A 72089-nucleotide genomic window follows, 5' to 3' on the forward strand; every position below is an offset into this window, starting at 1 on the left:
CTGTCTGCAGTAACAAAATAGACCTCAGAGTTAGGATCTTTAGGGGGTTACCGGGTTTAAAAAGTAGTATGGTATTGGCTCTAGTCATGGAATCCAGTAGACATTGTCATGTAAAAGCCTTGTTCTTTAGCTTTAGCAAACTTGGCAAAATAAGATCTGCATATTGCTTGTAGACCTCCAAAGGAAGGCCATCGCCCTCCGGGGCCTTGCATGAGGTGAAAGAGCTGGTCACCTCCTGGAGTTAATCGAATGTAATAAGAGAATTTAAGAGAGCCCGCTGGGGATTTGAAGGTTTAAGTAAGCTTATGGATTGCAAGTAATTACATAAGGAGTCTGGGGTGTATTGAGCTTTTTTACTGATACAAGTGTGAGTAAAATCAGACCAGTTTGGCCATGACCAAGTAGGGGGAATTATTCACTTTGCTTCCAGGTGGGGTCAACTCCCCAATATTGGGAGCCACTTGGCAGGCACCGACTACTTTGCCCAGCAGGAGACTAGTTTGCTCCTCCTCTTCAATGGAAGCTTAGAAAAGAACGGCTTCTGCTCTGCCCAGGAGTTGGCCAACCAAACACACATTTATTATTACTTTTTTGCTCCTGCTATTGTAGATTATTTCATATTGTTTATTATTTTTAAACAATTATGCCATAGGGTTAACCTTAATTCTGTGCATCCGATTCAGTTGTAACCAGATATACAAATGTCTGCTTCTGCATAACTGTTTTCTTTTAGTTTTTTCCATTTTGGTTAACATTTTGTAAAGCTGAACTCCATTTTTCCTGTCACTTTAAAATGGTTTGTTTGGGCCAAGCTGGTCCAAACAAAATATTTCCTTCACTGAATTGTTGCACTGGCTCTAAACCACTGTATGAACTGTATGTAACTTCAGCTACATACAGTACACAGGGCAGTGCTGGATTCTGGCTGTGATACAGAGACTTCCCGTCTTACACCCGGAACAAAATAAGAGTTGGTCTGAGCAGTGCTCAGCCATTCACAGGCAGGTTGGTATTCTGTGAATGAATACAAACCTTCCTCTAATTGGCTGTGGCGGGGGGGGGGGGGGGGGCTAATGATGTCACATTCTGACTTGGCCAATCAGGTGAAGCTTTTGTGAAAAAAATAGTTTGTTTGGACCAATCTGGTCCAAACAAACTATTTAAAATAACAGGAAACATGATGATCATCTTTAAAATAATTTTTTTAGATAACTGCAGTCACCAGTGGACCAATACTACTTTGGATTCTGTAATAAAAAAGGAAACTATTGGGGCAAGATGAATACACAAACATACTAAAAACAGTGATGGTTTATAACAGGCACAAGCATATAGACTTTGATGAATAAAAGATTTAACAATTTAATGCACCTGTCTGTACAACTAGACAGGTATTCTGGTAAGTTTATGTATACCTCAAAATGTGGAAACATAAAAAAACATAAATATAACAAACAAATGTAGGGTTTTGCATGAATTGAAAAGATCTATGGAAGAATAAATTGTTCAAAAGTGTTCTGATTTATTAATTACTCATTGGGTAATAATTGTTCTTTATATGCTGTTCCCAACATTGGACATCAAATGGATAGCAACAAACTTCTATCAACATGGCTTAAATGGTAAAAAGATATGAAAACACAGTTCAAGTAAGTATCGGGAGGCATGGTTATAATAGAGAAAGCACTATAGGCTAGGAAAAACAGTCACATGTTTTGGTCTAAGGCATCTGCAGTTGCACATGAAGAATCAATGTCTTGCAAAAACAGTATAAAATGTGTTTTTTCCAACAGGGCTACACACTTCTAGACAGGAAGTATTATATTAGGCACTACCATTGTCCTTATCCATCCACAAATACAGTATTCAACACTGCTTAGCTGTTGTAGTTTTAGCTATTTGCTGAAACTCTTACATGATATTTTACCAAAATATATTAGTGAAGCAGTGCACACAATGCATGTTGTCTATGTTTGTGAATATATTGTCCATATGCTAATACGATGATCTTTTGATCCAGCAGCTAGCAGTCTATCTTCAGGTATAATATGGTCTGAAAAAGCCACACAGTGCACACTTGCTGAATGGTACTGGAGAACAGCTAATGGCTTCATCTTCTTCCATCCAAAAATCCGAACGCGGGAGTCCCAACCTGCAGTTGCCAAGATCTTCCTGTCTTGCCTCAATGTGACATCAGCAATGCCTGGATTGATGATTTCCTGCGCTTTACAGGTCTCAAATCAGAATAAAATTTTAAGGATCAAAAAGCTCAACATAATATTCCATAGTAATAATTAAATTAAAGATGCTGTGTATATCATTATATGTTAACCATTTATGTACCAGCCTGTAATACTCCTTCATTACCAGACCATTTTTCAGAGCTGTCATAGTTTGACTGACATTTACTGGCACGGTACTCAAATTAATTTTATGTATTTTTTTCCTTTTTGTGGCATTTAATAATTACAGGTTTTTTTTCCCACTATACCTTTACCTTACTTTGTGGTAAAACAAAAATGCCAGAACATTATGACATCCCCCCAAATTACCCCTTTTTGGATCTCATTTGTACCACAATTCTTTGGAAATTAAAAAAAAAACAACATGCTGCTATGGGAATGGTGCACTAGACACATTGATGCCCAAGCCATACACAGAGTAAGAGAAAGTAAGGAGGTAGGAGAGGAGAGGGACATGCAAAAAATCAGTGAAACGAAATGAATGAATCTGCAGCTTCATTAATTTTTTTTCCCTCAAGTACTCGATCGCTCTCCTTCCCTGTTGTAAGAGAAAGGGGAGGGATCGTCACCATAAACAAAAGCATTTGATCCCTGTGATGACCAATTGCAGCAATCACATGGTATGCAGCCCTGCTGTTTAAAGACCCTGACAGAAAAGGGTTAAGCAGGTACACTGAGTTTCTCTGGGCAAGTCCTGCCACACTATTATGAAACTTAAACAATTTACTTCCCCAGTTTAATTCTTTCTTATGATATTCAGCTATATCATAATTTTGTAACATTGTTTTCTACAAAACGTATAATATTATGCACATAAACAAAGCCATGTACTGAATATTACAAGCCTTAAAATACACTGTTTTCTCATTAATATACTTGACTGTATGTAATGCTTATTAGGTGTTTATTTATTTTCATGATGGAACTGCAGTTGGACTGCAGCCCAGGGTTCTGTAGCTGAAGTGACTATACACAAGCATGCCAATTGGAACATGAGAGGAGCAAGCCACTGTGCTCATTTCCACATGATGTCATTAGCTCAGGTACCTGGAATGTAACATTCCACACATCTGCTTTGCATTATTAATGGATGAGTGGGAAAGGAAACCCGAAATCATTCACTATCCCTATCATTTATGTGGGAGGCACATCTATTTATTTTATTAATGCTCACTAAATACCATTTAGGGAAATACATTAGATAGCACATGGAAATGATCAAATGTCAAAGCTGTCGAAAAGTATTTAAAAGCCAACATATACTATCAAACTACTACTAAACAGCATTAAAAGAAAAGAAAAACAAATATCAAAATGTATAAACAATTTAACACAATATGATACCATTGATGAGAATGAACCTACCCTATAAATGAATGTCAGTAATGTAACAAACTGTACTGTCAGCCTTACAAGCTTTAAAGTATATGTAAAGCAAATTTTTTTTTAAATATTTTGGATAGTATGATGAAGGGTTATGTTTTTTCACTGCTGGGGAGTTTCGGCTTTTCTGGGTCATTAGAATAGAAAATGAGGGTAAATCTTTCAATAGGGACACCTGTTCGGGTAACAACTGTCTAAGAGGAGATTTCCTCTCACTATGGAGACATTTATTCTTATTTCTTGTTGTGTCCCTGAGACAGGAAGTGAAGGAAAATCTATATACAAAATAGGCAGATAGACAGAGCTGCCTTAAGGACCATAACCATGATCCACGGGGGTACGGTAACAAAAATCTAACACCAGAATCAATCTATGAAAAATACAAATACATTTTATTATACACAAAATATAAAATAGTAAATACATATACAGGAACCACCCACTGTCACAAATAAAAAAAGACAACATTATGTAAAATGTCTGTGGTCCCTTACTATCCAGAATTGTAGGCGAGTATCCTCACATGGTTGACCGAAGGGCTCCCAATTTATCAGATATGCTTACCCAATCTGAATACATACAGTCCTCTAATGACCTGTGGTTATCCTCATTTCCCAGGACACGAGGGGTGGTAACCATGTGGTCATTGCCAAATTTGCACATTTGTTGAAAATACTGGGGTCTTCACTGATACGGGGTGTTATACTGTCTATACCAGGGGTAGTGAATTAAAATTCAAGGAGGTCCGGTCACTAAAAAAAGTTTCCAGCCAAGGCCCGAAGTTTGTGTCATGAAAGATCATACTCCTTTCCTTTTTTTGACCCACACTCTTGTGCTTTTCTTACAGTTTCCTCTACACACTGGTAATATTCTGTAAATGTAAATGTCCCCAATAGTGTTCGCCCTTACATCAGGTGCTCCTAGCAGAGTAATTCATTACATTGAGTGCCCTTATCAGACTATTCCCATAAATCAGTTGCCACCATCAGTGTACCTACTTACATCAGGTATTCCCGTCAAAGTGCCCACTTACATCAGGGTTCTTCATCAGGAGGCCCCCTTACCCCTAGTGTCTGCCATCAGTGTGCCCCCTTACATCATTTGTCCCCAACAGTGTGCCACCCTACATTAGCTGGCATCATCAGAGTGCTCCTTTAAACCAGGTGTCCCCATCACATCAGGTGTGCCCATCAGAGTGCCATGTTACATGAGGTGTCCCCATCAGAGTGCCCATCTACATGAGGTGTCCCCATCAGTGTCCCTCTACATCAGATGTGCCCATCAAAGTGCCCCTCTACATCAGGAGTCCCCATCACATTGGGTGTGCCCCTTTATATCAGGTGTCCCTATCACAGTGCTCCTTTACATCAGGTGTCCCCATCACAGTGCCATCATACAACAGGTATTCCCATCATAGTCCCCCTTACATTAGTTGTCCCCATCACAATGCCACCTTACATCAGGTATTCCTGTCAGGGTGCACCCTTACATCAGGTGTCCGCATCACATCAGGTGTGCCCATCAGAGTGCTCCTTTTCATCAGGTGTCCCCACCTGCTAATATGTGCCCGTCAATGCCCCTACTACCATAATATGTGCCCATTAAATTTCTGCTGGGCATATATGTTAATGGGCACAACAAAATGAGTTATCAGACAGAAGGAACCAGAGAGCCCTTTGGCACAGTACTTTATTATCATCAAACTAGTACTTCTGACCTTAAAGTGAAGGGTATTTTTGTCCTGTGTAAGTTCACAGAGAAGATTTTTCTGTAAAGGGGAACTTACCCTCTAAGTACGTTTATGAGTCGAGTTAAAAGGTGTATTTGTATGGGGGCACCATGTCCTAATAAAGCTGGGTTTCTGATTAAATGCGTTGACATCATGCACACATGCTCTGGACCTCACTAGTCATGCTTTCCACTGCTTCCACCTATCCAGGAAGCTAATGCGGGACACCTTTGAAACCTAATGGCAGGTGTATACACGTGGAACACAGCATAGCCATAACGAGCATGCAGTGATCTTCCAACCATTCTCTACCGATCAGCTTTGTTCTTTGCCGTATTTATTGTATTCGTTTCCTGATATCTATTGAGGATCAGTTAAGTACCAGGTTTGAAATTCATGTGCCATTTACAGCACTGCTGGGTTACCAGGACTGGCCTTTTATACCAAGATCAAGGGGCTTGCTCATGGAGCAGAGAGGTTGAACTGGGATTTGTATGGACTGAACTGTCACCGTCTTCCTTTGCGAGTTATATACTACATCTACATATTCCCTCTGCTCCTTGTATACTGATGCCATGCTCACTGTCTTTGGTCTGGAGCCAAGACCTTCTACTTATTGTCTGCTGCTGCTTATCTGCTCCCTGCTGGTCTCTTCCTGCAATTTTGCTTCACGTTTACCTGATGGCATAATGACCATATGTCCATATATTATATGCCTACACTGTGGTCAGCCGCATATGGACACTAGCCTGGCTTCTTTATTTGCGGCATGCTTATAGTACCGCCAACTGGGAACAGTTTACTTAGCATCATACCTTCTTTATTCTCATCTACCTGTGGATTGCCAGCGAGCCAGACTATCCATGTTTATTGCTCATATCTATGGTGTCTCTATCTACCCGGGGACTCTACGCATTGATGCTGCAGCAGAGACAGATAACTGACCCACATTGACCTGGATTCTCCATGTCGGTGGGCTTTGCATGTGACTGCTTTGTACCTGCTGCATCACCATGTTGAGATGTCCTAGGTGTTTTTTGTGTACACATAGGTCCCATATAGTCTACTTTATTTGCTTAGCTATATTAGGGATGACTGAGCTGTGTACATGTTAGTGTGGCGTCCGGTGCACGTTTTTTGGTTTGAGACCATGTTGTCTTTTTTATTGGCGATGCTGGGTGGTTCCTGTATATGTATTTACTATTTTATATTTTGTGTATAATAATATTGATTTGGATTTTTCATAGATTGATTCTGGTATTCAATTTTTGTTACCATACCCCAGCGGCTCACGGTTATGGTCCTTAAGACTGCTATGTCTATCTGCCCAAGTCTTCCATTTAGGAATGATTATTTTAGGTTCAATCAAAAATTTTATTTGATTTGGACGTCATTCTTTTGATTTAACATATATTTTCTTTTTTGTTAATTTCAATATAAATTAGGATCAAGATTTGAATAATATTCTATAAACCTTTAATTGATCAATTTTTATCTGTGTGCTTAAAAATAAATGAATTGAATAAATGTTTGGCATATCACACATGCTTGAATCCCATAGAAAAATATAAAAACATTTTTAACAAACTTGTTTCTTTTTTGTCTGATTACAAAGAAATTGAAATTCACTGCTAAATTTCAGTTAGATTTTTCATATATAGAATTTTACAAGTACCTTTCCTGCCTTCACGGGTTAAAAAAAAGATAAACAAATAAAACAGCCATACTGCATATTTTAAGGCACTCACTCAGAACTATGATGTTGTAAGCAGTCGTGATGAATTGGCGAAGGGCTGCTAACTAAACATTCTTGCAGCAGTAGTACAAGTGTTGTATGGCTGAATGGGTAAACCAGATGGGATGGTAGTTCTCACCTTGAGGTTCTGCTGCTCGTCAAGAGTCCAAACACTCAGTATTTTCTCAGAGGATCCCGATACCCCCTTGGCATTCATGCAGTCAAAGTCAAGACTCATAACAGGTTCTTTGTGGCACATGATTCTGCTCATTAATTTTTGCTCAAGGACATGCCAGAGGACAACAGAACCATCTTCATAGCCAACAATCAATAAGGGACTGGACCCCGACTTAGGCTGTTGAGAAAATAAAAACAAAGAACATGGGATCATAAAAGGCGTTTCCAAAACCAATACAGTAAACAGAAACAGAAGTGCACATCCAATTAGATAAACGAAAAAGTTGATGTCCCTGGAAAAAAAAAAAAAAAAATCAATAAAAAGCATATGTTTCACAAAATGAGGAAATGTAGCTCACCTGATAAGCAGCTATATTTGTCTTTCTGAAAGAAAGGGCTGGGTCTACCTTAATTTCTTCTCTCAGCTGGTTTACCATATTGTGCCCTACTCCCTCTAGAAATGTTCAACATTGATAAAACCCAAATCTCTCTCTAACCCACAGCTCACTCATCACAAATTTACTAGCAGACATATCAGCCTGGATGTCACACCACTTCCTCAAGAATAATATTTCCTCCCCCATGTGCCTCTTTCCCTGACTTCTCTGTCAAGATCTATTATTATTATACAGGTTTTATATAGCGCCAACAGTTTGCGCAGCGCTTTACAACATGAGGACAGACATTACAGTTACATTACAATTTGGTACAAGAGGAATCAGAGGGCCCTGCTCGTTAGAGCTTACAATCTAAAAAGGAAGGGGCAATTGATACAAAAAGTAATAGCTGTGGGGGGAGGAGCTGATGGAGGAAGTAAAACAGTGTTAGTTAGAAGCAGGATAGGCTTCTTTGAAGAGAAGGGTTTTCAGGGATCACCTAAAGGTGGATAGATTAGGGGACAGTCAGACAGACTGGGGTATGGAGTTTCAAAGGATGGGAGAAGCTCTGGAGAAATCCCGGAAGCGAGCATGGGAGGAGGTGACAAGGGAGCTAGAGAGCAGGAGGTCTTGGGATGACCGAAGAGAGCGGCTTGGTTGGTGTTTTGGGACTAGGTTAGTGATGTAACTGGGGGCAGAGTTATGGATGGTTTTGTAAATTTTTGTTAGTACTTTGAATTTTATTCGTTGGGTGAGTGGAAGCCAGTGGAGGGATTGGCAGAGAGGGGTGGAGGACACTGAATGGCTGGTAAGGTGAATGAGCCTGGCAGCGGCATTCATTATAGACTGAAGGGGGGATAGTGTATGTAAAAGGTAATCCAATGAGGAGGGCGTTTCAGTAGTCGAGGCGAGAGATGACCAGGGAGTGAATTAGAAGTTTGGTGGTGTCATTAATTAAAAAGGGGCGTATTCTGGAAATGTTGCGGAGGCTAAGGTGGCATTATTTGGACAGGGATTGTATGTGGACCTGAAAGGACAGTTCAGAGTCTAAGGTTACCCCTAGCACCCTGGCATGTGGGGACGGACTGATAGATGTGCCATTGATCTTGACAGATCAGTCAGGGGTAGGGGCACGTGGCAGAGGAAATATTAAGAGCTTGGTGTTAGATAGATTAAGTTTGAGGAAGTGGTTTGAGTCTGTTAGTAGATCAGTGATGCGTGAGGAGATTGATGGGGTGAGCTGAGGGGCAGAGAGATAGATTTGGGTGTCATCAGCATATAAATGGTAGTGAAAGCCATGAGAGGCTATCAGCTGACCCAGGGAGGATGTGTAGATTGAGAATAGTAGGAGGTCCAAGGACAGAACCTTGGGGGACCCCAACAGAAAGGGGAGTTGGAGAAGAGGAAGTGGAGTTATAAGATCAATGACACAACTATCAAGCTGTCCCTGCATTCCGGCTCTCCTTTTAGCCCCACATCCAACCACTGTCCAAAGCTTGCTGCATCAACCTACGCAACAACTCCAAATTACACCCTTCCTAACCAAAGACACAACAAAAGCTTCACTCCCTGGTCATCTCGCACCTCAACTACTACAATTCCCTCCTTATTGGTTTACTTTACAGGCTATTCTCACTTCAGTACATCATCATGAATGCTGCTGCCAGACTCATCCACCTACCCAACTGTTCAGTGTCTGCTATTCCTTTATGTCAGTCCCTACATTGGCTTCCGCTCATCCAATTAAATTCAAAATACTAACAAAGTACAAAGCCATTCACAACTCGCCTACCAGCTACATCACTAACCTTGTCTCAAAAATTCTGACCCAATCTTTCTCTTTGTACCTCCCAAGACCTACTGCTTTCTAGCTCCCTCGAGCAAACACAGAAAAAAAGTAGAAAACTGACTTTAACGGTTGCCTCTATAATCCCAGAGATAGGAAAGAGGAATGGTCTTGTATTATAGTAAAAATATATATAATTTGAATCATGTTAAAAAACACATATATTAGGAAAAAAGGTAAAAAAAATTAAATAAAAATGTATATATATATATATATATACACATACATACATACATACATACATACACACGAACAGGTCTGAAAAAGTATACTGTCTCATGCAAGAGAAAAGATAAGGAAGCTGAAAGAAGGAAGTCACATGGATGGCCTATAGGACTGGGAAGCCAGGTAGCCCTAGAAGATTCCTTCTGGCTTTGAGAGCAAGAATACAAAACTTCAATATCAGCGCCAATGGATCGCTGCGCGTTTCGCCTTTAGCTCCTTCAGGAGATCCTATTGGTACTAAAAAATATATCATAGTCACTATTGAGTTCATATATAAATGTATCATATTGGATTATACAAAGTTTTAAATAATCGACTCCTGTGATGTCTACAAAATTAAAAACTAGGGAAGACTGCGCAAACACCGGCTAATCTGATCCAAAACAGAGAAGAGGAGGGTATATGAGTATTTGGTGGTATTGCGCTGTGTGAGATAAACAGCGTACTAAAGGTGTACAGTAGAAAGCAAATGGATAAAGCTAGATATCCAATAATAAAGACTTGAGACAGCACCGGGGCCATATCAGAGGCTTACGAACTCAGCGTTCGTGGATTGAGGTGTATGCTTTTTCTTAAAACATTTCTTAAAAGTGAGTGTATTTCGTTTGGGAATTTTTTTGAACACCGCACCTGTGATCTATGTATGCTGTATACCTTATGGCAGTAAGGTGAGAGGCTTGCAGATACACAGGTGTCATCACTGAAGATTTGTCTCATCACTTTGTTTCAGCTAAACCGGTGGTTGTGTCTCACTCTATATACCTTACAATATTGACACGCTTGATTATCACCTATTTTTTATATTGACATAGACTTTATTATTGGATATCTAGCTTGGTTTGTCACTTATTTTTTCACCAGGATCACAATTGTATACCTTTTTTTTTGTATTTTTATAATTGTTGCATATTGACACAGACTTTATTACTGGATCATTGAGTTTGTTTTGTCGCTGACTTTTCACTAGGATTAGATCTTGTTTGTTAGACCTTAGTTTGTACACCATTTATTTATCCATTTGCTTTCTACTTTACACATTTAGTACACTCTGTTTATCTCACACAGTGCAATACCACCATATCACATTGGATTGTTATACATCATTCAAAAAATATTTATAGACCATCATCTAGCTAGAAAATATTACATTTTTACATTTTCTTCTTTCTAGCTCCCTTGCTTGTTTCCAGGACTTCTCCAGAGCCTCTCCCATCCTATAGAACTCCCTATCCCAATCTGTCCGACTGTCTCCTACTCTGTCTACTGATCCCTGGAAACCCTTCTTTTCAGAGAAGCCTATTCTACCACCTATGTAACAACTGTATTTTTACTTTCTCCAGCAGCTTATCCCCCCACAGACCTTACCATTTCTATCACTTGACCCTCCATCTTAAGATTGTAAGCTCTAAAAGGAGCAGGGCCCTTGGATTCCTCCTGTATTAAATTGGGACGTTGCGCATACACACAGTCCGAGTGCGCAAATTGCTTTTTTGGAGATTAGCAGAGCCTTTTTTATCTTTTTATCCTTGCCAGGAATGTTTTTTATGCATTGTGAACCTGTTGGTACCTTTTTTTAATAAATTAGTCAAAAGTATCTCTGCGCTATTGGAGTCTTTTTTTCTCCTCATAAATTTTTGCAGAAATCCATTGGATGACCACATCCAACATGTGGAAGGAAATGTCCATTGATACGCAGTGATCATCTCCTGACAGAAGCATCTTTGAAACCACTTTCCGCAGACGTAGGCCGGTTACCTGTGAGGACAGTTGGTGGTACTTCAACAACAAGCCTGCTGTTCTACTAAGCCTTATCTGACCCCCCTGAACAAGGGTGGTCGCTGGCTTTTTGGTAAGCCTCCATTGCTTATTCCTAGGTGACAGGCTGCACTAGTGGTGGAAACGTATTATTTGGGTTAAGTTTGTGAACACTTCTTTGTTGGATTATTTCACCCATGAACTGTTTTTGCGTTTTGTACATGTGTTTGTTGCTCATGGATTGATCATATTAACACATATGGACTATTATGATGGGTTGTTTTTTTTGATCACTTAATTATTTAGGATACTCTTTTGTATAATCACGGTTTTTAGTCACAATCACTTGCATTACTAGTTTATTACCCAGCTCTACACTTTTTGTCTATTTATTGAATTGTAACTGTATTGTCTGCCCTCATGTTGTAAAGCAATGTGCAAACTGTTGGTGCTATACAAGTCCTGTATAATAAAAATAATCACATCATATCTACTGCCGTTATAGAGCTATAAGCTATGTTTGGTTAGCGTTATGTTAAGCTTAAAAATCTCTGAAAAACCCTGAAAAAAAAATTCCATTTTCTCAGAAGCATCATCAAGCACACTGCAACGTATCTGACCATTTCTGGTGTGGTATAATTATTCCAATGTGTCTGAGACAATTCCTAAAATTAACTTAGAATTCATTGCGACCGTTTTGCATAAAATAAGTATGGTGGTCTTTTGTTCAAAATAAATGCTTCTATTGAAGGGTAAACATAGTGTTAGCCACTACTGTAACCAATAAGATATCATTTGATTAATGATGCTAAAGGTCAAAGGCCATGACATGCTGACCAGACACCTCATTTATTTTAGCCTCGGAAATAACTCAAAGGAGATGGAACCTTGGTGGATAGTGTGTCACATTTCAGAGAAAAGGATTCATCATCTCACCAGAGTGAATTATAATAACCAGTCAGGCAGGAACTGGTCAAGCCGGGATAAATATCCCTAGGGAACGTCAGGTTTAAAGCCTCAGCCTGTTGTATTAGAACTGTCATACACTCAGCAGAGCTATGGAATGAACTGGCTGCAGTGATGCATTCTGAGAAATTGCACCGTCATTTGTTTAACTTGCAGATTTCCAGGGACTTGATTTTTCATTCACAACTGCTCACATGCCACTATGTCTAAATGGCAACAACTTACTTGTGGAATACAAAGGACAATGGTTGTGATATCAAAACAAGGTAAAAGAAAAGTAGGACACAATACTGCACTTTTCCAGCTGACCTATTAAAAATGGTGGTACACTGTGTGATACACAGAGATGGAGGAGACCCTTCTTAGAGGAGAATGTTCTAGGAAAAAATGACTTCCCCTTTGTACATCTGGCTGTTCTCTTTTTTAGCATTAGTTTGCATTTTTTTTTTATATATATTTGTTTGAATTCTGCACTATAGAGAAAGTTTTGCATTCAAAATAATTTATTGAGAAGCCAATAAGGAAAAACAAAACAAATAAATGGATTGAGGATTCCCTGGGCTTTGCAGGTCTCAGATTTGAATAAAAATGTAAAAGGGGCTTCTAAATGTCAGATAATTCAATATATGTGAACCACTTAAAGCTTTTGTTCTGTTCTTTGATTGCTTCATTTATGTGAAACCTCTGGTGTTCCTGAAAGTCCCTCTGTTTTCCTGTTAAAAACTGACCACACTAAGCAGGAGAGCACACCATAATCAGTTCTCCAGCTATGCTGGGAACTCAGTCTGCTCTCCTCCAATGAGCAGACTTGTCCTGACACGCCCCCGCTGCACAGCCATTCACTGGGAAACTCATTGTACTGCTGCTTCTCCTCTGCACAGCTCTCATGCAGCTGAGAACAGAGGAAATTTGATCACTTATAATAAAAAAAAATTTATATATATATATATATATATATATATATATATATATATATATATATATATATATATATATATATATATATATATATATATATATATATATATATATATATATATATATATATATATATTTTTTTTTATATCTATACACAAATGTTTTCCATTTAATTTCTATTTTAACCCCTTGCCGACCAGTCGCAGTCATACTCCAGCAGCTCGGCTCTTTCCCACGAAGCACCTTAGCTGTACGTTGGCTCTTTTCAGAGCTATATTAGGCATGCACGTGCCCCCTGCCCGGCAGTGGAGCCAATGCATGTAGCCGGCGGCCACGATGTCCCCTGGCCACCTGCGATCGATCCACAGAGAGCCAGAGTAGGGATCTGTCAATGTAAACTAATAGATCCTTGTTCTGACAGGGGAACAAAGAGTAATCAGTGATCTCTCTCTCCTCCTCCAGTCAGTACACTCCTCCCACTGTTAGAAACACCTCCTAGGGAACACATTTAACCCCTTGATCATGACTAGTGTTAACCCCTTTACCTGCCAGTGTCATTTATACAGTTATAAGTGCATTTGTATAGCACTGATGACTGTATAAATGTCAGTGGTCCCAAAAAAGTGTCCGATCTGTCCGCTGCAATCCCGCTTAAAAAAAAAAAAATCACCATTACTAGTAAAAAGAACATGCCTGCCGAATTCCTACTAAAGATAAAAGCTAAAAATTTGAGTTAGTAGATATCAAATATTTGTAATTCCATGTTCCAATATTTGTAATTTGTGTTCCATGCATTCCCATTTATGTCAATTGGGATGCAGCGGCTGCATGGGCACAACCGCTGCTTCCAATCTGACATCTGTCTGGATGCATGAGCCCGAAAGCAGACAGTATGAGCTCAAGCATGACGACATGTACACAGACCCACATGGATGTCAATTTGGGAGCAATGGCTGTGTATGTACAGAAACCACATCCCAAATGACATTAATAGGATTGCCTGCACAGGGATGCACAAACACGGCTTTGATGAGACCCCCAATTTCTCTTTTTTGAGACAGAAGAAGGGACTGAAGATAGTCCCTTTCTTTGCATCCTGAGAGCTGCACTGTACTTGATTGAATAGAGAGATTCGTATTCATTCACACAATTGCTCACTATGTCCATCCAAGGAAAGGAAGGGAGCGGTAAACATATGATATCCATCACCCCCCCTTACCCCACACACCACACTCCATCCTGACAGGACAGTTTCGCTTTGCCAAGCAGAAGCTGCAGCCAGCAGGAGGGGAGGAGGGATCTGGCTAGCAGCATGGCACAGAGGAGGCTCCTGTGATTGGGTGACCATTGGGGCAACTGGAGGGAAAACAGCCCCTTGAGTGCTGGATTCATTTTTTTATATTGCTGTGGCTTCAGTGCAACACCTAAAGCTGGCAGGAGGGCAGAGGGAAGCTGGCAGCTTCAGGGAAGCCACCATCGAACAATGCCAGCGATCGGTGCTGTTGGGGGGAGGGGGGGGGTTATCTATGTGGTGGGGATTGGTGCAGGAGGGTAGGGGGAATTAGAGTGGCAGTAAGGAGGGTCATTTTATCAAATGCAGGGTATGTGGAGGCAGGGTGCAGCAGCGGCAAAGTGGCAAAAGCAGCAGCGACTTTTGGTGGGTGGGGTGGGGGTCACTTTTTGGGGTACCAGCTCTGATCAGGACTTTGCCATCCGCTGATCAGCGCTATAGGCCTGCTATGGTCTGCTGACCAATTTTTCTATAAGTTTCTGGTCACTGAAATGACCATGAGCTTATAGCAAAAAGGAGGAATGAGGTCCATACATATGGACCTCGCCAGCTGGCAGCAGTGCTGTAGGTTCGTATACCATACGGATCTGGCAGTAAAAGGGTAAAATAAAAATGGCAAAACAGTAACAAAACCCCCAAATGACCCCTTTTGGAAAGCAGACAGCCCAAGGTGATAGAAAAAAAAAGTTACTATTCAAATCTATTGGGGCCCCCATTTAAGTAGTACCATAGCATGGGTCCATTTTCCAAGCACCCTTGTAATGTAGTAGAATGGGGAACAGAAGTTCCTGGATCTTCCACTGTTCTCCATACTTACAGAAATTTCAGCAGTCCTGGACTCCCAGAAAAGGCAGTAGAGCAAAGAAGTTGGCGGAAGGGGGGGGGGAGGAGAAGTACTATATAGTCACCCATATCCATTTCAAAATTTTTAATATTGGAGCCAGCAGATTCAGCTCAAATGAAGTTCATGGCTGGAGCTTTTTAACCCTTTTACTGACATGTCATATAGTACATGTCTATGGCCAATAAAGGGTTAATATATACCTGACCTTGGTTACACAATAAAATACCTTAAGTGCCCTAATTTTTAACAATCTGATTGTATGCTATATAGTTGGTGGTACTGTATATCTAAAGGATATTTTAAAGAGATTGTACAAACAGATTGTAATGTGAGCAGTCAGTGTTAGGGCCCTTTTACACGGACAGACTCCGCACACGGATCTGCCTGCTCAGCAGGAGATCTGTCTGCATGAAGGTAAAAAATCTTCTGTGTGCAGCAGCCCCCCCTAATACTTATCCAAACCCCCTCTCGATCCAGCGATGTCCAGGAGACCCTTGGCTCCCGCTGCTGTCAATCACAGCCAGTGCGCCAATCAGAAGGTGGAGGGGTGGGGCTGAACCATGGCTCTGTGTGTAAATGGATGGCTCCGGTGCCCCCATAGCAAGCTGCTTGCTGTGGGGGCACCTGACAGGAGGGAGGAGCCAGAAGCACCAGCGAGAGACCAGAGAAGAGGAGCCTCCTGGCTGCTCTGTGCAAATCCAGTGCACAGAGCATGTATGTATATCACGTTTAATATTTTAATTAAAAAAAAAAAGTGCTTTACAATCACTTTATTGAATCAATAGGCATTAAACCATTAAACGCAACTCCCCCCCCCCCCCCCTTTCCAATAAAACAGTTGTGCTACTTTTTTTTTGCACAATGCATGTGTTTGCCTTTGTGCATTGGGGTGCCATTCTAAGTGAAAGGCACTGCAATGCATACATGTAAATGGCCTCTTAATAATGTAATGTATTCATAGAATACACAGTTAATTTGTGCATTTTACATCTGTCTGAAGTTTAGCTTTATATTCACATTCATTTCCAACACCATCAACCACATGTCATGTTGATACGAGATGTGGGAGGTGGGAAAGTGGCAGAACTTTGGAGTTGGAAGCTGTTCATTAAAAAAAAAAAAAAGTTTTTAAACGAATGTGCATGTATGTATGTGTTCTGTGTGTTTTCCTTTTTTTTTTCTACAATTACTCATTTATATTAGGGGGATCTGTTGTGTTTATCTCCCTGTATCTGTTAACGTTACTGTTTGTGTGTTTTAACACAACAACACATTTTCAGCAACATAAAAAGTCTACATGTATTAATTGGAGCTATGAAATTATGTTTGTCACCTGATTCCCTTATATAGCTTACAATTTTGCAAGAAATACCTTGAGGTCATAAAGCTTTCAACAGCACATTCACAAAACATCATGTACTTCACAATTTGTACTTCACAATATGTAATTATATAGAGGCTTTCCTTATCTGAACAATTACATAGAGTGTAAAACAATAAATCAGATGCTCAAAATTGTAAAAAAATAAAATACTAGTACAAAAATGATTTATTCAGTGCTGTTTAAACAATGCCATTTCATTTTCCTCCTAGTCCACAATATCTAGGACACTAAACAGCATTTTAGTGGGACCATCCAACAATATGACATAATTATAATACAGGGCAATATTTATAAAGCAATTTATAAAGTCAGCAAATCATAATTTCATAAACTTTTCACCACCAGACACTTATCAGAAGATTCACTTTCTTTAAATTGCATTAAAGTGGTATTAAATCCAAAACCAAAACATGCATTATACTTCAGCTTAAAAATCTTTAGATGTGGTGGCTTCATCCGTTTTCTCTTCTTTGGCTCCCCCGTTTTCACCTGATGATCTGGCCAGTAACACAACTCAACTATTACTGTGCTCCCACTCTGGATGAAGGAGCACAGGGGGCATAGCAGACAGCAGCATTGTCAGTCTGGAGGGAGGGGAGTGTTAAATGTGAAAGAATAATTTCACAAGTTGATGCCAAACTCCAGCTCACACTTTAGAATCAGTTACAACAAACAGTTTTTCCCCTTTTGGGATAAAAGTTTTACATGAATAAATGAAAGTGGATAATTTTAAGAGCCCCTGTCAGTGTTAAATGGTTTGTCTTATCCATGTAAACTGATACATTCTCCTGGAGAGCTTGTGCTTTTAAAAAATAGACTTACTGGCTGGATCGCTACACAAAAATACAATACCAGCCTAAAACTAAGGCAGCCATAACATGTAAGAATTGGTAAGCTGAAATATATTAGATGTTTCCTTTTGGGTTTAATACTGCTTTAAGTCCCTATTCATTAAAATTGAAAAAAATAATAGCCCAAAGTGGAACTACCCGTCAGACTTCAACCTTTCATTTTATAGAAAACTTTGCCTCCGTTTTGCCAATTTGATTCCTAGCTCAACCACTTCAAGTCTGGACACTTTCATCCTCTTCCAGTCCAGGACATTTTTCAGATGTCAGTGCTCTCACACTTTAAATGACAATTACTCAATGGCAACACTATACTCAAATACATTTTATATCATTTTTGAGACAGAGCTTTCTTTTGATGGTATTTTTTCACTACTGGGTTTTTTATTTTTTGGCTATATAAATTAAAAGAACCGAAAATTTTGAAAACAATTGTTTTTTTAGTTTCAGTTAACATTTTACAAATAATCTTTCTTCATGAATTTAGGCCAAATGTATACTGCGTTAAAATTATAGAGCTTACAAACCATGGTATATATACTATACATATACTTGAAAATGGATCAATCCTAAGGTACGGACTGTCTATCTAATTTCTTGAGGCCCTTACATGCCGGGACAGCATAAATGTCCCCCAAATTACCTTTTTGGAAAGTAGACAGTCCAAAGTATTTAGTAAGATGCATGGGGGGTTTTTTGAAGTTGTATTTTTTGGCAATATTCTTTGGAAAAATCGAATGCCCCATACACACGATCGGACATTCCGACCACAAAATTTGTCCGACGGATTTTGGCCGAAACTTGTGTTGCATACACACGGTCGGACAAAGTTGGTGGAAAATCCGATTGTTCGGAACGAGGCGACGTAAACATTGTACAAAGGGACTACATAGAGGCCAGTAGCCAATAGCTTTGGTCTCCAAATTTTCTCGGAGCATGCGTGTGCGTCGGAATTCTCTCTCTCTGAAAAAGTCAGATGGGATTTTGCTGTCGGAATATTTTAGATCCTGCTCTCAAACTTTTTCTGTTGGAAATTCCGACGGAAAAAGTCCGATAGAGCCCACATATGATCGGATTTTCCGACAACATAATCCGATCTGTGATCAAGACACTGGTATGGTAGCAGTGATCAAGACACTGCTGTGGGGTTTGGCAGTGATCAGGACACTGCTGTGGGGTTTGGCAGTGATCAGGACACTGCTGTGGGGTTTGGCAGTGATCAGGACACTGCTGTGGGGTTTGGCAGTGATCAGGACACTGCTGTGGGGTATGGCAGTGATCAGGACACTGCTGTGGGGTATGGCAGTGATCAGGACACTGCTGTGGGGTATGGCAGTGATCAGGACACTGCTGTGGGGTATGGCAGTGATCAGGACACTGCTGTGGGGTATGGCAGTGATCAGGACACTGCTGTGGGGTATGGCAGTGATCAGGACACTGCTGTGGATATGGCAGTGATCAGGACACTGCTGTGGGGTATGGCAGTGATCAGGACACTGCTGTGGGGTTTGGCAGTGATCAGGACACTGCTGTGGGGTATGATGGTCTGGCATCACTGCAATTGGGAACACTTAATGGGGGCAATGGAACTGTGACACTAACTGTGTAGATAGTGATAAGGTACACTGTTCTGCCAGCATTGGGACAGGTGTGACAGGTGACTGGCTGCACTGTTTATTGACATGGGCTGGCTAGCACTGGCACTGTGTGTGTGTGTATACATACAGTGTGCAGGCTGATAACACTCAAAGGTTGCTCAAACGCTTCTCTCTTCTCTCACAGATAAGCTCTGTGGGAAAAGAGAGAACTGATCTTTACTTTCACTTTCAATATTTAAAAAAAGTGATCAGTGTGATTAGACACAGTGACCACATGGTACAAGAGCAATGTTTTGTGAGCCGCAGATTGCAGAAGACGTACGCATACGTCCATGTGCATCAGCACTGCTCTTGTTTGACCATTTTCATACATGGGCAGGGCAGGAGTTGGTAAAGCACAACTCTTTAATGTTTAAATCAGCTACATACATTTCAGGTCTATCAAAACAAAAGGTATTCAATGTCCTATAGTTTGTTTTCTTTTTCTAGAAAACATTCAAAGCAGAAGTCTGACATACCCCCAATGCGGCAGAGCTCAAGTTCTCCAATCAGCAGAAACATGAGCTTTGCAAGCTTCAGAGCTTTAGGTCAGGACAGCAGGGGCACGTTGGCACTCTGCAAAGGTACCACTGCCTCCACACAGAAAGGAAAGGGTGCCAGTACGCTGGCAGGGATCAGGCTTTTCTACTCAGACTGTGGCTCCTTTCTTCAGAAAACAAACTATAAGACTTTGCAAAACTTTTGTTTTAATGCACCTAGAATGTACTTAGCAAATTTAAACTGAATGTTCAGTTGGCCCTTATGTACATGTTCAGGGGAGGATATCTTAAAGTACACATTTGTCCAAATAATAATAAAAAATAAATAAAAACATTACTGCCCATCTTAAATTTGTACTATTGCTGGCACAACAATCAAGCCATGTAGAGTGTTTTCTAGGAACAATGATGACCACTTCTCACTCTCATGAATATTAAATTTTCTCACAAATGTGTGTACTTGCTTGAAAGTCTATCTATAGCTATATATCAGATGGTGTGGATTGTATCCTTCACTGGGAAAAATGGAAGCGCACAAAAGCACTGCGCAAATTATATATATATATATATATATATATATACATATATACATATACACACATATACACCACTAAATAAATGCACCCATTCAGAAGACTAATGCAAGTTACATGGGAATGTCAAGGCAAGTGAGGACAGGCATACTGTACGTTTCATCAACTGTCAGTTGCTTATCTCTGTCCAGGATAACTTTAATAAAATTTGTGTTGCTTCAAGGGAACCTTCAAAAAAAATTAAAGTTATTTCACTCCAAACATTTTCTGTAACTAATGATCAGACTTATGTAACAATAAGGTAATGATCCACAAATACAGAAGAATAACAGTATATCCCAGACAGAAAAAAAATCTGTATTATAATATTGTTAAAAGCTATTTTATCCCAAATTCACTGAAATGTAGTGTTTGATCAAAAACTATTTAAGAAGGACTTCACAAAAACTTACATAAAAAGCTGTACCAAGCTGGAGCTTATAACAGCTGTGCCAATAAAGGAAGTTCAGCCTGTTACTAAATATAAGGGGTCACCACTTAACGTAGATGTAGAACATTTGTACCACTTGCTCTGGACCATTGGTGCTCTCCCTAACTGGAACCCCTGAGACTCAGCTATTTGTAAAGTTTTAAAGAAGCAGCTCCAAAGGCTTTCTCCTTTCAGTAACTAAGTAATGGGTTTCCAAAAAAAACATGTAGTTCTGCAGCGCTTCATATGTGCCTTTTTTTTTTACTGTAAAAAAAATTGTAGGTTCTAAATAAGGACACAAAGGCCACATCAGGGGGGAGCAGTTTCCACACATGTTGAAAGCATAAAATGGCTTCAAAGATCCAGTAACTCAAGTAACGGAATAATTAGAAAGCTAAATCTTAATCTAGTAAAACAATTTATGTCTGCTGTTTTCTTCTTGTAATGCACTGTGGAAGAAGCTGTTTTATATATAAACTAAAACCAAAATATGGTAATAAAGATTAAGACTGCTAACCTGCCAAAGTTTTATGCACATCGCCATTCCCCAATTGCTGTCTGCAACAGGGTCCATGGAGCCTATTATCTTTTTGGATGCCAGGTCAATAACCTGAACCTGTTCAAAATAAGGAGAAATAAAAAAACTTAAAGGCACTTATTGCATCAAACATGTAATATAAGTCACAAAATAAACATCAAAATATATAACTTTCATATATCTCAATCCCTTCTAGAATGGCATATACAGTGAGGAAAATAATTATTTGATCAATATGCTTTGGGGCTGTTTCTCTGCTAAAGGTACAGGCCAACTTTTCTTCATTTAGGGGTCAATGGACAGGACCATGTATTATAAATTCTTGGATGAGAACCTTCCAACAGCCAGAACAGTGAAGATGGGTCGTGGATGGGTCTTCCAGCATAACAATGACCCAAAACATACCATCAAGGCAACAGAGAAGTGGCTCAAGAAGAAGCACATTAAGGTCATGGAGTGGCCTAGCCAGTCTCCAAACATTAATCCTATAGAAAATGTATGGAGGGAGCTGAATCTTTGAGTTGCCAGGCAACAGCCAAGAAACCTTAAAGATTTAGAGAAGATCTGTAAAGAAGAGTGGACCAAAATCCTTCCTGAGATGTGTGCAAACTACAAGAAATGTCTTACCTCTGTGCTTGCCAACAAGGGTTTCTTCACCAAGTACTAAGTCATGTTTTGCTTGGGGATCAAATACTTATTTTACCCACTGAACTGCAACTCAATTTATAACACTTGTATCATGTTTTTTTTTTCTGGATTTTTGGTTCATATTCTGTCTCCAGCATTTAAAATACACCTATGCTGAAAATTATAGACCCTTCATTTCTCTGCAAGTGTGCAAACTTACAAAATCTGCAGGGGATTAAATAATTATTTTCCCCATTATACCTTGATTTTACATATAACTTTCTCTACTGCATAAGTCACAGAGCAACATCAAATAAAAGCTACAGTACAATAGCCAGGAAAAACGTACAATCAAGTTAGGTCAAATATATTCTAGAGCAGGGATGCCCAACTGGTTGGCCCATGGTCCACGGGACCTTTTTGTGGTCCACAAGGCAGGTAGAGTGTGGCTCTGTGCTGTCAGTGACAGCTGTCGAAGGATAAACCGAGCAGAGAAAATGGCTTTCACAGGGCTCTGATGATTACACAGTGAAAGGTGTTCTCCCTGTGTAATGCAAAAGATTGATCTGTCACTTTAGGAGCTCAGTCCTGCTCAGCATCAATTTATGAACGAAAGCTACTGTTGTAGGTTTAATTCATAAACTATCATAATGTGTAAAATAAATCTTAACACAATTTTAGCACTTTATTAACCCTTAATTGACCCTATTAGGTTGTAAATAACTTCTTCATCCCCTTCTTCCTTTAGCATTTGTTTAATCAATTGAATGTAAACTTTTAAAAATTAGCATTCACTTTTTTTTGTACTACTGCATGTAAAAAGAATCCTTTCTACCTGAAACTAAATTCTATATGTCTTCATAAAATGAGAAAAAATAGAAAACTTGCAAAGTATGATTTGCAGTTATGCCTAGTTAGTTTTTATAAATGCTAAAATTTGCAGTTAACATTATAACTAATCCTAATTCATTTTTACTGACCTCTCCATCCCTTTTTTTGCTTATATGCTATGTTTAAAAAATAGTTTTTGTGGCACCAAGGTAAAAAACTTGGACGAAGAGGTATAATGTGGAACTGGAGAGGCGTTGATTTAGCTGTGGTCCTCCACTCAGCTTATGGATACAATTATGGCCCTTGGGCCCTATTAGGTTAAACATCACTATTTTGATGAACAGACATTCACGTTAAAAAGTATATAAAATAGACCATGTTTAGCTGCTAGCACACCAATAGATATAAATTGATAACCAAACAAAATAAAAACATTGCTATGCCGAATAAAAATGATTATAGTAAGTATATAAATTAATCCAAATTGGTGCAAAGAAAGTCCTCCAACAGTGAAAAAAAACTGGTGAAGAAATTTGACAGGTAACAGCCTAGTTTAATCTTGGCACTCCAAAATCACTGCAGTGAACCTCCATCCTGTGATCAATGAGTATGCTTACCAGAATGATATGACCCTCTAGTTCTCTAGTTAAAGATCACCCAAAAGGCGCTTTATATGACAAAGATCATTGGTAGCCTTCCGCAAATACAGGTTTTTAATGGTATCCTTCAAAGTGTCATTTGGATTAGTAACAGCCAGTTCCCATTGATGAACGCATAAACAACCTTTAGGTCCAAATATCTCTATTGCCGCGTACACACGGTCGAACTGTTTGACGTACTTAGTCCGTTGAAACACATTTCAGCGGACAATCCGCTCGTGTGTGGGCTTCAGCAGACTTTTTCAGCGTGCAGTCCGGAGTACTAAGAATTTCGGTTTTTCCAAAAATCTGTCCGTCGTACTTTGGTTTCAGCGGACAATACGGTCGTCAGTATGCTAGTCCGACGGACTAAGAATGGCGCATGCCCAGAAAGGATTTACAGGGCTTTGCTGTGTCTTGGACTTCCTATTTCTAGTCCCGTCGTACGTGCTGTACGTAATCGCGCAAGCTTTCGTCGGACTGTTTGTGTATCCGTGTGTGGTCAAGTGCGTTCAGTGGAAAGTACGCCGGATTGTCCGTCGGATTGTATGACGGACTAAGTACGTCAAACAGTTTGACCGTGTGTACGCGGCATAATGGTTAACTGGTTAGGGCTTGGGCTTGCTTTTTAATCTGACAATGCACTGAGCCTCTGACTCCCAATTAACATAGGCAATTACTGTTTTACCGCAATTTAAAAATGCCCTTTATTGTGAAAGCTATTCTATTCTTGCTTGCATTCTTTTTTAGACAACTGGAATATATATATATATATATATATATATATATATATATATATATACACACACACACACTATACATTTTTTTAATGCTTTGGATCGAGTAAGGGAGGATTATAATCCCTGTCAGCTAAATTAAATTTGGTGTGCATCTGCCACAGGGTGGTCCTGGGGATACACTACAGAAAAATCCACATGCCACGTCCCGATAATAGACTTTTTTAAAAGACAAAAACACAAACACCTCAACAAAAATTGTTGACCATACTGGACTTTTTAGGCATAGATATAATATATATATATATATAAATAATATATATATATATATATATATATATATATATATATATATATATATATATATATATGAGAAAAAAAGAGGGGAGGGAAAAAGAATAATAATTTAAAACAATTTTAATTTTTCTAAAAAGAGAAATCTCAATATTTCTTATCCTGTCTATTATGTTAGAGGTATATCAAAATCTGTATATATTCCTATACACATTCATTCAATCATAGGAGCATTAAGGAAAAATTGAAACTTATTACAGAAACCAGTTTGTATAGACAGGATAACAATTGAAGAACAGATCAAATATATTTGTATGCTCTACATGTAAATCATGTAACATGTAATCATTGGCTGAAATCTGCTGCCCAACTTGTGCTGTGTCCAATCACAGCACAGAGCAAGAGAGGTCACCAGCAGACCATGGGTCTCCAAACTTGGATCCAAAGCTTTATTCAGAGATCACATTGCTACAGAAAACAGCAATGTTTCATAGCCATGCAGGACCTTCATCAGGCATGTGAAGAATTAAGCATTGGACCCAATTTCTGGTGACATCTTTTGCTCTGATTGTTCACAGTTCCAGTCGTTGGTCGCTTTAGCACCCACTTTTATAGGAACGTGTGCGTTGGGAATAGTGTCTTGCAATCACAAGATGAGCGGTCAGCAGGTGGTCAAGTAGTAGCAACATTTGTTTTTCTTTTGGAACAAATAGTTTAAAACTGTATGAATACATGTTGACCCTTGTAAGCACCTCTAGCAGTTTTATATGGTTTGTTCCAATCCCTCCAACTGCCACTTTAGCTGGACAGCTTGGTTATTTACAGAAAGTGGAAAACCAACAGATCCTACGGCATGATCAATGGGTAATAAAACGATTGATTTTGCCAATAGTTCCACTTGAAGCTAAACACTGCAATAATGACTTGAAATATGTGATTACTGAAAATATGCCATGCTTTCCCTTTAGCCCCTATTCACCGGTCGCACTCATATATGCGGCCACTTAGCCAGTGGTTTTTAAAGCTGAGTGGCCGCATACATCTTAAAACAGCTTACTGTGCTGAGAGCACGATCCCTGTACACTCGCAGCACGGTAGCTGGCGGGTACCGGAAAGTACTGAGAGCTTTCCGATCATGTGACCACTGTGACAGCCAATCACGGCAGTCACATGATTAGAAACCCACCCCCCCCAGGCATCTGAAATACCTTAAAGGGCCAGGAGGCTCAAGAGCCATAGGGTTAACTATGTTTAATCTCCTTATGACTCAAACAGGAGCCAGACTTAAACTACATACGTACATAAAAATAGGATATTTAAAATGTAAACTCAGATTGGCCCTACTAATTAAGTAAAATGATTGCTAATTTTGCCAGAGGCTTCCAGTGTTCCAGTTTGGCTGCATTAAACAAAGAGGAAGGCTACACCCTTTCACAAATTAATAAACTTTATACATGTATCTGTTGACAACCACGGGATGGAGAGTAACTAATAAATGCAATTATAAACTGGTAAACCCTTGCCCATATCACATAAACCAGGATAAAAGTACGGTAATTTATTGGTCATCAGCCAGGCCTAAAGACTTCCTGAGAGCAGATGTAAATCACCATTTAAAGTGTTTGGGCCCTTGGATGTTAATTCATTTCAATGGGCATAAAAAAATATTCTGGCCAATGAAATGAATTATTGTTCATGTGCTAAACGCACCTAGCGTTTAGACTCGTTTAGCAGCTTATAGTAGTGTCAAGCAGTTTTTCTGCCCAAACTCTGCTGCTCCTGGATGCACTGGCAGTTTTTTTCCCCGTCTCTAAAAGTCCCTTCTATTAAACGCTGCTAAAAGCATGTGTGCATGGACACAAAGGCTAACATGCAGGGGAATTTAGAGGCAGGGGGAAAAAAATGCCCCTATCAGCAGCTGTAAAACATCCAGTATGCATGAGGCCTAAACATGACAAATTACAGAATAAAACACATACTTTTCATTTAGAATAAAAATACCTTTTTTGACTAACGCCCTTTTTAGATTTCTTTGTCTCTAGACCCCATAAAAAACTGTTTTTGCAAATATTGTCATAAGAAAGCCTAGATTTTCTCTTGAAAAAAACGTATGTTGTAATTTATTACCAAATAAACAAGTTCATAGGTGAAATGTAAAAATTGCCCTGGTCCAAGGGGGTATACAGGCGCATAAGAGGTTAAAGTGGTATTAAAGCTTTTAAAAAAAAAAAAAAAAGTGTTTTACACTGAAAGGTAATATCATAGTGCTCTAGTGTGCATTGCATACCAGCACATTATGAAAGACTTGCCTTAAAATGAAGCCCTCCAGCTGCGCACTGTCACCGCTGACATGGCTTCCATCTTCACCAGGTCTTCCTTCCGGGTTTGCAAGCTCTGGCCATCTGATTGGCGGAGTCATAATGATGTCACTCCGTGCATGCGTGCATAAAATGTGAGGCATGGTACAGAGCTCTGAAAGAGCGGCATGGATATGCCATTCCTTCAGAGCGCATGCGCAGGTGACATCACTGGCTGCTTGCTGGAATATCTCCTAAACGGTTCACATTTGGGAGATATTAATTTTACCTATAGGTAAGCTTTATTATATTTTACCTGCAGGTAAAAATGTCACACAAGACTTTACTACCATTTTAACAAATGTTGCATCCCAGTGTCTTACAAGCCCAACTATACCCTAAGACAAAAGCTTGCAAATCCAAAAGACCCAGCACCCAAACACATGCAAAGTAACTTGGTACAGGCTTCTCTGTTGTATTGAAATTACCTACTCTTATTTTACTGCACACTGAGTATCTCACAGTGTATATTAGAAGGTGCAGCAAGTCAGATAGATCTTGCCTCATTTTATAGCTGGAGGACATCCAGAATCATTTTTGCTATCCCTGGCCCATCCTTTTCAGTCACTGCAGTTATTTTAATCTTGGAGGCTCAACATTACATGTGGTAACTAACTACCTAGGGCAGTCAATGTAACCTATTGCAATCTTGAATCTGCACTGTGATAACAAATGCGGCTGCTGGCATCCAAAGTTTTAAATTGCGAAAATGGGGTGGAGTCTCAGTACTGACGTCACCCTGCTGTAGAACATAGGTGGCTCTCTGGGCAAGTTCCTTGCATTTTTTAAAATATTTTAACTGGGTGATTTTTACCTTGTATTGTGTATCATTTTAAAATAAAAATACTACACTATCACCGGTCCTTATTGGCTCCTTAATGAGCTTTATTATAGTTGGAACCAAACTTTGCTGCTGTTAAAATGATGCCATTCTGGAATTGATGCATATATACCCTGGGAAGACCTGTGTTTCATTAGAGCTTATGGTCTGGTGAGTTTTCCGCTTGTCAAAGGTGGTGGCACCTGGTGCTTTTCTGAAGGATTGGTGGATGATTTCTTCCTTTGAATGTCTTTGGACTCTTATTTTCAATAGAATTTATCCATGGTACACTTTAGAGGACATGTTCTAATTTACACATTTATGCTGTACTCATTTGGGATTATTTGATTTTTGGCGCTGCATTTTTCATTTTACTTATGTCAATGTAACCTGCCTATAGATGCCCACTATTCCAGACTGACATCTACCCATCAAGGCATTTTAATATTTGCATGACTCCCAAGAGCCAGCACACTGCTTGTAAAGGGGCTGAGAGGAGTACGGAGGCTGTGATGTTTTCAGGAAGCCATGTACAGCATCCTGCTGGCCCATCCCACCAGCCATAATCTGCCTGTACCTTAATTAAAAAATGTATCAGTGGTTTAAAAAAAATAAAGATATTTCCAAACTTTTAAATGCTAAAGTATATTTTTTGTGCATTTTTAACAGCGCTTTTTATTAATTTGCTAAGCAATGTAAAATTATTTTTGGTGCAGTTGCTCAAAGAACACATGATACGGGCATCTTTGTTCAACTACCATTGATTTTAACTCCTTCCACAGTTATGCTGCGGCAGGTTGGCTCACCTGGGTGAGCCGTCGTAGCTATACGTCGGGTCGCCTTTTGACTACTAGGGGGGAGCGTGCGGGCACCTGTGATCGCTCCAAACAGAGACAGAACTGAGATCTGTCAATGTAAACAGACAGATCTCCGTGCTGTCAGGGGTGAGGAGAGCGATCTGTTGTTCATACTAGGTATGTACAACGATCACCCAGGCAGTCCCACCCCCACCCACAGTTAGAATCACTCCCTAGGTAACACACTTAACCCCTTGATTGCCCCCTACTGTTAGCCCCTCCCTGCCAGTGACATTTACACAGTAATCAGTGCATTTTTATAGCACTGATCGCTGTATAAATGCCAATAGTCCCAAAAATTTCCCAATTATGCCTGTTTGCCATAATGTTGCAGTCCTCGACAAAAAAAAAAAAAAAAAATGCTGATCCCCACCATTACTAGTAAAAAAATAATAAAATGCCATAAATCTTTCCCCTACATTGTAGACACTATAACTTTTGCGCAAACCAATCAATATACCCTTATTGCAATTTTTATTACCAAAAATATGTAGAAGAATACATATCGGCCTAAACTTAGGAAAATATTTTCTTTTTTTTAAAGAAAATTGGGGATATTTATTATAGCAAAAAGTATAAAATATTGTGTTTTCAATTCTCACTCTTTTTTTGTTTATAGCGCAAAAAATAAAAAACGCAGAGATGATCAAATACCACTAAAAGAAAGCTCTATTTGTGGGGAAAAAAACAGAACGTCAATTTTGTTTGGGTACAACGTCGCACGACCGCACAATTTTCAGTTAAAGCGACGCAGTGCCGTATCGCAAAAAGTGGCCTGGACATTGAGCAGCCAAATCTATTATCAGTGGCTGTCAGTGCCGCCTTAACTGTGCCTATCAGTGCCCACCAGTGCCGCCTCATTGGCGCATATCAATGAAGGAGAAAAATTACCTGTTTGCAAAAATTTTATAACAAACTATGAAACTTTTTTTTTCTTCAAAATTTTCCATCTTTATTTGTTTGTTTAGCAAAAAATAAAACCCCAGTAGTGATTAAATACCCCCAAAAGAAGGCTCTATTTGTGTGAAAAAAAAAATGATAAAAATTGAATTTGGGTACAGTGTTGCATGGCCATGCAATTGTCATTCAAAGTGTTTACATGCCTCTGTCATCTACAGCTTTTCTGTCTCTCTTCCGTCCTCTCCTCCCTCCCCTCCCTGCCTGTCTGCTCTGTGTCAAGTACCCGCCCCCTCCCCTCCTGCTGCTGAAATAACATTTAAAATCTTATATAATCCTCCGTTTGCTAACCTCATGTGCTCCTGTCTCTGTGATATATAAAAAAAAAATGCAGTACATACCAGATGTCAGAGCGCCGCTCACATGACCGGTCAGCTCTCTCCTCCTCTCGCCCCAACTGATGTCAGCGGGGAAATCTCAGCTCCGCCCGCTGCATCTGTCAGACGGGGAGAGAGCCGGCCGGTCACGTGAGCGCTGCTCTGAAATTAGGTATGTATTGCATTTTTTTAAATAAATCACAGACAGGAGCACACAGGATTACAGTATATAAAGTTAAATGAGTGGGTCAACAACCACTAAGTTTTTTTATTTAAAAATTACTAATTTGGTGGAAAGTTGGGAAGGAGAAAGACTTTTTAGCCATTTTCCCAATGAAAGTGCTGTTGTCCTTTGAAAGATAGCCAAAAACATATTTCTTACCTGTGAGCTTTCTTTTCCTGGCATTGCTAGTAAACAATTCTCATTATTTAATAATGAGCACTTACAAAAACCAACGCTATCTACTGCAATTGAGTCAGTCACTTCATTCCTTCCTTCTGCCAAATTCCAAGTATGTATCTGCAGATCACGACCCTGACTGGGAGAAAAGGAGGAAATTATTAATGTACTGACCGTATCATGATCATTTTCTGGAAAAATTCTTGTCCAATGTTACACGATTTAGAATTGACAATAGCAAAACCATATAGTTTTTATATTGTGGTATGCCTGCTAAATCAATTACATGGATGATTAGGATTCAAATATTATGTTATACACATAAATGTAAGATATCAAGAGGAAGTGTTCTGGGTAACACTCCCATTGCTACTGTCTGTCACATAACTAAATCTACGTGAGGTTGCTTTTAGTGACACCCCAAATCTACTTTAACCTCGGTAGCTTTACTGTATATTTGTACTCCTCGTGTTATAACAAACCAGCACCAATTATAGTACCATATGGTCTATAAGAGTAGAAATATCTTCTTGCCTAAATAAGTAATTAACTTTCCTCTTGCTTGATGCTTTCAATAATTAAAGCATTTGTAAAGTATTTTTTTTTCTTTTAGCCACTTGAAGACCAGGCCTTTTTTTGGCACTTTATGTTTACAAGATTAAATCGCCATTTTTTGCTTGAAAATTACTTATAACCCCCAAACAACAATAAATATAAATTATATATATATATATATATATATATATATATATATATATATATATATATATATATATAGTGCCTTGCGAAAGCATTTGGCCCCCTTGAACTTTTCAACCTTTTGCCACATTTCAGGCTTCAAACATAAAGATATAAAATTTTAATTTTTTGTGAAGAATCACCAACAAGTGGGACACAATTGTGAAGTGGAACGAAATCTATTGGATATTTTAAACTTTTTTAGCAAATAAAAAACTGAAAAGTGGTGCGTGCAAAATTATTCGGCCCCTTTACTTTCAGTGCAGCAAACTCACTCCAGAAGTTCAGCGAGGATCTCTGAATGATCCAATGTTGTCCTAAATGACTGATGGTGATAAATAGAATCCACCTGTGTGTAATCAAGTCTCTGTATAAATGCACCTGCTCTGTGATAGTCTCAGGGTTCTGTTGAAAGCGCAGAGAGCATCATGAAGACCAAGGAACACACCAGGCAGGTCCGTAATACTGTTGTGGAGAAGTTTAAATCCGGATTTGGATACAAAAAGATTTCCCAAGCTTTATACATCCCAAGGAGCACTGTGCAAGCGATCATTTTGAAATGGAAGGAGTATCAGACCACTGCAAATATACCAAGACCTGGCCGTCCCTCTAAACTTTCAGCTCACACAAGGAGAAGACTGATCAGAGATGCAGCCAAGAGGCCCATGATCACTCTGGATGAACTGCAGAGAACTACAGCTGAGGTGGGAGAGTCTGTCCATAAGACAACAATCAGTCGTACACTACACAAATCTGGCCTTTATGGAAGAGTGGCAAGAAGAAAGCCATTTCTCAAAGATATCCATAAAAAGTCTTGTCTAAAGTTTGCCACAAGCCACCTGGGAGACACACCAAACATGTGGAAGAAGGTGCTCTGGTCAGATGAAACCAAAATCGAACTATTTGCCCACAATGCAAAACGATATGTTTGGCATAAAAGCAACACAGCTCATCACCCTCAACACACCATCCCCACTGTCAAACATGGTGGTGGCAGCATCATGGTTTGGGCCTGCTTTTCTTCAGCAGGGACAGGGAAGATGGTTAAAATTGAGGGGGAAGATGGATGCAGCCAAATACAGGACCATTCTGGATGAAAACCTGTTGCAGTCTGCAAAAGACCTGAAACTGGCACGGAGATTTATCTTCCAACAAGACAACGATCCCAAACATACAGCAAAATTTACAAAAGAATGGTTCACAAATAAACGTATCCAGGTGTTAGAATGGCCAAGTCAAAGTCCAAACCTGAATCCAATCGAGAATCTGTGGAAAGAGCTGAAAACTGCTGTTCACAAATGCTCTCCATCCAACCTCACTGAGCTCAAGCTGTTTTGCAAGGAAGAATGGGCAAGAATTTCAGTCTCTCGATGTGCAAAACTGATAGAGACATACCCCAAGCGACTTGCAGCTGTAATCGCATTTTATATCTTTATGTTTGAAGCCTGAAATGTGGCAAAAGGTTGAAAAGTTCAAGGGGGCGAATACTTTCGCAAGGCACTGTATGTATGTATATGGATATATATATATATATATACACACACACACACACACACACACACACACACACACACACACACACACACACACACACACCCTAGGGAATAAAATGGCGATCAATGCAATTTTTTATGTCATGTGGTATTTTTTATTTTTTGGGGGGGGGGGGATACATTTTAATGAATCTTAAAAATAACACAATATATGCCACATTTTTTGTATAATAGGAAAGATGATGTTATGCTGAGTAAATAGATACCCAACATTTTACACTTTAACCACTTGGCGACCAGCCCCTGCTGATATACGGCGGAAGGTCAGCTCTATTGCGCACCATGGCGCCGGAGCTGATACTCGTGGCCGTTGGCCACGAAGTCCGCCAGCCACCTGTGATCGCTCCACAGAGAGGCAGAACAGGGATCTGTCAATGTAAACAAACAGATCTCTGTTCTGTCAGGGGAGTACAGTGTGAACGTCTGTTCCTAGTGATCAGGAACAGCGATCTCTCTGTACTTCCAGTCGTCGTCCCCCCTACAATTAGAAACACCTCCCTAGGACACACTTCACCCCTTGATCGCCCCTAGTGTTAACCCCCTCCCTGCCAGTGTAATTTATACAGTTATCGGTGCATTTTTATAGCACTGATCGCTGCATAAATGTCACTGGTCCCAAAAAAATGTGTCCGATCTGTCTGCCGAAATGCTGCAGTCCTACTAAAAATCACTGATCACTGCCATTAATAGTATAAAAAAAAGCCATAAATCTATCCCCTATTTTGTAGATGATAACTTTTGCGCAAACCAATCAATAAAAATAAGTAAAAAACTTATTGCGATTTTTTTTTGATGAAGATTTTTTTTTTACTTTTTTTGGGGGGTTATTTATGATATCAACAGTTTTTTTTATCAAAACTGTTGGTTTTTCGTTTATAGTGCAAAAAATAAAAACCGCAGAGGTGATCAAATACCACCAAAAGAGGAGGTCTAGTGCTAGAATTATTGCTCTCGCTCTAACATTCACGGCCATACCTCACATTTACATATGCACGCGAGATTTATGTATGCACTCACTTTTTCTTATTTTTTCTCTGTCACTTAAGTTTTTTTGGATCACTTTTATTCCTATTACAAGGAATGTAAACATCCCTTGTAAATGTCATTCTTATTTCATGTCCTCTTTATGAAGAGATCTGGAGTAAAAAAACAAACAAAAAAAAAACAAAAAAAAAACAAATCTCTTTTTTACCTTTAACTACTTCAATACCGGGCACTTAGATCCCCTTCCTGCCCAAGCCAGCACTGTCGCTGTTTAAATGACAATTGCACGACCATACTACATTGTACCCAAAAATAATTTTTATTGTTTTGTTCCTACAAATAGAGCTTTATTTTGGTGGTATTTGATCACCCCTGCATTTTTTATTTTTTGCTAAACAAAAAAAGACCTAAAATAAAATAAATAAATAAATTAAAAAAATGCGTTTCTTTTGTTTTGGTTATAAAATTTTGGAAATAAGTATGTTTTTTCCTTCACTGATGGGCACTGATAAGGCAGCACTGAGGGGCACTTATAAGGCAGCACCGATGAGGTGGCACCAATGACTATGGGCACTGGTAGGTGGCACTGATGGGCGACACTGATGGGTACTCATGGGTGGCACTGATAGGCGGCACTGATAGATGGCATCTATAGGCTTCACTGATGGCACTGGCAGGCATTAGGGATGGGCACTGATTGGCAGCTGCCTGGGCACCAATTGGCATTTCCCTGGTGGTCTAGGGTGGCATACCTGGTGGTCCAGTGTGGTGGCAATCCCTGGTGGTCCTGGTGGTCCCAGGTGGGCATCCGAGGGGGGCTACGCTGATAATCAGCACAGACCCCATCAGGAGAGCAGCCGATCCGCTCTCCTCTACTCGCGCCTGTGAGATGCAAGTGAGGAAAAGCCGATCAACAGCTCTAGCTATGTACATCATGATCAGCCATGATTGGACACAGCTGATCACGTAGTAAAGAGCCTCCGTCAGAGGCTCTTTACCGAGATCGGTGTAGCGGTGTGTCAGACTGACACGTCGCACCACTGATTGCCACAATGTGAGCCCCCAGAGGCGCACAAGAGCAGTCGTTCTGGGCGCCATCATATGACGTCCACCAAGAATGAGAGCCGCACTGCCCGCTGTCATTTGACGTTGGGCAGCAAGTGGTTAAAAGCAAAAGATCAAAAAAAACAAACAAAAAAGAAAAAACACTTTTTTGGGGATCTTTTGCGTTAAAAAAAAAAAAAAAAAAAGAGGTGAGGGGGGCCATACAAATAATGAAACATTTTTTATCTTAATGCAGGAAATGCAATAAAGTAAAACAAGTTTAGGCTTTACAACCACTTTACAATACATCTACAAGCTCTGGTTTGGTAGTCCAAACAAGTCTCAGATTCAGTTACTATGTGATGCAAAAGCCTCTCAATTAAAAAATATACCTCCCTTGAGTCAGGCAAACCCTTTTTCATTTGTGACCCACCTGGGAAGTACCAGGTTTGGCCAGGCACTGAGATACAAGCTATAGGCTTGTGGCAGCTAATATCCATACTCCCTCCAACCTTTTCTCATCCTTCTGTAGTGCAAATAGCCACAGGCTACATGCTACTACAGGCCACAGGCTACAGACAAGGTCACAGTGCAGCAGGTTTGTCCCCCTATTAGAAGGTGGATGAAGTGTCCACATTTGGGAGCCTTCCCTTTTTGTTCTATCCTGGAGACACAACAGAATGAGAGTTAAATGGTCAGCAAAGAAATCCTATTATAGACAATTGCCACAGGAATAGGTATTCTTACCTGCAGATTTCCCTTCACCTGTTCCAGTGACAACTGTAAAATTTACCCTCACTGTCTGTCTGTCTCAGGGACAACAGACATCAGCACAGAAAACCAGAGTGAATCTCCTCACTAGGGAAGACACAAATACACTCAAAAATAGTGAAAAAAAATAAAAATAAAAAATTGGCTACTGTTTCACTTTAACAGTCTATAAAAACTAATAGCACAAGAGAAAGATATTATACCATTATAGAACAAAATGACATGTCCACCAGCAATCACTTAGATCATTGCTGTTTTTTAAATACCAGACTACTATCAGAGAGTCAATTTCACCCCTATGTGTAAAACTGCTGAATTAGCATAGTTGACAGAAGATTCGTTGTACATGAAGCGTAATCGCTGCTATCATACGGACCATTAAACTAACACGATATTACAGAGGGAATATGATTTTGGTTGAAAGACAAATTGGGATCATTGTCCATACTGTTAAGAGATGGTTTGGCACTGCCTCTTCCTTGGAATTTTGTCCCATTAAAAGTACTATTCAGATTAATATAGAACAATGACACCCTGAAAAAGCTTTTCTACAACCTGAAAGACACTGGGTTACAGCAGATATGTTTCCATGAAAAGCAATAACTTGTTAATTGCCTTCCGGGTAAAATTACAAGCAATTGCAAGTACAGTTCACTTCTAGCCAACAGTTTTCATAAATCTGATCCAATGATTTGATGAAAGATAAAATGTAATAGCGGTTCTGCCCTAGACTAATCAGTTGGTTAAAGAGCCATGGAAAAAAAAAAAATCCTCTAACAATCCACTTAAGAGACACAAAAAATTGCAGTAGACAATATACAGATAGGACAGGATTTTTTAGATGCTCAAATATTGACATAATTCAAGTTTACCAAATAATTTTTTCAATTTAAATATTTGATAAAATTAATAAACGATATGATTTACTCTCACATAAATCAAACCATTCAAGTTGTGTGAAATTACACATATTATTCGGTCATTCCAAGAATCATAGCGTGATGTCATACAACAATGTTTGATCCGAACTAAAGTCGACCAAGCTACACGTTATATTTGCTACATGTTTCACTATAAACACGGTTTCTTCAGGAGTTATTGTAGCAAGATAACATTTTCAGATGATGACTGTTGTCAAACCAGAAAAAAAATCTTCTATATGTATACTGCGATTTTTGACCTTTTCGCACAGCTTATAGGTGATCGTGGCAGAGACAACGGTCCTGGATATGGACCATATGATTCATACATATATTTTTCTCTTCTGTTGTCTCTCCTATGGTTACCTATAAACCGCAAGCCTATGGCATGGTTTACTCCCACCGATGCCAGGGCATTTTCTACTCCCACTGGCCACAGTCAGGCCCCCTAATGTTTGAAGGGCAGTAAACTAGTCCTTTGTTTCGAAAGTTTGGAGACTCCTGATCTATATGATTAATTTAAAGCTAAAGTACAGCCAAGTAGTTAAAGCGGAGGTCCACCCTAAAATGGACCTCCGCTCATCGGAATCCCCCCCCCCTCCGGCGCCACAATCGGCACCTTTCAGGGGGGAGGGGGGTGCAGTTACCTGGATAATCCAGGTAACTGCACCCACTTCCGGGCTAGCTCTCTGCGGAACGGGGCGTACGTTACGCCCCCGTTCCACAAGCGCCCGCCCCCTTCAGCAAGTGCCCCGCTGCCTGCTGGGAAACACACAGCTCCCAGAGGCAGCGGGGACCGTCCGGATTGCGCCGCGCGGCTCGCGCATGCGCAGTAGGGAACCGGGAAATGAAGCCGAAAGGCTCCATTTCCTGATTCCCATACCCAAGATGGCGGCGGGACCCGGCAGCCGAGCGAGCGATCGGCTTCGGGTGCCGACATCGCGGGCGCGCTGGACAGGTAAGTGTCACTATTTAAAAGTCAGCAGCTGCAGTATTTGTAGCTGCTGGCTTTTAAAAAAAAAAAAAAAAAAAACGCGGAGTCCCGGTGGACTCCCGCTTTAAAGTAGTTGAAGTGAGTAATGTATTTGTATTTCTGTTCAGCCAATCTGTGTTCTGGGCATATCTGCCAGACACAACAGGGAGCTCCATCACCTCTGCAGCAGATAGTATGGTCAAGAAAACTCAGCTGGCAGTGGCTGGACAATAAATCAGCATCAGGACAATAATGAGGTCATCCCTCTGCCCACTATGTTTTGGACAGCACATAGCATAACTGGTTCCTAATGCTGGCTCTCCTATTCCTTTCTACTCCACAGTAGTTAATCTAATCCCCTTGAATTACGTATTTATATTACTGGAGAGTATAATGGGACTTGCTTGCTCATTGCACTTTACTTCAAGTAGTACACAGCAATAATAGTCTCAAAGATAAAACAATGAATACCCCCCAGGTGCCAACCTTGTTGAGAAATAGAACAATTGAGTATTTAATAGGGTTGTAAATATCTTAATGCATTTATTAAGATAAAAAGCCTTCTGTGTGCAGCAGCCCCCCCCCCCCCCCCCCCCCCAACACTTACCTGATGTCCCTCTTTGTCCAGCGATGTCCACGAGCGTATAAACCGCAAAAGATTCCCCTTCCTTCCAGCAGTGGGGCCATTGGCTCACCCTGCTGTCAAAGTCAGCTAGCCAATCAGGGGAGAGAGGGGGCGGGCCGGGTCAGGGCTATGTGTCTGACTGGACACAGGGAGCTGTGACTCAGTTTGTGTGCACCCATAGCAAGCTGCTTGCTGTGGGGGCACTGAACAGGAGGGAGGAGCCAGGAGCACCAAAGAGGGACTTAAGAAAGGGAGGATCTGGGCTGCTCTGTGCAAATCTACTGCAACAGAGCAGGTAAGTAAAACATGTTTGTTATTTATATAGGAAAACAAACAAGACTTTACAATCACTTTAATAAAATAACATCTAATTTTATAAGACCACTGAGTTACCCTTTAAACAAACGTAGACACAATTATAAAATCCCATCATTTTATATATATATTATATTTAATTTATTTATATATATATATATATATATATATATATATATATATATATATATAATTTATTTATTAGAAGCTGTGCAATGTGATATACTGCATTGCAATATGTACTATTTCCCAAGGTAATAGGCATAATAGATAGCATCTCATTGGCATAAAATACAGATGCTCATGCCAAGTAATTACAACAGTAGCGAGACAACTATCCTAGACTGTATCTACCCTGGCTCCAAAAAAAAATAAAAGGCGGGCTCCAGGATCTTGTTTAAAATGATCTGTCCATTTTTTGCCAGCACACTGGGAGTTACCTCTAAACACTAGTACACAAAATTAAACAAAAAACAATTATACAAAGTATATACACACACACACACTATAAAAAATGTAAAACATTCAATACTAAATGGACCACAAGAAGGTTATCTCTCAAATAAAAACTAAGCAAACATTAGAAATATTTCCTTAAAGAGGTTTTTTTATATCATAGTTACACAAAATAGGTTAAAATTGTGTAACCATGTATGAAAACTTTTCATTGTGTCCTCTGGGAGTGTGGCATTTTACAATCTTGTAAAGGCAAACAAGTGCTCCAACTGTTCTGCCAGTATGCTGCCACTGTTAATACTGATTGTTGCAACTCTTTCTCCTTCCAGAAGGACTTATATGCAAACCTCTTTTTAAGGCCTTGCATTTTTTACTGCCTCAGAGCACATGCACCTAATATTTAAACATGCAAAACTTATTGCAATATGCTTCAAGTAGCAATATTGTCAATAATGCATATGCAGGTCACGTCTCATCTGCAGATCCAGCATGCCACTTGATACGAGCATAGGGGTTGATTTACTAAAGACAAATACAGTGTTCACTTTGCAAATAATAGCCAATCACACACAAAGAAAATAAAATAAATTCTGTTGCTTGCACATGACTGGATGATGGAAGTCAGCAGTGTTTTACCTCATTTACTAGGCTCTAGGGAAAATTCCCTTGCAGAGTACAACTTCACTTGCAAAGTGAAGTCTGTTGCTTTTTAGTAAATTAACCCCAGAGATGTCAATCACTAGGCCATTGCATCATACACAAAAGGCACAGGTAAAGAAATGCTCCCAGTGTGAAATGATTTGAATAAATAAAAACAGACAAAATATATTGCACTCACATATACTTAGCATTGGGAATATAGACATAAACCAAAACGCATTCTTCCTCCTCTTGGGTGTCAATATAAAACCATAGCCCAGAGTCTGTGCAAGAAAGTCCTTACAGGTGGCAGGTCTAAATACCCCATTTCTTAGCACCAGTCCACTAGAAAAAAGGAGGTTCCGTTTTGAAATGATGACAGAAAGTGGGCTTATCACGTGGGACAGGGTCTTCTCAATTCCACCAATCATGGTTGACAACCTAGAAACTGGAGATTTGGAAATAATCTTGAAGAAGGAAATCACAATCCTAATTTTATGGTGGTTAATGTACAGAACTTAGACAAGTATGTAATGTTTGTATGCTGGAACTGGGGCTCAGAAACCAAGACAGTCTTCATTTTGTGAATGTGCATTTAAAGTGGTTGTAAACCCTTACAAACCACTTTGACCTACAGGTAAGCCTAGATTAAGGCTTACCTGTAGGTCCAAGAAATATCTCCTAAACCTAAATATGGTTTAGGAGATATTTGCCCAAAAACAGGCACCGCTGTCTACGGCGCATACGCCGTATACAGCGGCGCGCAGGCGCACTGAGCGCGGCATTCTCAGCGACGGAGCTGCCGCGCGTGTCGGGTCCCGTGCGCATGCGCGGGAGTGACGTCATCGCGGCTTCGCCGAATGACAGCGGCGGAGCTGCGAGACCCCACCAACAAGATGGATGCGGCGGGCTACAGGGGACAGCGGCGACTTCGCTGGCTCCTGTGTCAGGTAAGTGACACATAATGGGCTACTATGCGATGCATAGTAGTCCATTATGCTTTGCCTTTGCAGGGAATGAAAGAGGAAGTAAACTCATCAGGGTTTACTTCCTCTTTAAGGATGATGTAGTCACCATGGAGTCTTGCATAAAAAAAAAAGAAGAAAATCTAAAAGATTTGTTTACATAGTCTATGTCAGGAAAATACTTTATTTATAAAGCTATCCTCCTCATTTGCAGGAACGTGTTTAACAATCTACATTACAGTATACCCTTAAAAGAGCAAAAAAATGACTGCCGGGAGAAATTATTCAAACAGAATTATGTAGGGAAGAAACAGTACCTATCGTTTCCATAAATAAGACAGGTTGTAAGGTTTTATTACCTCATAAGACAGTCTTTGCTGTTAAGCGTATGGATCCAGTAAACAGATTTGCCATCGTGTCCATTTAGTACAGTCTCTGTTCTTCGTGTACTTACATTCCAGACATGAACTAACCCACTGGATGACCTGGCCAATAAAATAAAATCTTAAAATTAGGCATATCTCAAATATTATAGTGGGACAAGTATTACCTGGTTGTTTGCCCTAAGAAAAATCACATGTTGAGATTTTTTAATGATCTTAACAAGTGACTACAAACATGTGTAAATAGCATTTATCTCACGATCAAAATTTAGGAATAGTGAGAACCACTATAACAAGGATCCCAAAACTTGGGCCCTTCACCTTTAACTGACCCTTTGGGCACAATTTATCTCACTAACACCAACAATGAGGCACTAGCCCTCTTACTTACACTAATGACAGTGCATTATTCCTCCCACTGACACCAATGATGCAGCACTATACCTTTCTCTGACACCAACAATGGAGCACTAGTCCTTCCACTGACACCAATAATTGAGCACCATTCCTCTCACTGACACCAATGATGGAGGTACCATTCCTCCCACTGACACCAACAATGGGACACCGTTTCTCTTACTAATGCCAATGATGAGGTGCCATTTCTCCCACTGACACCAATGATGGCCATTATTCCTCCCACTGACACCAATGATGGCCATTATTCCTCCCACTGACATCAATGATGGCCATTATTCCTCCCACTGACACCAATGATGGGGCACTATTCCTTCCACTCATAACAATGGGGCACTTCTCATGCCACTTTAACCAAGGATGAGGCATTTTTATTCCAACTGACCAGCAACCCTGGAGGCATTTTTTTCTCTCACTCACCACCAAGCCAGGAGGGATTGTTTACTCCCAAAGATGTCAGGGCATTGTTTTTCTCCCTCTGCCACCATACACTTTGAACGTCAATAAACTTTGATTAATGGTTTATTTTAAAATAAATAAAATAAAAAAAGAGGATTATTGTGGCCCAAGTCTCAGTGGCTGGGCTGTTTACTAAGTAGTGATTTACTTTATTCTAATACAATTTTCAGTTTTATTTGTGAAATTAGTTGTTTAAAATTATTAATCAGTTTGAAAACCAAAGGTTGCAGCCATTATTCATCCAGTTGGGTTCCTTGTTTAACAATTTATTTGTATGCGTGCCTCGAATGCCTGCTGTCTCCAATCCCATGAATGTATTCCAATGAGCCTAGTTTACACCACTGCAGTGCTTTAATGCGTGTTAAAAAAAAAAATAAAATACATTAAAAAAAAAAAAAAAAAGTACAGCATGATGCATTTTTCCAGACGGAACATACCCCAAATGCATGAATGTGTGCAAACGCACCACGAACATGTATGAAAATGTGTAAATGCAACTTTTTTTTTTTAAGTAGCACAATGGTCTTGGTAAGGCCATACCTCTGCTTTATTAATAGACCCCTATATGTCCTATCACCAAATGCATCAGTGGCCAGACAGTTCCAGCATAGAACTGACAAGTACCGGACATTTACTTGTCACAGTAATTAAGAAATACATATTTATAAGACACATTTGTTTCTCATTTCCACTGCCTCAGAACCGAGTACTCATTTTCTTCTGGCAATGTCAATGTAAGCATTACATTTCCTCCTCATGCCCACGAGAGCTGTAAAAATGAACAAAACCTGTAACATCAACACTAGCTAAAAGAGAATCCCAGTTAGTAATAAAAAATAAAATAAAAAAAAGAGAGTGATCTTCTATAACTTAACCATTGCAACTTGGCATTTCTTTGTGTTAAATACAGTACATAAACCATTGAGGTGTAGGAATCTGAAAATCCATGCAACTTGAGGCCTTTTCTGCCACATGGTACATCCACAAACAAACTGCAGACAGAGATCAGTAGCTATTCATAAAACTTATTTATTACTGAATTTAACCTGCTGTGTTTGCTGTAAGGCTGCCGTTTGCTCCAGTATAACTAAAGTCATCCGATTTCCTCGCTTTCACAGCAAGTCAGAACCAAGTAAGTAAATTATGTGTGAAAATTCTTGTATGACAAAGGCTTTTTTTTTTTGTTTCTGATCATGCGCACTCTCTTTTCAGATTTTTCTCGTATGAAAATTGCACGAGAAAGGTATACATTAAACTAAAATTGTTCATTCTGCTTACATATGAGAACATTTTTGGAGTTTGTCCCTATGGAAATTTTTGATGGAAGGTCAGAATAGGCTGTCAAAAGTTGTGTACAAACTATCAGAAAATCGTACGATCGTTCCAAGGATGAAAATTGTACACCCTGTACAACCACTTTTACTACAGGTAAGCCTATTTTAAGGCTTACCTGTAGGTGCTTGAGTACGATACGGCTACAATCACATTCTGTAAGTGCTTGAAATATCTCCTACACCTCCATGGTTTAGGAGATATTTACTAAAAAGCCAAGTGTCAATGACATTGGCGCATGCGCACTTTAGAAAGGGCACATCGTGCTGTTTCTAATAAGGGTCATGCCGTGACTGGCGGCTTCCATGTGCATGCGTGGGAGTGGCGTCACTCAACTCCGGCCAGTCACAGAGCCGGAGCTCATGGCCCCGGAAGGAAGAGGGGCAAAGATGGACGCTCCCTGCTAGTGGGGACAACTGTGACATTGCAGGCTTCGGTTTCAGGCAAGTGACACATAATGGGCTACTATGCAATATGTTTTACCTTTGCAGGGAAATAAAGAGGAATTAAAACCCACCAGGGTTTACTTCCTCTTTAAGAGCTTATGCACAAGGCCGTAAGGCAAGAGCATACAGAAACTACAAAAAAATAAAATAAATAAAAAATCTTCCCTCCGAGCCACAGCTTCTGTGTACAGCCGCTAATAGAAAGAAGTTGCAAGACGCAGCTTTACAAGGGTACACGTTGGCACTTGCATTAGAGATAAGGGTTGTATGCCTGTGCATGTACTTATGCAAATGCTGAGATAGGCCAGCATACAGCAGGTCCTGATCTTGCATGCTGTACAGCCCCTTTGCAGCCTAGTGCTCGAGTTCTAAACTGTAACATAGATTCTGTAACTGTAGATTCCTATGTAACAGGCTTTGATTTTTCTACTCAGCATTATCCTTGGAAATGTTATTATTATTTTTTTTTTTGAAAAATGTTTATTTGGTTTTACAAACGAAAATCACATAACATGGAAATGGTTTTAAAGCAGAACTAAACCCTTCTACACTTTACAGCCAAAGAAGCTAACATCTTGGCCTCAGATCTGCAGTTGCCATGATGTTGCACATGTGATTAGTTATGACACCAGACATTTGATGGCTTGACATTAGTGGTGCACTGAAATAAAAGTACTGGTGCCGAAACTGAAAATTTAGGATTTACTTGGCCAAAAAGTAAAAAAATAAAATAATTATATATATGTTTTTATAAATAAATGTATTATAGTTACTTTTAAATTAATATCATGAATTTAAATAAATATGAATTTGTTGGCCATTATCAGCACCTTTTAAAGCAGTGTTAAAAATCCTGCTTTCTGCATTTTTGGTGCATATTTGGTTAGCACTTCCCCGCTGAAATGCATCAAAAATGAACCCGTGTTGTGTTTTTTTATGCATTTTTTAAGTCACATGACCTATAAAAAGCACACCATAAGCACGGTAAAATCACAGCAAAATCAAGTGGTTTTTTTTGGCAGCTATTATCGCCATCTTTTTTGCTTTCGGCAAAATGCTGAAAACCCCATTTCCAGCGGCCGAAATTTAGATGCTTCACTACTTGACACGGATAAGAGCCATAGGAACTATGACAGTTATCATTCACCGCATGCCTTGAATGTAACTGCTTTGGTTAACCTCTATAAATAAGGGCGGGTCAAAACGCATCAGTGGGTATGGCCAGAGAGGGACAGAGGCTGTTTCAATGTCAAATGATGGGAGTGCAGTGTCCTTAGCCCTTGTACACACGGTCGGAGAATCCGTCAGAATGTGTCCTATCGGACCGTGTTGTCGGATAATCCGACTGTGTGTGGTATGCATCGGACTGATTCCGTCGGAATATCCGTCTGACCCAATTTTCCAACTTGTTGGAAATATTTTCCGACCAACTGGTTCGATCGGACATACTCCGATCATGTGTAGAGAATTTTGATCGGACCAAGTGCCACGCATGCTCAGATCAAATTCCTACATCAAAGCTATTGGCTACTAGCCTGAACGTAGTCCCATCGTAACGAAATTATGTCATCACGTTCTGAATGATCGGATTTTTCGACAACTTCGTCCGACCGTGTGTATGCAACAGTTTCGGACAAGATCCGACGGGCAAAATCCGACGGATTTGGTTGTCGAAATCTCCGACCGTGTGTACAAGGGCTTAGACTTCTTCATACTACTGCTATATCCATAAGTATACCTGTCAAATACATTTAGGATTAACAGTGAATAATAGCATAGACTATAATATTAATATATATATATATATATATATATATATTATATATATATAAAATTTTATATGAAACTTACCCAGAAAATAGAAGGGGTGGACATGGTTTATGAAATCTGCAGTGAAAGTGAAGGCTACTGACTTCTGCACCAATTCCTCGAAGGTCAAATTTTGGATCCGGTGGAGCAAGAGTCATTGTAAATACTAAATTCTACCTAATAATAAATAGAAAAAGGTAAGTACTATTTGTATTATTATCATACAGGATTTATATAACGCCAACAGTTTGCGCAGCACTTTACAATAAGGCAGGCAGTACATATACAATACAGGAGGATTCAGATGGCCCTTTTTGTTAGAGATTACAATCTAGGAGGGAGGGTCAAGTGATCCAAAAGGGTAATAACTGTGGCGGATGAGCTGACGACAAAAATAAAAGAACAGTTGTTAGGTGGAGGGAGAATAGGCTTCTCTGAAGAGAAAAGTTTTCAGGAATCACCTAAAAATGGATAGATTTGGAGACAGTCTGACAGATTGGGGTAGGGAATTCCAGAGGAAGGGAGAGGCTCGGGAGAAGTCCTGGAGGCAAATATGGGATGAGGTGATGAGGGAGCTAGAGAGCAGGAGGTCTTAGGAGGAACGAAGAGGACGATTAGGTTGGTATTTTGAGACTAGGCTAGTGATGTAGCTAGGGGCAGAGTTGTGGATGGCTTTGTAACTTATTGTTAGTATTTTGAATTTAATTTGTTGGGTGAGTGGCAGCCAATGGAGGGATTGGCAGAGAGGGGTAGAAGATACTGGGCATTTGTACGATGGATGAGTCTGGAGGAATAGTCTATTTAAAGGTGAGCCCATGAGGAGGGAGTAACAGTAATCAAGGCGAGAGATAACCAGGGAGTGAATCAGGAGCTTTGTGGTTTCATTGGTTAGAAAAGAACGTAGTTTAGAGATGCAAAGGTTGAGGCGGCAAGCTTTGGAAAGAGATTTGGATGTGGGGCCAAAAGGTAGAGTTCAGAGTCCAGGATAACACCTAGTACCCCGACATGTGGGGATGGGTGGATGGTTGTGCCATTGCTCTTGACAGAGAAGTTAGGGAAAGAGGCACGTGGGGGAGGAATTATTATGAGCTCTGTTTTGGACAAGCTGAGTTTGAGGAAGTGGTGTGACATCCAGACAGATAGGTCTGTTCGTAAGTTAGTGATGCATGAGGAGACTGATGGTGCGAGTTGAGGGGTGGAGAGATAGATTTGGGTGTCGTCGGTGTAGAAATGATATTGAAAGCAGTGGGAGGCAATCAACTGACCCAGGGATAGGTGTAGATTGAAAATAGGAGAGGTCCAAGAACATAACCTTGGGGGACCCTGACAGAGAAGGGAAGAGGAGAGGAGGCAGTAGAATTGTAAGTGACACTAAAGTTGTGTTGGGATAGGTAGGATGAGAGCCACTGAAGAGCACAATCACAGAAACCGAAGGAGTAAAGTTTGAGGAGGGGGTAGTCAACTGTATAAAAGGTCCAGAAGTAGGAGTACAGAATAGCGTCTGTTGGTTTTTGCAGTTAGTAGGTTATTTGTGAGTTTTAAAAGAGCAGTTTCTGTGGAGTGTTGAGGGCGAAATCCAGATTGAAGGGAATCAAGGTGGTTATTCTTAGTGAGGTGGTTACTCAGCTGGTTGTAAACCAGGTGTTCAAAGAGTTTAGAGGAAAGGGGAGCAGAGCGATAGGGCATAGATTGTTAAGATTGGTAGGGTCCAAGGATGGCTTTTTAAGTATGGGGTTGACCAATGCGTGACTGTAGTATTTGAGGGGGAGGTAGTATTGAGGGTCAGGTGGTTAGTTGGGCATTAGAGTTTAGCCACTTTCTTTTTTAGTAGCAGGTTTGAAAAGGGGAGTGTCAATCTGTTGACGTGGGGTCTTAACTGGGGGAGATACCTGTAGAGTGAAGATTCCATCGAATTGTATAAGTCTTGTTTTTGAAGTGATTAGCAACCTCCTGGGCAGTGAGTGAGTCAGTGGGTGGAGGCGTTGCAGGATGAAGTAGAGAAGAGTTGACAGGGACTGGATGAGAGTGGTAAAATAGGTCTGCTTGGCAGTGTGGAGGAAAGAATAGTATTTTTGGATGGCAGATATGTAATGGTTGAAGTCTTTGAGAGACTTAGTCTTGTGCCATGGACGCTCAAGAGCAGGACTACGTTTTTTAAGAATTCTGGTGTCATCTGTTTGCCAAGGTTGTAGGGGTCGAAAACTAAATCTGTGTGTAGTGTGGGGAGTGAGCTTCTCCAGGGTGGGAGGACAGGGATGTATTGTAGATGGAAGTGGCTTGGTTGAGGCAGGACAGGGCTGAGATTTTGTCATAGAGGTGGTCAGTAGCAGAATAGAGGAGAGATGGGTTGAAGCGGCGAAGGTTTCTATGGGTGATGGTTAGGCAATTGGAGGGAAGAGTGGTGGAAGACAGGTAGAAAGATTAATAAGGTGGTGGTCAGAGAGAGGAAAAGGATTGTTGGAGAAGTTGCATGAAGTGCATAGGTAGGAGAAGTGAGTAGAACCCTGTACCCATTGCTTCAGGACAAATGACGAGGTCAGACTAAGAAGTTTAGATGTAGCAGGAGTGCTTGTATTAGCAGGGATGTTGAAATCATTGAGAAGTATTGTGGGAATTTCAGAACAGAGAACGTAGGGAAGCCAGGCAAAAACTCATCAAGGAAAGTCGATAATGGTCCAGGGGGGTCGGTAGATTACAGCAATTCTTAAGGAAGTTGGAGAGAATAGACATATACAGTGAGCTTCAAAATGATGAGAGAGAAAGAGAGGGAGGAGAGTGAAGAACATCGAAGGTGCTCTGTGGGGATAGAAGGAATCCCACTCCACCTCCCTTGCATCCATTAGGCCTAGGGAGTGAGTCCAGAGAAGGCCACTGTGGGAGAGGGAAGCAGGAGAAGGAGTGTCAGATTCATAGAGCCAGGTTTCGGTGACAGCAAGTAGATTAAAGGAATTAGTGACAAAGAGGTCATGAAGAGCGAGCATTCTAGAGCACAGGAGAAGGGGAGGCTGGTTTTGGGAAGAGGAATGGAGACTAGATTGCGACTACTGCCAGAGGTTGTGGGGTGATGGGGTTGGGTACAGTTAAATAAGGGAGGCCCAGGGTTTGGGGAAAGAGCTCCATGGGTTAGGAGAAGCCGAAGAGTAAGGGAGGTAGTATGAGAATACTATTTGTATGAGGGGCAATGGGGATTTGTTAGTATATGGGCTTAGAGTTAGAAAGAGGTGATGAGTGCAGTAATAGGGAGAGGGGAGGGAGAAGTGGGGGTGATATGTACAGATTGTGTGGTGGAGAAGAGAGGTAAAGAAAAGAGAGCTTGAGGAGAGAGGTGTTTGCATCACATATCAATACATTCCACGTGTATGTGACAGAAATATAAACGTTTAAATTGATTTTCTTGGTGCCATTACTGGATTCGGATATCAGGGACCTAAAGGCTATACCCTATACTCAGAAAAGTCACAATTTGGACATTTGGCAGAGTGTGGACATGTTATACTGTATGTCCAGCCAAAAGCTTGTTTAATTTGTTTTCAGTTTCCACTGCTATTTGGGGCTCCATTAGAAGTATTTATCCTCACTTCCTGTACTGCTGACAACCAGACAGGAAGTAAAGTAGAGCAAGGTTAGAACCATATTTCTGTATGTGTTGCTGTCTGGTAAAAGTGTTGTCTGCAAGACAGGATGTTATGGGAAATCTCTGTAACAGAGCTCTTGAAAGCAGTAAAACCTGACAGGAATTCTAAACCTTACCACTCATGGCAAAATTAGAAAAAAATAAAAAAAATGGCTTGGCATACACTGTAAGAGTACTTCCAGACTCTAGTCTGAACCGAGGAAGAAGCTTCTTTGCATCAGGTGTCCAGAAGAGCACAGCAAGGCCTTGCATCAAAGGGCCAATTCAGCACACTTTCAGGAGTACTTAAAGTGTAACTAAAATGGCAAAACTTTCTTTTTTTTTTACGTTTTGGAGACATAGAAAGGAATTAGAAAGTGTTAGGCTTTTTTTTTCTGTCTTTGTTGACATCAAAATACTAATAGAGGGGAAATCTTACAATGGGGGCACTAGTTCTGGTGACACACCCCAGGATTCACTCACTTTGAAGGGTTTTACTCTCACTTCCTGTTTTGGCTGTGGGACAGGAAGTGAAGGTAAATCTCCCCAATAGGCCGCAATGGCAAAAAATAAATAAATAAATAAATAAATAAAAAGCAGGATTTTTTGTTACTCATTACAAAATCCCTTTCTAAGATTTCATTGATGGACACAGCTTCTCTTCATTCTTTTTCACAGGGTTATAGCACCATCTACAGGAATAGGACATTAGGCCGAAAAAGAACACAGCACCAGCCATGGGCACTCCAGCTGGTATAAACTCCATCTCTGCTATAGGCAAGCCAGTTAGTCCAAAAGCCCTACAAGACCAAAAAAAAGTGCTGTGTCCGTCAATGAACACAGAGAAAGATTTTACAGTTAGTAACAAAAAATCCCATTTTCTCTTATGTTCATTGACAGATACAGCTTATTATTTTTGACCATAGGGACGTCCCAAATCAGTACCTAAATGAGAGGTGGGAAACAAGGCAGGAGTCAACAGGCAAAACAGGCAGCCACCCGAAGAAATCTCCCTACAGTAAAAAAAAAAAAAAAAAAAGAACCTTACACAGCCACCTGCAAAGCCTCGCAGTCAACACAAGGCTCTAAAGATGCAAAAATATCAACTGTGTAACAATTTGGTATGATATACAGAGATGAACAGATAGCCACTTTGCAAACTTGAGACAGATGCCAGAACTCGCAACACCCAAGAGGCACAAATCGCACTGGTGGAGTGTGACGAAAACGAGGAAGGGAGAAGCCCGACCATTAATGGCATAAGTCTTAACCACCATCTGCCTGCCACCGTCTGTCTTATCGATCAAGAAATGGTGGCAGAGGGGGCCCATCAGGCCAATGGCTATGATTAAGGCTTATTGCCAAAACGCGTAAACCAGTGTATTTTGTACTCTCCACTCAACGTAACAAAGTGACTTTTTCTGATGGACAAGTTGCCACCTCTTCATGTTATACCTTCATGCAAAGGATTCTGGTCAGGGTCAGAGCGCATCGCGATTGCCACGTTGTCCATCAAGGCAGAATAAATCTCCACATAGCCAATCACGGCAATCCCCCATTGTCTCAGCAACACCAGAACCAGGGCCATCATATTATAAATAACCAAGGAGTGGAGACAAACCAAAAGAATTTGCCACAACTTGGTAATTCGTGTCCCTGACCGTAAAGCATAAAAAGCATTGGTGCTTCTTCACATCCATGGAGGCCAAGTTATCCCTCTATGAAAGGAGGCCATCACCAAATGGATGTTTTCATTTGGAATGTCTGCAAATTCACCAAGCAATTCAGGGCAACAGGGTCCAGGATGGGAGTAACGCACACTTTTTGTTTGTTTTTTTTGTTTTGTTTTTATGGGCCGCACACAGGAGTACAACCCTCTGAAAACTCTCTAGTTTCAGGGGCTGCCTCGCCTTGAAGAAGCAGAATGGAAGAACAGAACATGTCTTGTAGGCAAACACAAAAATCTAGTTTGTAGCCTGACAGGATCAGTTTTCAGACCCACTGATGGTAAGAAAAGAGGTCCCCAAGTCTGCAAACCAATGGCAATCACCCTCCACCTCCGCGTTGTGCATGGCAAAGCCGCAATGCTGAGTAGGGCTTATCCTTGGGCTTCATGGGCTTGTGAGGCCAAAAATGGTAGGTGCCCACCACGGGGGCCTGAAGGGCTTGGAGCCGTGTCCAATGAACTTGGGGATCAAAAAGACATAGGTGGGCAGGGGATGAAGGAACCTGCTAGAGGAGCAGCTCCTTCCCTTAACTGGATAACGGAAGAAAGGTACACCGCCACCTGTTAGGCTCTTGATAATTGCATCCAAGGTGGCGATGAAGAGCCACTCACCTTGGCAAGGAATTGGGCCAGGGCCTGCCTAGATGTCCAGTCCACGACCAACACTGAAACCAGAGAACATGGCAAAGCACTACCGCCAGGATGGAGATCTTGGAAAGCAAAGGACCCGCATCCAGGGACGCATCACACTGTATCAAAGCCCTGGATTATTTGGTTCGCTAGTTCCCTACAAGCATGGGAAAAAACAGTCCGCACCTAGCCCACCTAGTGAGCATCTGCTACACCAAAGCAATATCAACACTGCGACCATAAATCCAGAGGAGGTAACCGACTCCGCCTCCTTGTCCGTGGGATTCTTACAAGGAGGAGACTCCTTCCCCAGTATGATGGTTGTCTGTTCGACCTTTTCAACTAAAATATTGGGGGGCCTGTGACGGGGAAAGGTCCCCCTCTTCATAAGGGCCCCTCACAGGAATAATGCATTCCAGGACTACAAGTGAATGTTTTGTTTGCCCCCTGGCCTAGGATATAAATCAAAATAGGAGGGGCAGAGGAAAACAAATTTTATTATATGCAGTAGAATCGACAGGGACACAGTGCCAACAACATCCCCTGCTGCGCCACTGCCAGGGAGCCCTCTGCAATTACGAATAAGTGGACTCACATGTCACAGAGTGAACTACCAGGCCAGGAAACAGAGTTGCACTGAAGGCCAAGGAAAAAAGGGCTGAGGTCCAAAGTCAAAATGGCAGCTGCAACAGCCTGCCATAGGATCCAACAGGATGCCAACTCAGTGGTGGAAATGGCAGATGAAAGATGGCGGGTGCTGCACCCCAATCTAGAAGGCCCCAAAGCCGCGGCCTAAATTTTCAGGCTGCCCAAATACATGGTGGAAACAGGCGGGCCCATACCAGAGTCCCCTGTCCACAACAGGTGAGAAAAATACATCCTAGGGAGCAGGATAAAATACTTGCCTTGCATTGTCCCAGCAGCCTCAAGGTTCCCAACTCATGAAAAAAAGGGGGGGGGGGGGGGGGGGAGGCGCACAGGCAGACACTGCACATTAATTAATACTAGCAAAATAAAAGGAATATATGTGCAACAGTGCTTATAAGCTAAAACAGTGCCAAGTGCTTATAAGTTACATTGAAAGTGCATACGTGCATTTTGCATAAATCAACTATTTAAAAGTGTCCCTGTGCATCATTCAAGTGTCAAAATCCAGGATACATATGCTAAATGCATATAACCACTAGAAAAAAAATTCAGTGTGAAGTTACAATGTGAAAGAAAAAATAATTGAGAACACACGAAGCGTAAAATAAACCAATTCCAACAGGAATCAATAGCAGCAAATAAGTGAATTACAATGAATCAGTGAATCACACTAAAGTGTCCCATACATAGTCCAATCGTGCAATTTGGATGCAATATTCACAATCCAAAAAATTAAAGTGCAATGTGCCAAGCCAACTCTCTTCTGGTGATATTCCGTGCCAGTGATGATCACACTAATTACCTCACAGCTGCAAGGTATGCAGCGAGAAAAAAGCAACTATATTACAGGGAATGGTCAGGGGGATGGCTGCAGAGCGGACTTCTGGAGATACCAAAGACTCCTCCGATTTCCTCGTGGGTTGTTAATGGCAGGCAAGCTCAAAGGGACAAGTCAAAAAGATCCACCATGGTGTAGTATTTCAAAACCAACACTTTTATTAAAATAAAACTTGTCTACTCACAAGGGAAAAACGGATAGGTACACAGCTTTAACAATAGACCGGCGAGCGTCTTGCTCGGATGTAAACGTCACTTCCGGTTTTTTTTTTAGATCCGAGCAAGATGCTCGCCGGTCTATTGTTAAAGCTGTGTACCTATCCGTTTTTCCTTGTGAGTAGACAAGTTTTATTCTAATAAAAGTGTTGGTTTTGAAACACTACACCATGGTGGATCTTTTTGACTTGTCCCTTTGAGCTTGCCTGCCATTAACAACCCACGAGGAAATCGGAGGAGTCTTTGGTATCTCCAGAAGTCCGCTCTGCAGCCATCCCCCTGACCATTCCCTGTAATATAGTTGCTTTTTTCTCGCTGCATACCTTGCAGCTGTGAGGTAATTATTTAGTGTGATCATCACTGGCACGGAATATCACCAGAAGAGAGTTGGCTTGGCACATTGCACTTTAATTTTTTGGATTGTGAATATTGCATCCAAATTGCACGATTGGACTATGTATGGGACACTTTGGCCTCATGCACACGAGACGCAGTTAAACGCGTGTTCAGAGGCAGTTGGACACTTTTCAACTGCTCCTTAACTCATTCAATGTTATCCTATGTGTCCATGCACACAGTCTCGTTTTTTGCCGTTTTTATGCAGTTGCGTTTAACCTCGTTTTTCCAGAAGCAAAAAAATGGGTTCAGACGCAAAAGTTTCCACGTTTCAGACACAAAACGCGGCAAAACGCGACAAAACGCAGCTACCGCGTTTTGCCGCGTTTTCGTTTATAAGTGTTTTTAAAGGTGACTTTTTTTTTTTACATTAAAAATCTCAAAAATGATTGCAAATGATGAAAAACCATTAGAAAAATATTTTAAACAATTGCAATTGCAAGTGGACAATCCACAACTTGTGGCAAGTGACATGGCAGGTGGCAAGTGACGTGGCAAGTGGACAATCCACAACTTGTGGCAAGTGAGGTGGCAAGTGATGTGGCAAGTGGACAATCCACAACTTGTGGCAAGTGACGTGGCAGGTGAAGTGGCAAGTGACGTGGAAAGTGGACAATCCACAACTTGTGGCAAGTGACCTGGCAGGTGACGCGGCAAGTGACCTGGCAGGTGACGTGGCAAGTGGAAAATCCACAACTTGTGGCAGGTGACTGGCATGTGACGTGGCAAGTGGACAATACATAACTTGTGGCAAGTGGACAATCCACTTGTGGCAGGGGACGTGGCAAGTGGACAATCCACTTGTGGCAGGGGACGTGGCAAGTGACGTGGCAAGTGGACAATCCCCAACTTGTGGCAGGTGATGTGGCAAGTGATGTGGCAAGTGGACAATCCACTTGTGGCAGGTGACGTGGCAAGTGGACAATCCACAACTTGTGGCAGGTGACGTGGAAAGTGATGTGGCAAGTGGACAATCCACAACTTGTGGCAGGTGATGTGGCAAGTGGACAATCCACAACTTGTGGCAGGTGACATGGCAGGTGACGTGGAAAGTGATGTGGCAAGTGGACAATCCACAACTTGTGGCAGGTGATGTGGCTGGTGACGTGGCAAGTGGACAATCCACAACTTGTGGCAGGTGACGTGGAAAGTGATGTGGCAAGTGGACAATCCACAACTTGTGGCAGGTGATGTGGCTGGTGACGTGGAAAGTGATGTGGCAAGTGGACAATCCACAACTTGTGGCAGGTGATGTGGCTGGTGACGTGGCAAGTGGACAATCCACAACTTGTGGCAGGTGACGTGGAAAGTGATGTGGCAAGTGGACAATCCACAACTTGTGGCAGGTGACGTGGCAGGTGACGTGGAAAGTGATGTGGCAAGTGGACAATCCACAACTTGTGGCAGGTGATGTGGCTGGTGACGTGGCAAGTGGACAATCCACAACTTGTGGCAGGTGGCATGGCAGGTGATGTGGAAAGTGGACAATCCACATCTTGTGGCAAGTGACGTGGCAGGTGATGTGGCAAGTGACGTAGCAAGTGGACAATCCACAACTTGTGGCAGGTGACGTGGCAGGTGATGTGACAAGTGGACAATCCACATCTTGTGGCAAGTGACGTGGCAGCTGACGTGGCAAGTGGACAATTCACAACTTGTGACAGGTGACGTGGCAAGTGATGTGGCAAGTCACGTGGCAAGTGAAAATCCACAACTTGTGGGAGGGGATGTGGCTGGTGACATGGCAAGTGGACAATCCACAACTTGTGGCAGGTGGCATAGCAGGTGACATGGAAAGTGGACAATCCACATCTTGTGGCTAGTGATTTGGCAAGTGGACAATCCACAACTTGTGGCAGGTGATGTGGCAAGTGACGTGGCAGGTGATGTGGCAAGTGGACAATCCCCAACTTGTGGCAGGTGACGTGGCAAGTGGACAATCCAAAACTTGTGGCAGGTGACGTGGCAAGTGGACAATCCACAACTTGTGGCAGGTGATGTGGCAAGTGGACAATCCACAACTTGTGGCAGGTGGCATGGCAGGTGACGTGGAAAGTTGACAATCCACATCTCGTGGCAAGTGATGTGGCAGGTGATGTGGCAAGTGACGTGGCAAGTGGACAATCCCCAACTTGTGGCAGGTGATGTGGCAAGTGGACAATCCCCAACTTGTGGCAAGTGACGTGGCAAGTGGACAATCCAAAACTTGTGGCAGGTGACGTGGCAGGTGATGTGGCAAGTCACGTGGCAAATGGACAATCCACAACTTGTGGCAGGTGACGTGGCAGTTGGACAATCCACAACTTGTGGCAGGTGATGTGGCAAGTCACGTGGCAAGTGGACAATCCACAACTTGTGGCAGGTGCCGTGGCAAGTGACACGCTAAATACAAGTACACTGCAGCTCTCACAGCTGCTGCTACTCACTCTGGTCTCACAAAATTGCTGAAATAGTTAATAAAACTGTTTTTTGAGCTGGGGAGGGTCTATGATGTTAGCTTAACTAAACGCTTCTAGACGCAAACGCGGTAAAACGCAGCTAAATCGCGGTAAAAATCGCTGCAAAACTCGCGTTTTTAAACGCCGGTTTCAGCTTTTAAGCCCCATACACACTATCAGATTTTCTGCTGATTTTTGTGTTCAGATTTACCAAAACCATGTAGTGGAAGGGCCTGCCTGATTGCATACAAATTGAAATTCCTAAGGTTTGACCACATATTATATGGTTTTGGTAAATCTGAAGACAAAAATCAGCAGAAAATCTGATAGTGTGTTTGGGGCTTTAAAAACATGTGTCCAGCAGAGTTTGCATCTGCGTCTCGTGTGCATGAAGCCTTTAGTGTGATTCACTGATTCATTGTAATTCACTTATTTGCTGCTATTGATTCCTGTTGGAATTGGTTTATTTTACGTTTTGTGTGTTCTCAATTATTTTTTCTTTCACATTGTAATTTCACACTGAATTTTTTTCTAGTGGTTATATGCGTTTATATGCATTTAGCATATGTATCCTGGATTTTGACACTTGAATGATGCACAGAGACACTTTTAAATAGTTGATTTATGCAAAATGCACGTATGCACTTTCAATGTAACTTATAAGCACTTGGCACTGTTTTAGCTTATAAGCACTGTTGCACATATATTCCTTTTATTTTGCTAGTATTAATTATTCATTTTTATATTTTCATATTATTTGGTAATTTAAGGAAGTGCAACACAACCCTCCCTGTTTCAATTTTATATAGCACTGAGAGCCAACTCATACAGTGATTGCTGCTCCCGTTGAAATATAATTTTACCTTCTGACCATACTGGCCATAGAGCTTGATAGACAGACACTGCACATTGTCCCCACAGCTACAACCTGTGACACAGCCAAAGCATGGGGGGGACCAGGTACCAAACCCCACACCAATTCACCCCAGAGGGCATAAGAAAAAAGGGAGGACTGGCAAAGGAACCCAGGCCTATAGTGGAGGAGGAGACCCAGGAGGATCAACCTCCCTAAGAAAATACCCGCACCCCACACAGCATTCAAAGAGGGAAAGGGGGGCATCTACTTACCAGCCCAGCAGAGCATGCAGGTAAGACTTCCATGACAGATCCTCCTCTCTACTAATATGGGTAACACTGTGACACAGATTGTAGGTGTCCGGTCATATATGTCCCCACAAGACGTTTACATCACCGGCTGCCCCAGCCCTGTTGCTGCCTGTCCAGTGTGTAACTAAAAGTTTGCATGCATGCGTTAGCCAGATTGGGGTGACCACTGGAGATAGATTATCCAGCCCGGGTGTTGACTGAATCTCCACAGGAAAAAAAAAACACTATAGAATCACATTTCCTGTCCCTCGGGGAACTAGGTCATTACTCCTGAAACACTAGGCAGAAATGACTGGCTTGCCTATAGCAGTGAGGGGGTTTATACCAGATAGGAATACTCATAGGCGGTGCTGTGGTCTATTCTTGGAGAGTGTGTTACTTCTGTAGGTGGCGCTATAACCCTATGGTCAAGAATGAAGAGAAGCTGTGTCCGTCAATGAACGCAAGAGAAAAAAAGTTTTTCCTTTAGTTACACTTCAAAGTAACCTTCACTCCCTCCAAGTACTTTGCATCATGTGAACCCTCCCCCTCCACAATAATAAAAGCTGATATTTTTTGTTTGTTTCTGTTTTTTTCAAATTGCTTTTTGCTCTGGCCCACCCCTCCCTCCATTCTTACCTAGGCAAGAATGATGTGTACTCCGCTCTGGCAGCCCCCTGGTGTATCCATGTCAAGTGTTCCCAGGAGGCATCAGAGAGTGGCTGTTGGAGGGTGGACCTGGAGGTGGGTCATTGCAGGTTGCAAGGATCAGGAAGGGACAGCTGACTCCTGATGATGCCAGAGAGGAAATGGTGGGTCGTGACCTGATGTGTGGTTGGGGTGGGGGGGGGGTAGTCGGCAGATCACAACAGGATAATGCTTTATAAACTGTGTGGGGGGAGTAGGTTACTTGAAGTTATTGTAAACCAACCCATTCCGTTTAACCGCTTCAGCCCCAGAAGATTTTACCCCCTTCCTGACCAGAGCAATTTTTGCAATTTTGCACTGCGCCACTTTAACTGACAATTGCATGGTCGTGCAACATTGCATCCAAACAAAATTGATGTCCTTTTTTTCCCCACAAATAGTGCTTTCTTTTGGTGGTATTTGATCACCTCTTCAATTTTGAAAAAAAAAGCATTATTTTTTGCTATAATAAATCCCAAAAATATATAAAAAAAGTTTCCCACCGTTTAGGCCGATATGTATTCTTCTACATTTTTTGGGGAAAAAAAGCAATAAGCGTACATTGACTGGTTTGCGCAAAAGTTATAGCGTCTACAAATTAGGGGATAGTTTTATGGCATTTTTATTAGTGATGGCGGCGATCTGCGATTTTTAGCGTGAGTGCGACATTATGATGGACAATTTTGACACTATTTTCAGACCATTGTCATTTATACAGCGATCAGTACTATAAAAATGCACTGATTACTGTGTAAATGACACTAGCAGTGAAGGGGTTAACCACTAGAGGACGATTAAGTGGTTAACTAACTGTGGGGGGATGGGCTTCAAGTCACATGACAGCGATCACTGCTCCCGATGACAGAGAAGTGATCTCTGTCATGACACAAGGCAGAACAGGGAAATGCCTTGTTCCACCCCAGTATGAGGCTCTGTGACACGACCGCCGGGAGACCAACGGACATAGAATCCACTGTTCCCATGGGTACGGTCACGCTGTGCGCGCCTGCTATCCCCACCTCTTAAAGGGGGCGTACAGGTACGCCCATTTGCCCAGTGCTACCATTGTGCCAACGTATATCGGTGTGCAGTGGTCGGCAACTGGTTAAAACTGAAATGAAAGGCATACCTCCCAACTTTTTCAGATGGGAACGAGAGACACCTATTAGCAAAAGTATGTAGGCATAGGACACACCCCCTGCCACACCCCCTTAAAAGGAGAATTATACAAAATAAGAATGATTAGTTATAAAAACAAAAGTGCTTTTTTTTAACCACTACTATTCTTTTATACTGGCTTTTAAAATTTACAAATATAGCAATTTAGAAGTTGGATGAAAGGCTTAGCACTGGGAAATACTTTTTGAAAATTAAAAATAGCATTTTATATACATCTATATAGATCAGTTTACAATGAGGGACAAATGAGGAGGAAAGAGGGACATTGTTCCAAATCAGGGACTGGGAGCTATGCATTTGTGTGTAGATAAAAAAAAAAAAAAAAAAAAGAAGGATAAATACCTTTTTTCCCCTTTTTTATAAGTGATCACATTCCCTCTGTTCTCAGCTGCATAAGGGCTGGGAGAGGAGAAGCAACAGCACACTGAGCTACTCAGTGACGGTCTGTGCAGCGGGGGCGTGTCAGTACAAATATGATCATTGGGGGAAAGCACACTGAATTCCCAGCATAGCTAGAGAATAAGGATGAGATCAGGCGTGTTCGCAACTCCACGTGCCCGCACTCTGCCAGGAAGCGGACACTCCTTAGTGTTAATCACAGGTAGTGCAGCTGCAGATCGGGAAATGTCTCACTGCCTGTGATTAGCGCTAAGGAGTGTCAGTTTCCTGGCAAGTGCAGTCACATGGAGTTACGAACATGCCTGAGCTCTTCCTTACTAGAGAACTGACCATGCTGTGCTCTCCTGCTTAGTGTGGTCAGTTTTAAATAGAAAAGCAGAGGGACTCTTAGGAACACCAGGGATTTCACATAAATGAAGTAATACAAAGAGCACAGGATACTTTCTCATACAAGTAAATGGTACAGCTGGCAAAATATCAGGAATATGAAATGTTGGGGTAACAAACACAAGCTGAACCCTGCAGATGAGCTAAAATAAGCTCAAACCAAACCTGACGTACCTCTTCAGTTTGAAATGGAACTGGGGCAGCCTGAAGTTAGGTTCACTACAGTGAAGAAAAGTGAGCACAGCAGAAAGGCTGTACTGTGTAGCAGAGCTGTGTAAAACCCAGGACTGGATGGCCAGAAATACAACTCCTTCACCAGGTAAAACAGCCCATGCATGTATTCCATCTGTATATACTGCTGTTAGTCTAGTAATGCACAGCTTTACTATAAGCTAAAAAAGGAACAGCATCGGAGAAGCTGGCTAAATAAAGGCACAGTCCTCATATTGATTAGTGGGGGTGTAAGAGTATTACTATTGATAGCCCACACTGGAGCACGTGTAGGAGTCGGGAGAAGGGACTGCAATAAAAAAAGAAAAGAAAGTAAAAACTACCTTCCTATCACAGCACGACTGAGTGCGATTGCTCCGCCCACTCCACTGCTCGTCATATTTACCCGACCATGCCGCACAGTTCACAGGGAGACACCACACACTTCCGGGTCGGCGCCGCATCCCACGTGATCGGTCATGTGATCCGTGATGTCAGCGCTTTAGAGGAAGTTGCTGGATGGGATGTGTGGCGGAGGAAAGAGGAAGAATAATAATACAGTGTTTCATTGTACGCATAGGAGGAAAGAAAAGAGACGGAGTGCAGAGAAGCATTGGGATCACTGGGCTGTGAGCATTAGAGAAAGTGGAAGGACTGGGGCACAAAGCAGGAGATGTGGGATCACGTGTAATGACAGTGCAAATATGAGAGGGGATTTGGGCTCGGAATGTGTATGAGACCCAAGAAAGTGATTGTGTTCCCTCCATTCCGGGATTAAGGAGAGATACTCCACACATATTGAACGCTTTGTGCTCCTTCCCCCCCCCCCCCCCCCCCTTAAGTATAACTAAAGGTAAAACTTGTTTTGAATAGAGTGGGGTGGGATTAGAACCCCTGTCAGTTTTTATTACTGTCTGTGTGAGGCTGTTTGTTGTTGTCCTGTTTGCTATTACCACCGAAAGTAAAAGACAATCCCAGGTTTTAGGTTGTCCGCAGAACAGTAATAGACGGGAAATCTATCCAATAGGGACGTTTCTGATGATAACCAGGAATTCCCTCACTTTGCAGGGATTTCCTCTCAAATCCTGTTTTGGTTTTGAGATAGGAATTGAAGGCGAATCTCCCCAATAGGACACCGATGGGGGAAAAAAAAAACCTTACAGGGGTTATAATAACCCTCTCATACCCCCTCCAAGATGAAACAAAAAAGTTTTGCCTATAGTTCTACTTTAACCACTTGCCGACTGAATAACTTACATATACGACAGCAAAGTGGCAGTGCTGCACATGATCCGACACTTGTGGAGGGAGCGAAGGGATCTCACCGCTCCAGGAGCACACATGCAGGCTGTAAACTGTCTCTTCGGCTGGGAAGCCACAAGTGCTGGCTATTACCACTAGCTACAGATGAAAAACAAGCTCTGGACTGCCGCACTCTTCAGAAGACCACTTTCTTTTATTGGAAAATCACAATAATAATATTATAATTCTTATTACAGCTAGTGCAAAACGTCAGTAATTTTTCCTTGTTCGCTGTGTTTGTTGAGCTGTGATGCGATTTTCCAATAAAAGAAAGTGGTCTTCTGAAGAGTGCGGCAGTCCAGAGCTTGTTTTTTGTCTGTTACTTCTGGAGGGGGAGCATGAGCACCACCGCTGGCCTGCTCCTGCTGTGATTATACACATTGGGAACTGATCGGTGGGTACCACAGACTCAATGTCTGCTGGCACCCGCTGTTTAAGCGGTAGTAAGCAGCTGCAGAAAAAAAAAATTAAACCTGTAAGACAATGCCATAATGTGATAGTATGAATTGCATTCCAGCACATTATGAAATACCTTAGAACAAAGTCCCTCCAGTGGCGTGTGGGAGCCCTCGGTTCCAACAAGAAGCTCTGAAGGTCCGGCCCAGTATGCCAGTGACGTCAGCGGCTGTACGCATGGTGAATATCTCCTACATGTTTAGGAGATATTCATTTTACCTACAGGTAAGCTTTATTATAGTCTTACCTGTAGGTAAAAATAACAAAGCAGGGTTTACTACTGCTTTAACCACCTCAATACAGTGCAGTTACACCCCCTTCCTGACCAGACCAATTTTCAGCTTTCAGCGCTCTCACAGTTTGAATGACAATTACTCAGTCATGCAACACTGTATCCATATGAAACTTGCGTCTTTTTTTCCACACAAATAGAGCTTTCTTTTAGTGGTATTTAATCACTAGTGGGTTTTTTATTTTTTGTGCTATAAATAAAATAAAACGTAAATTTTGTGAAAAAAATGCCTTTTTCTTTGTTTCTGTCATACATTTTTGCTAATTAGTAATTTTTCTTCATACATTTTGGCCAAAATTTATACTGCTACATATCTTTGGTAAAAATAACCCACATTAGTGTATATTATTTGGTCTTTTTGAAAGTTATAGAGTCTACAAACTATGGTGCCAATCACTGAAAATGGATCACTTCTGATCAGGCCTTCAGTACATCAGGTCTATCTAATTTCTTGAGACACTAACAAATCAGGAAAGTACAAATACCCCCCAAATGACCCCTTTTTACAAAGTAGACATTCCAAGGTATTAAGTAAGTAGCATGATGAGTTTTTTTAAGTTGTCATTTTTTCCCACAATTCTTTGCAAAATTACGATTTTTTTTTTTTTTTTTTTTCTTTACACACAGCATATGCATACAACAAATTACACCACAAAATACATTCTGCTACTCTGCCCGAGTATAGCGATACCACATGTGTGAGACTTTTACACAGCATGGCCACATACAGAGCACCAACATTGAAGTGGCACTTTCAGACGTTCTACGAGCAAAAATGACACATCTCATTTCACAGCCACCTATTACACTTTTGAAGGCCCTGGAGTACCAGGACAATGGAATTTCACATAAAATGGAACGCTAACACCCCAACGTATAATCTGTGAGGCATAATGAGTCTTTTGAACGGTTCATTTTTTTCCAGAAGTTTTTGGAAAATGTGGAAAAAAAATGAAAACGCATTTTTTTTTTTTTTTACACAAAGTTGTCAATTTATAAGATATTTCTAACACATAGCATGTATATAGCAAAAATTACACCCCACAACCCATTCTGCTACTCTTCCCGAGTATGGCGATACCACATGTGTAGGACTTTTACACAGCCTGGCCACATACAGAGGCCGAACATTGAAGTAGTACCTTCAGGCGTTCTAGGAGCACATCTCATTTCATTCCTACCCATCACACTTTTGAAGGTCCTGGAGCACCAGGACAATGGAATTATCCCCAGAATGACCCAATTTTGGAAAGCAAACACCCCAAAGTATATTCTGTGAGGCATGGGCTGCAAATAGGTACTCGGGTACTCTGATGGGCTGCAGATAGGTACTCGGTACTCTGATGGCCTGGTGACAGGTTCTCTGATGGGCTGGTGACAGGTACTTGAGTACTCTGATGGCCTGGTGACAGGTACTCGGGTACTCTGATGGCCTGGTGACAGGTTCTCTGAAGGCCTGGTGACTGGTATTTGGGTACTCTGAAGGGCGGTCATAGGTACTCAGGTACTCATATGGACTGTGACAGGTACTCGGGTACTCAGATGAACTGTGACAGGTACTCGGGTACTCAGATGAACTGTGACAGGTACTCGGGTACTCAGATGGACTTGGACGGGTACTCGGTTGGACTGTGACAGGTACTTGGGTAATCGGATGGACTGTGACAGGTACTCGGGCACTCTTATGGGCTGTGAGTGACAGGTACTATAATGGGTGGTGACAGGTCCTCTTTATTGGGGGGGCAATCAGTGTGCTTGATGTGTACTGTAAGCAGTAACGAGATGTTACCGCAATCTCCTCCTCACACACGATTGGTCGGTCAGCATCTAGTTAAAGCAACTTTTTATAACACTATATTACCCTTTATGTGTATCCTTACATGCTGTTACCTTTAGATTAGAACCTGACCATATTTGGAGGAGTGAGAGGTCTGAACAAATTGAGCGGTACAAACGATATCCCCAGTTAAACCTGAATGCATATAACCTTTGGTAAGCAGCCATCCACTGGGGAGTGCACAAGGTGGAAACGGTGATGGTTTAGGAGATCAGAACTGTTACCCTCACAAACTTTGGTGGCTTTAATACTACTCATAATAACTTTCTGCACATATGGACAGTGATATATAAGTTTTACAGTTTCTTTAATACGACTTTTTGTGAATATAGGTGCTGTCTAATAGATCTATATGTATATATAAGGATATGTTGTTTTTTTTTTTGTACAGATTATTTGACTTAACAATAACTGTTTTTCTTGGAGTAATACATAGAGGTATAAGACAGAAACATATCTATATGTTGTTATGCAAAAGAGCAACATTATTTACAGATAGCGCTGTTAGTGTTTGGTTTTTAATCAGGCATTTTGATTTTATTAGTTTGATGTGTATTGATAACAACTGCTGTAGGGCAAATCAAGTTCATTTGAGCGCTGGGATCAGGAGTACGTTGTATTTTCAGAATTTTTTAAATAGGTCAGATCACATGTTGCTCTTATGACAGAAAAACAAAACACTACCTCAAGCATTTTTTAAAGGATGAGTGTACTTTAATACAGTTGCCCTATAAATGTTCCCCTTTTTACACATCACCCCCCCCATCTTTCACCTGTCCTCATATCTCTGAGATCTTCATGGTATGGCCCAATGGAAGCTGCACAAGCATTGTTACAGGTGTCTGTCCAGAACTCTCTTCTGAGAATGTCTAAAGTAATCTCTATTCATGTATATGGAAATGTTGTCTATTATGCATCCATTTTCTAGAATTGTATTGTTTTTTTTAACAATAATGGAAACATAGCAAATATAAGGTGATGAATAAAGCAAAAAAATGCAATAATATGAAGCAAATCATATACAAGATGGAAATATATACATGCATCTCTGAACCTCCCTGGCGGTATGATTATTTAAGATTTTTCAAAGGGACAAAAGGGATGTTAAATTATTTGATACAGATCTGTAAGATTATAGTGTACTGTTTGTATAGTGTGTGTTTAACTTTTTAAATTTGGCGCCATGCTCCGGCGTCGTGCGTCACAACTCTCGCAGGGAACAGAGCTCGGCTGTCATGAATCGAGTAGAGATACAGCCGCCACACGCTGTGGGGAGGCATCGCAGGATCCTGGGAACAAGGTAAGTAAGCTGTACCTGGATCCTGTGATGCAATCCCGAGTGTGGCTCGGGGTTACTGCTTTTGGTACTGAAAATCCTCCCCGAACCACACTCGGGAATACCATCAGGGAGGTTAGTATGGCTTATTAGGTAGTTATAGGTATTTATTTATGAGTAACTATTAATATGTCTGTATAGGTAAGAATTACCCATAGATATACACTCATCGGCCACTTTATTAGGTACACCTGGTCAGTTGCTTGGCAACACAAATTGCTATTCAGCACAGGGTAGCAACTTAATACATTTAGCAATCTAGATGTGATGGAGCCAACTTTCTGAATTTCAAACCAAGCATCAGAATTGTGAAGAAAGGGGATTTAAGTGACTTTGAATGTTGCATAGTTGTTGGTGCCAGATGGGCTGGTCTATGTATTTCAAAAACTGCAGATTTACTGGGATTTTCATGCACAGCCATCTCTAGGGTTTTCAGAGAAGGTCAGAAAAAGAGAAAATATCCAGTATGCGGAAGTTGCGTGAACGAAAATACCTTGCTCAGAGTCAGGTCAGTGCAGAATGGTTCCAGATGATGGTGGAAAGGCAGCAGAAACTCAAATAGCCACTCGTTACAACCAAGGTATGCAGAATACTATCTCTGAATGCACAACATATCGAACCTTGAAGCAGATGAGCTACAGCAGCAGAAGACCACACTGGGTGCCACGCCTGTCAGCTAAGAACAGGAAACTGAGGCTACAATTCACACAGGTTCACCAAAATTGGACATTAGAAGATAAAAAAGAAAAATGTTGCTTGGTCTAATGAGTCTCGACCTCAGCTGCTACATTCAGATGGTAGGGTCAGAATTTGGTGTAAACAACATGAAAGCATGGATCAACCCTGCCTTGTATCAACGGTTTAGGTTGGTGGTGGTGTAATGGTATGGGGGTTATTTTCTTGGCACATATCGAACCTTGAAGCAGATGAGCTACAGCAGCAGACGACCACACTGGGTGCCACGCCTGTCAGCTAAGAACAGGAAACAGGCTACAATTCACACAGGTTCACAAAAATTGGACATTAGAAGATAAAGAAAAAAAAATGAAAAAGAAAAATGTTGCTTGGTCTAATGAGTCTCGACCTCAGCTGCTACATTCAGATGGTAGGGTCAGAATTTGGTGTAAACAACATGAAAGCATGGATCAACCCTGCCTTGTATCAGCGGTTTAGGTTGGTGGTGGTGTAATGGTATGGGGGATATTTTCTTGGCACACTTTGGGCCCCTTATGCCGCGTACACACGATCAAACAATCGGGTGGAAAAATCCGGCAAACTCAAGTCCGCCGGACAATCCCCCCGTGTGTAGCCTCCGGCATACTTTTTTGACCCAAAAGTACGGCGGACTTAGAAAGTAGTTTTGCACTCCAATCTTCCCGCCGGACTCGCATTTCGGCGGACAATCCGGCCATGTGTATGCCAGTCCACCGTACTTTTGAAATGAACGGACTTTTCCCGCCCGGAGAAAAGTCCGCTCATTCGACGGGTCTCCAGGTAGGCGGGGCCCGCGAAGGAGACGTCGGTGGCCCCGCCACCTGGTATGGACTTAAAGGGGGACCCCAACGCCGAAGAAAATCGGCGTGGGGGTCCCCCCAGGTCCACAACAGACCCTTGTCCGAGCACGCTACCCGGCCGGCCAGGAAAGGGGGGGACGAGCGAGCGCCCCCCCTCCTGAGCCGTACCAGGCCGCGTGCCCTCAACATGGGGGGTGCCTTGGGGAGGGGGGGCCGTGCGGCCCCCCCTCACCCCAAAGCACCTTGTCCCCATGTTGATGAGGACAAGGGCCTCTTAATACTCATTCAAATAGGGTGGGGGGCCGGTATCCGGGGGCCCCTTTATTAAAGGGGGCTCCCGGATTCCGATAAGCCCCCCGCCCGCAGACCCCGACAACCAACGGCCAGGGTTGTCGGGAAGAGGCCCTTGTCCTCATCAACATGGGGACAAGGTGCTTTGGGGTGAGGGGGGGCGCTCGCTTGTCCCCCCTTTCCTGGCCGGCCAGGTAGCGTGCTCGGACAAGGGTCTGTTGTGGACCTGGGGGGACCCCCCACGCCGTTTTTTTTTGGCGTTGGGGTTCCCCTTTAAGTCCATACCAGGTGGCGGGCCAGCGACGTCTCCTTCGCGGGCCCCGCCTACCTGGAGACGCGCGCAAAATGAGCGGACTTTCCTCCGCATGTGTGGGCGAGTCCGTTCATTTCAAAAGTAGGGCGGATAGTACGGCGGACTTAGTACGCCGTATTAGTCCGCTGAAAAAGTGCCGTGTGTGGGCAAGTAGCCCGTTCGGAAAGTCCGACGGACAGTCTGGCGGGAAGTCCGCCAGACTAAGTCCGTCGGATAGTCCGCTACGTGTGTACGTGGCATAAGTCCCAATTGATCATTGTTTAAACACCACGGCCTACCTGAGTATTGTTGCTGATCATGTCCATCCTTTTATGACTACATCTTGACTATCTTCTGATGGCTACTTCCAGCAGGATAATGCACAAAGCTCAAATCATCTCACCACTGGTTTCTTGAACATGACAATGAGTTCAATGGCTTCCACAGTCACCAGATCTCAATCCAATAGAGTACATTTGGGATGTGGTGGAATGGGAGATTCACATCATCGATGTGCAGCCGACAGATCTGCAGCAACTGCGTGATGCTACCATGTCACTATGGACCAAAATCTCAGAGGAATGTTTCTAACACCTTGTTGAATCTATGGCACGAAGAATTAAGGCAGTTCTGAAGGCAACATTGTAAGCGCTAACAAGTAGAGCCCTCTGATTCCTCCTGTAAATTGAATTGAATTATAACTGTAGTGTCTGCCCTCAAATACTGCACAAACTGTTGGTGCTATAGAAATCCCTTATAATAATAAAAAGGGGGCCCAACCCAGTGCTAACAAGGTGTACCTAATAAAGTGGTCGCTGATAATACTGTAGGTCTCAGAGTAATGAAACAAATTAAAACAAAAAAAGTAAAAAATAAAGTAAAATAAGGGAGGGATGTTATGTGTCCCAACAGTGGACTACCTCTCCATAAGTTGAATTGAGATTTTTACAGAAGCTGGGCCAGGTAGCTACTGCAGCAGCAGTTATATGGCTCCCAGGTAACTGCATGGAATAGATCTAGGTGGAGCGAGAACAGGTAAATATGAGAATCGAGGGGTTGCTGGAATGGGGTCAAATAAAGGATGACTAAACGAAAAGTTTTGGACCAAGTGGAGGAAGGTTTTATTGGGTACCAAGTCTTAATTAAATTGGGAGCTGTGCCAATTACAAATAAAACAGAGTTCCACTTTAATCTCATCCTTGCTGTTTCTGCATTATCAGACATAGGGCTAGAATTTCAATAGCCCCTACTACTTGGCCAGCTCAGAGAGCCCTAGAGAACTTGTCTAATCATTGACACAAATTAGATAGGGTGTTTATTTACTGTACAGAAACTGAGCAGAGTAGAAAAAGATATTTGAAACCAAAGCACCCATGTGTTACATTAACCCAGCAGCAAAGAAGCCATGTGTTTGCTTTATCTGGCAACATAATACTAGCATGGTCAGTGAGATGGAGAAAAAGCAACACACCATTGGCAGCAAACAGGAACAAGAGCCAATAGATGATATAATTTTGTTTCAGGAGACCCCAGAACAATAGTACTTTCCGTGCAAAACTCATCGGAAACTTGTTTTTCTTTCCTTTTTCCAGTCTGGGTTCCTATGCACAAAACAGCCACTGATCTAGTCGGAGTCCAAATGAAAAGCCGTTATAATGATTTTTCAAGGGAGTTTGCCAGCAAACATATGGATTTCATTGCCACTTGTACTGTTTCAGCCAGTAAAACAAATGCAATTAATCAATATGTAAAAGTCATAAATTAACATAAGCATTAATCATTCTAATATGTAAAAGGCCTGCATTAACATAAACATTCATCATTCTTACTCCATATGTGTCAGGCTGCAGTCTGTTTTTTAATCAGTGTTTTTGTCTGTCATTTTTACCCCTTGGCTACCAGTTAGCTGACCATTCTTCACATAGCATAACTTTCTCTGCCTTAAAATCTTCATTCAAATGATGTTCTTAAAAAATACATGTGCTTTGTGAGCCTTGTCCAAGTTTTGGTGCTCATGTACAGCTTTTCAAGGAGATGACAAATACAAACTATTTTTAATCGAGATGCTATTTTTGGATTGCCACATAAGTGCTGTGGCTTTTACAAAATTTTGCCTTAAAGTGTATTTCCACTTTTGCAGATTGGGATAACACCTACTTTATATTTGTTACATGCCCCCATTCAAATAGCTTAACTCTAATCCCCCGAACACACGATTGTAAATTCCGCCAGCAAAAGTCAGATGAGAGATTTTGCTCAGAAAATGCGATTGTGTGTATGCTCCATCGGACTTTTGCTGGTGGAATTTCGGCCAGCAAAAGATTGAGAGCATGTTCTCAATTTTTTGGTGGGAAAAAGTTCAGATCAGGAATTCTGATCGTCTATACAAAAAATTCCTACGCATGCTCAGAAACAATTAGATGCACAGAAGCATTGAACTTTTTTCTCGGCTCGTCATAGTGTTGTAAGTCACCGCGTTTTTGACGGTCAAAAGTTCAGAGAACTTTTGTGTAAACGTGTGTATGCAAGACAGCTTGAGCGGAATCCTGTCAGAATTATGTCGGAAAAACCATCAGAGCTTTTTCTGACCAAAATTCCGATCGTGTGTGCAGAACACGACATTCCGACAACAAAACTGTGGAATTTTGTTTGAAGGTTGTTGGCTCCAACTTTTTCTTGCATACACACGATCACACAAATGTTGGCCAGCAATTACAAACGTGGGAACGTGGTGGCATACAAGACGTACGACGAGCCTATAAAAAGGAAGTTCAATAGCCAGTGCGCTACCCTTTGGGCTCCTTCTGCTTGATTCCTAACATCCGTGAACTTTTGTGCATCTGACTTGTGTACACATGATCAGAAAGTCCGACAACAAAGTTTTGTTGGCGGAAAATTTGAGAACCTGCTAGCCAACATTTGTTGGAGAAAAGTCCGCCAACAAATGTTAGATGGAGCGCACACACAGTCGGACTTTCAGCCAACAAGCTCAGATCCAACATTTCCCATCGGAAAGTCCGATCGCGTGTACGTGGCATTACATAAAATATTTTAAATTTGCAACTTATCTTTTTTTTTTTCAGATGCTGTATTCCGGATCCCCCAGCAAGGAAAAAAATCATACGTAGTCCTCTTTGTTTATGAGGTGTCTGTGTAGCTGTGTTTACCACAATTAACCCTGTCTGTACTGTGAAGGAATCTTCATGATCAGTTGTTGCTAGATTTGAACACTGTCTTAATATAAGGACAGGCTTCTTGCATTGCATATTAATGAGAATAGACTTAGGACAGGCTCACTCTGACATTGTTAAAAAAAACAAAAATCTTTCAGTCAGCCATAGAACCTTCTTCTGAAAAACATAAAAGATAAGAAATATTAAAAATAAATAAATAAATAGATATGCTGTGTGAATGGGAACGCAATCAACATTATAGTGGGGTTTTCTCAAATATGATTGCAAAAGTGTGAATACGCTTTAAATTGATAAATAAATAAATCACTGTGCCACGCAGTTAAAATCTTTATAGTAAGTTAATGTTTAAAAGTAAAATAAAAAAAAATTCCATAAGATATATAACATGCATCATCACACACATATATCCAAAGTAACAACCATAAATAAATTCATGCAATTAAAGATGGAGTCCATCTAAAAAAAAAAAATATTAAAAGCCAGCAGCTACAAATACTGCAGCTTCTGACTTTTAATAAATGGACACTTACCTTTCCTGGAGTCCAGCTATGTCGGCAGCCGAGGCATAGAAATCGCTCAGCTCTTGGCTGCTGCCGGCGCCATTCTCGGTGAGGGAATCAGTAAGTGAAGCGTTTCCGCTTCACTTCCCGGTTCCCTATTGCGCATACGCGAGTCGCGCAGGGCAATGAGAATGCTCCACGCTGTCTCTGGGACCCGTTTGTGTCCCAGCAGACAGAGCGGCAGGACAGGAAGACGGTGCAAATACCTGTCTTAGACAGGTATCTACACAGATCCGACCCCCTGAAAGTTGTCAAATGTGACACTGGAGGGGGGGGGGGGAGGGTTCCGAAAAGCGGAGATTACATTTTTGTGTGAATCTCTGCTTTAATATGCTCAAAAAATTCCGTAAATAGCTCAAATATATGTTAATCAAATAAAAGTGCTGTCCATATAGTGAATTCGTAAACCACTTAGGCTACTTTCACACTGGAGCGCCCAGCTCCTTTTTGCAGCCGCTAGTGGGGCGCTTTTAACCATCGCTAGCGGCCGAAGAAGGGGTTAAAAGTGCCCATGTTCTGGCGCTTCTGAAGGCACTTTGGAATAGCTGCCCATTCATTTCAATGGGCAGGGCATTTTGAGAGCGCTGAAACCGCCCCAAAGATGCTGCTTGTAGGACTTTTCCTAACGTCCCACAAGCGCACCGCTCCAGTATGAAAAGTCACACTGAAATGAATGGGGGGGGGGGGGGTTTCAGGCGTTATTTAGAGGCTATTTCTAGTGCTAAAATGCCTGAAAACTGCCTCAGTGTGAAACTGGCCTTAAATATTAATCAAGTAAAAGTACAGTCCATATTGTGAATCCAGTAAAAAGGCAGTTGATTATTGCTGTATTGCCATCCACTGATCACACCTGTGATATTTTATTCATCTGCTGCTTGAAATACTCAAAGACCATGCCAGTGTATCACCTCACTCATGCTCCCCCCTTTGGGTGCATTCTGACCTTGCTAAATGTGACCTCACAATTAAGTTTGGTCGAATCCCGCTTTTTAGCCTCTCCGGGGCTGAGATAAAAGTTATCTAGATCTCCTCGTTCCTCCTCCTTATTGCCGCTGCCTCATAGAATATCAGTCTCATCAGAGTGCATGTATGAAGGGAAACACCAATAGTTCTTATACCATATAAACAAATCTTTATTAAAATGCAGAAGAAATCTACTTACATATTTCAAGTGCTTCCAGTGCACCACTCTTACACTACACAAGCCACAATGCAAGTATCTCCACACTGGGTACAGGCACCATGCCGTCCTACTGTCCCTCCCCTATGTGTTACTCACAGGGACACATGGCTTCCTCAGGGGGATTCCATCATAGCACACTATGAGACATGGGATCATAGGAACATAAAGTAAAATTAAAGTTTAATTGTTTAGGGGAACACAGCGCAGCACAATTATTTATTTGTTATATTATGCACATGTTTATAGGAATGTGAAAAA

The 72089-nt window shown here is 41.4% G+C and overlaps 1 protein-coding gene across 4 annotated transcripts; it reads right to left on the bottom strand.

Annotated features, from left to right (window-relative positions):
* Positions 1-1502: 1502 nt before the first annotated feature.
* On the bottom strand, positions 1503-60048 carry GNB1L (G protein subunit beta 1 like). Of its 4 annotated transcripts, none has more exons than XM_077461674.1 (7): positions 59919-60048; positions 45105-45239; positions 40576-40701; positions 30216-30372; positions 21378-21476; positions 7230-7445; positions 1503-2234 (listed from the first exon to the last, which is right to left on the bottom strand). In XM_077461674.1, the coding sequence occupies exons 2-7, from the start codon at positions 45218-45220 to the stop codon at positions 1968-1970; spliced, it is 981 nt and encodes a 326-aa protein (XP_077317800.1). In that variant the 5' UTR covers positions 45221-45239; positions 59919-60048; the 3' UTR covers positions 1503-1967. The 4 variants fall into 4 exon arrangements, with proteins under 4 accessions (XP_077317800.1, XP_077317797.1, XP_077317799.1 ...); XM_077461671.1 differs by lacking the exon at positions 59919-60048 and adding an exon at positions 59539-59890; XM_077461673.1 differs by lacking the exon at positions 59919-60048 and adding an exon at positions 57352-57833.
* Positions 60049-72089: the final 12041 nt, after the last annotated feature.

Source organism: Lithobates pipiens, unplaced genomic scaffold, assembly GCF_037356315.1.
Source record: "Lithobates pipiens isolate NorthernLeopardFrog02 unplaced genomic scaffold, aLitPip1_a1.2 Scaffold_3, whole genome shotgun sequence".
NCBI lineage: Eukaryota > Metazoa > Chordata > Amphibia > Anura > Ranidae > Lithobates > Lithobates pipiens.

Coding starts and splice junctions, on each gene's coding strand:
- GNB1L (XM_077461674.1), bottom strand. CDS start 45,220: ATGACTCTTGCTCCACCGGATCCAAAATTTGACCTTCGAGGAATTGGT. Junction 40,702..45,104: donor CCACCCCTTCTATTTTCTGG/GTAAGTTTCATA, acceptor TTTATTGGCCAG/GTCATCCAGTGGGTTAGTTC. Junction 21,477..30,215: donor CAGGAAAAGAAAGCTCACAG/GTAAGAAATATG, acceptor TATTTTGAACAG/GTTCAGGTTATTGACCTGGC.